Source organism: Phaethon aethereus (assembly GCF_964289735.1).
Source record: "Phaethon aethereus genome assembly, chromosome: 4".
Classification (NCBI taxonomy): Eukaryota; Metazoa; Chordata; class Aves; order Phaethontiformes; family Phaethontidae; genus Phaethon; species Phaethon aethereus.
Genome location: NC_138578.1, coordinates 73,332,288 through 73,404,376, shown reverse-complemented (window position 1 = coordinate 73,404,376; position 72,089 = coordinate 73,332,288). Strand labels below are relative to the sequence as shown.

The window sequence follows — 72,089 nt, the reverse complement described above, 5'->3', positions numbered from 1 at the left end:
TCAGTCTCACAGGAAGAGATGCATTTCCCAAAATCAAGTTTTTGTCAGGCATGATTTTCACACAGTCTAGAAGCAGCATTAACATATTCCTCAAATAGTTGCAAGATGCTGCAAAAAGATTTTGTGATGTTGTTCAAGTGGCGTGGAAAAGGCTTTCCAGGTAGGTAAGTATGAAAGAAACTACAAAAAGGGTTTGAATGTGTACAGGATCTGTTAATTCAACCAAACAGTCCAATTCTGTTAACCACTTGTTTCCATCAGGCCTAGATTACGTCAGGAACACCCCACATCTGATGTTTAACTTGCATGTTAAAAAGTGCAAGAGTAAAATCTCTTCTCAGTGTCCCATTTTGGGCTATTAAACTCTTACAGTAACCTGTTAATTCTAAGGAAAGATGTAAGGAGGATCACCGTCAAGAGCCAGTAAGGGTGAAAATCCAGCCTCTTCCTTCAAAAGAGAACATTTCCTAGACCTACCCAATGTTAGGAGAACTCAACCAGAGTTCACACATCTTGCCACTAGAATACAGCTCCTACAGTCTTATACTATTAGGAATGAGTCACTGGCAAATCCAAAGAGCACTACGTAGGCTTGGGGGAAGAAAAAAACCACACGGAAATTTAATCACGGTATTAAATCAGCTCAGCTCGGGATCCACGCAAGCAGACAAGGCAAACCCTTGCTGAGAAAGCTACCCATTGCAAATGCAGGGCAGCAGTACCCAATCTCACTTCCCTGACAGCCATGCATTCTGATGAGTGACAGACAGCAGCCTCAGGTGAATCCCAACCACCTCGACAGATTTTAAGAAAACCAGCCTTTCTGAGTAGTCTCAAACCTGTTGCTCCCGCCTGTCGGTTGCCTTCTCCTTCCCAAACTGCAGCAGTACATACAGAAGTCAGGGAGCAAGCCTGCCTATGCACAGTGAGGAAAAAAGTTCTTGGGAATTTCAGCTCCTTCCCTCCATTCTCTATCACTAGGCTCTCGTTCACCAACAGGCACATTTTTTCCTGAACTTCCTTGGGTAGCTAGCACATTTTTGGAATCCATTCTTACCATCTTTAATGTTCCCTGCTAGTTTTAGCTTTAGCTGGGCTTTGTCATTTCTAATTTTGTCCCCAAGCAATGCTTTTACAGTATTCTTTTGTTGCTTTTCTTTATTGCTGTCCACCTTTTCCTAGATCAACCATTGGAGAAACCTTTCTTCATCCTACTGATCCAGCCTCCAAGTAAACATCAGAGTAAAAATTAATTAAACACACATGCACATAAAGGATGTTGACACAATGTGGTGGTGAGGGTGAATACGACATGAATATGCAGATGGCCATGAATACAGACAGAAAAAGAAGCTTGCCTTTCCGTTTTTTTTAAATAACCCTTTCAAGTCACCTTTACACATCACTAAGAGGTTAGCTCCAGGAGCAAATAAATTTTCACAGAATTCAAGTTAGGAAAAAATATGATTGCTAGACTTGTTGAAAACTGTATGCATCTGCCCCAGGATATTTCAGGAGATATTTCAAAGACAAGCTCATTAAGGGCAACTATAGGACAACACGCTCTTTGAGAAACCAGCTTCCTCCATTCAGATATATAAAGGCTGTCTTATGTCCTGAAGTGTGTAGGTTTACGTCCTTTTTTTTTTTTTTTTCCAAAACTCTTTTTTATTTTAATCTCCTCTAATATGTCATGAGATTTTCTCATTATCTATTACCCGGTTTTGATCCTATTAAGCTTCTGGCTGCAATGATATCAAGGGACAGTAGGGTTCAGAGGTTAATTGTGCCTTGTATTTAAAAAGTACTTCCTTTTTTCCATTTTAACTGTGTTCTTTTTAAAATAATGCTAAAATAGAAACTGGGAAAAAAAAAATCTATAGTTCAATTTAAAATAAAAATGAAAGAAAAGAGAGAGAGTTAAATTATGACACTCAAATAATTCTTTCCTGTAAGCCTTGGGGAAAACTTGATGGTGCTGATAAGTTAATGTAAATTGCCACTGTTAAGGTTAGATTAGAAATAAAATTTAAAAAATAACTCTCTTAATCAGCTCCTCAGCTGGTGTGAATCAGCTTAGTTCTTTGGGAGTTAATGAGCCTGAAGTGATTTATATCACCTAAAGATCATGCCCTTTGATCTTTAAATATCTAATTTTTTTTATGGATATCCTGTGGCTTTCTTTTAACGTATGTACATCTTTAAGTCCCAGTGTACAGAACTGGACCTTCCACGTCACCTGCGGTCTCACTTCCTGCTTCCTATGCATCATCTTCCTGTTCATAAATCCCAGAATTAGATTTGTTCCCCTTTCGCAGCAAGCACCACTGATCCCTATTCAGTTTGTGATCCCTTATACTGTCATCACCCAGTCAGTAACTCCCCATGTCGTATCAATAATGCCCCCTCCCTGCCTACAAACGCAGATCTCTCCCTAAGTATGTAGCACTTGAACTTACTGGATTTCATCTCACTGATTTCAAATCACTTATGAAATTAATCAAGCTAATTCTGAATTACAATTGTGTCTCTTCCTTTCATTCTTCCTCCAGAAACTGCCTCCTGCCAGCTAGGGACTGTCCTTTCTAGCTACAAACTCAATTCTGCATCAGAATAATTTAATTCAAGGAATGTAAAGTAGCCCAACATTGGCATACTGCTGGCTATACATCCACCTTGGGACTCGCTACCACCAAAGCTCAAAATAAAAGTTTCTAAGATTTAGTTTCCTCTTTCATAATATACATACCATGGCATTGTGTATTATAAACCTACCTACATAATATGTTTTTGTACTGAACATGTATTAATCCTGCTCCTGACCTGAAGTATTCACACACAGAGTGATGCTAACCATCTCATGAAAAAGTGCACATTTAAATGAAGTCATCCACCCATTTTTGCTCATCTCTACCTTTAATTATTCATCCTTGTTATTAATAGAGTTGTCAAAATTCACATTAAAAACCCTACCTTTTCCATTTCAAGCACTCATTTACCACCATCTGCTCCAAAATGCTCGCCATATCCTCCATGTGGCATACTCTGAAAATGTAATAAGCACAACCCTTATTCCATCATCCACATTTTATAAAATATTACAGATTAGGATTCTAAAACTAGTATCTTGTGCATAAAGACTCTTAATGCATCCTTCAGGCTTAACGTGTCTCTAGAGGTTGTATTTCAACCAGCTAGGAACAAACTTCATGCTATTTTTATCTCCATGGTCTTAATTCATTAGTCTAAGCATAACTATCTTGTGCCATTTGAGATATCCTAGGCCAGGGCATACATTCACACCAGATATGATAAAGGACCTAATGGGAGCCCTCTATTCCTCAGCAGCTGGAGACCTGGTGAGATACCAGGAGATTAGATGAGACAACAGTATTTCAAATAGCACTTCATGTTTAGGCAACTGAATTGTTCTTTATACATTTCCCCGCCTTATTATAAATATGTCATGTAATGTGTCAGTGCTTGCTTATGTGTAAGCCTGGGTTCCTGCGAAGGATGCTTCCATATGAAGGAAGGCTATATTGCAGCTATACTCTTCTTTTCTGAAAGAAACAGTTTTACGCCTCCCATCTACATTTGCCTTTGACAGTTAATGAGTCAAAGGAGAATTGTTCAAAGCTGCTTGACTTATGCTAAAAAAAAAAGTCTTGAAATAACTGAGCACGCACAGATCTCATCTCTGCCTGCGTACCTTCCACTTGCTAGGGGAAAATGCTGAAATGGTTGACATATTCAGTAACAAAAAGTGCAGTCTATTTTCAACGTCAGCCAGCCAGCAACCAGAACTGCTCCTGTGGACATACACTGTGCAACATAGGCAGTAATTGTTTCTTTCGGAAAGATCCAAGGAATACAAGTGCAATCCTGCTTTTCATCCTCTTTAAAAAACCTTAGTTGTGCTCTCCTACTGGGGTCTACCTTACCTCCCTTTCTCTTCAACACCCACTTGGAGGTGGAAATGCAACCTATAGGTGTCTCTGCCAAGAATGTACAGCTGATTCCCTGGTTTACTCCCCGCAGATGTAGACATCGCTATCTCTAAAATGCCACAATGCCTGGCCAAAATGAATTCCTGTGCAAAGAGCAGCAAACTTTTCCTGACCCTACAGAAGATCTAACTATGATCCACAAAGTACTTCAGAGAACTAGCTGGGGCATAACCTGTTTCTTTTATCAGAAACATTAAGTCCCCAATTCATCAAAATGATGTGAAACTGCCAGAGTCTGTTCCGTCGCTGACTAAACATCGACAATCATCATTTGTGAGGAAACACACGTAAAAAGCCATTTCCCATTAAGTGCGCACACTTAAAAACAGTATTTCCAGCCAAAGCTGATTGCCTGTTGACAAAATTACAAATTATGTCTGGACTTCACAAAATTAAGCCCATAATCTACTGAAGTGTAGAGGTGGAGTGCTGTGATAGATGAGTAATGGCAGCAAAGGTGTTCAAAGGAACCTGAACCTGCATAAAAGCTTGATCTTGTATATCGAAGAAGTTAACAGAAAACAGCTCATTGCCTTTGCAGGGCCTTAATAAAGGGTCCTCTTCTGGATCCACAGGAGAAAAGAGGTGATTTGCCCTTTTTCTGTAATACCAGAAGCTAGCTGTAAATAAATGAGGCATGGGAGCACTGGGGCTTCCCGTCCAGCTGTGGAGGTACCTCTGGCCCGTGGTCAAAGCAATGACCAAGGAGCAGATCCCAACCATGATACACTGAAGTATGGCTCCATGGACCTGTCTCCATAACGGCAGTGATGTGACAGATCAGCCCTGGAACTTTCCATCAAATGTCACTTATACTGGCTTAAAGTATTTTTTTATTAAAGTTAGAACCTCTCTACTCAGAAGTCACTCTTTCTCTAGGGTTTTGCTAAATTGCTCTCTGTGGAACTTCCTTCTCCAGTTGCCGGGGACAGGGACTGCTGCTGCTTGGTTGGCTGTTCCTATGCTAGCCAACGTCACCGTCACCCGTTTTCTTTCACTCTCGTCATCACGTTACTGCTTTGTACTCTCTTTATGATCCAAAGCCTTAGCGGCAACAGAACATGACGCAGTGTCATCAAAGAAAGAAACAAACCATGGTAGTACAAACTGAAGAAACTCCAAATAAATCCAAAGAATAAGTATTTTCTGAGGAAAGCATCAATGTTTAAACAGAGGGACTGTCAGTGACTGAGACACCACGCAAATCAGCTTTACAAGCTGTGTCAGATGCAAATTGATGTTAAATATCTGGCGACAAAGAGCAAGAAAGATGACAAGCTCTCTTATGCACTAATGGCTAATTACATGCCCGAGACACACTTTAACAAGGTAACTTTGGCTTTGCTCAGCCAGCACCTGGCTGACCACCCTTTCTTGTGAACACCTGTAAGAAAACAGACATGTCTATTATTTTTACGGAGATGCCTGGAGTTTAGTAGTTAGCTACTCATTTAGTTTTATACTACTCTTCTGAGGGCATGAAGTTCATAAATATCTTTAAACATTTTTTCCCATTGTAACAGTTATTTTACCTCCAAAAGTTGACTGAGTGATAAAAAAAATGAAAGAGCTCACAAAGGCACTTAAATGTACCATAAAGACACTTCTTCATGTAAGGACTCCGAGGAGACGCTAATTTGTACCACTGTGCTGCATTTTCCTGTATTGTTGTTTTGGCCAATAGAGGTACAGAGATTCCAAGAAGCCTTTGAAAAGCGAAGATTGTGACATCTCTCTCTATTTATCAGGAGGCATGATGACAATTCAGGACCTTCTAACTTACCAGAAAAGGAAAGTTGGCAAAAACTCGTCTTCTTTTCCAATCCACTGCAAGACCTAGGCATTTTCAGAAAAGAAAGCAACATTTCAGAGGACAGGAAAAAAAACCCCAAACAAAGTGCAACATTACTTAAATACCCAGCTTCTTAATAATAATTTGCATTTCAGATTGCCAAGAAATGACTTGAAATAATCCAGTCTCTTTCATCTAATCAGGGCAATTATCAAAATAACACCACTTACTTGTGAAATACTTCAGCTACTTCACTTAGGCAGCTATATTTACACAGAAGGAAGATCCTAGAAGGAAGTAAATGCAGGGTATCTTTTCAAGGGAAAAATATAGGAATACCCTGGAAGAATGATGCAAGACCCAATTTCCTACAACGTCTAAGAGAATGTTACGCAGCCACCAGCCCCGCTTCCCCAGTGCCGGAGAAGCAGCCCCAGGACCTGCTGATCCCCGGACACGCAGCCGCTGCTGGAGCTCCCTCTGCAGCCTTTTCACTCTCCCCACCTGCTGGCCATGCTGCAAAGCAGCACAGCACCCATATATTCCATAATATGAACATATCCAACTCAAGTGATTCTGCCCTCACACTGAGGTACTTCCACAGGCTATTAATCAAGTTTCTCTGCATTTTTTTTGCAGTAAAAAGTGGTATCAGCTTCTATCGTAAGACACTGCAGTAAAATAACACTGAAGGGGCAAAAAAAAATCTGATCATTAAAACTTTTCAAAAACCAGGAGACTACTCTCACTTGAACGCATTCCCTATCTGCTTAGATTCCAAATACAAGAAAGAATATGACTGCTGGGCTAAGCTCAATGAAAAGGGTCAATATTTGTGTTTACAGCGTTACCAGAACATTGCTAACAAGTGATGTGTTCACTGTGGGATTTAAAATCTCTGAAACAATCTGACAAAACGAACATCAAATAGAAGACAAAAAAAAAAAAAAGACGACCAAAATTATTATGTCTGTACCGTTCCAGAGTATAACATAGATAAGGATAGCAATGTCTGTACTGGATGGTTTTCATCATGATGCACCGAAAGCCACTGAAGATACGATGGTGCTGCAGGGTAGAAGCATTGTCCCTAGGAAGGCTACACATTCAAAGAAAAACAAACAAAAGCGTGAGGTACTGGCAAGAGACAGGCAACTTGAAAACTCTCTGCTCTCTCAATGCTTTGTACCTGAGAAAACGGCAAACAATTTTCCTTTCCTCTCCGAGTTCCATGTTTCTTCACCAGATTAAAAACCACTAACACAAAGCCTACAATCGAACGCGAAAAGACTCCCATTTCACAGCCGCTGCGCCTCGGTGTACGCCCCGCGCGTATTATCAATTAGCGGTGAGGACAGTTTCCGTATTGCTACTCCAGCCAAGCAATCACCAAAGTATTCAAAATTCAGGGCAGGCTTTCCTGAAGATGGTTTTGATTTTGCATACGGTGTCTGGCTAGCTGTCAGCAAGGCTTGACTGGCAGCTCGAAGGACGGTGCTTTGGAACCGCGGCAGGTGGGCTCCGCTCCAGCGCCCACCCCTCGAGCACGTACCGCACCAGTGGGAAGGGACGGATCCATCCCACCACATCCCCGGGAAGGGATGGATTTGCTCAGCCCTTACACGCCTTTGTGCGAGGCACTGGGTGGCTCACCGAGATGCTAACCCAGATGGATCCACTGAGCGCTGAAAAAAAGTGTGCCGTGACGCTCCTGCCAACGGAAAAGGAATCCAAAGCTACACTCGCCTGTTTAGGGACGCTGCAATCTGTTACAATAAGGTTGTAGAAGGAAGCGCGGAGCTGGGTTGCAACTGCCAAGCAGATTTCAGCCGGCAGTATTGCGGCAGCACCCAGTTTGAGTCAAGCAGCACTTATAAAGATGATGAACGAGCACCAAAGCAGTTACGTATTTCTACCTGATAAATATGAACATTTAAGTTACAATACAAGTAAAACACAAACTCAGCAGGTCCAAATCATAGAGTCTTTGGGTTGAAAGGGACCTTTTAAGGTCACCTAGTCCAAGCACCCTGCAATGAGCAGGGACACCTTCACCTAGATCAGGTTGCTATCAGCGTTCGCTAAGAATTACTCACAACACGCAAAGCCCAGTTGTAAAACCATTGCCAATTGCGTACAGTGCTGCTGCAACGGGCTTCCTCGAGAGGAACCGCGCCAACACCCCGGAGGAAAACCTTTAAATGCTACTCGCGGGTCCAGCACGATACAACAGCAGAAAAAGGTGACTGTGAATGGTATTGCTTGCAGTAACGTGACAGCATTACTTCTGGGTGAATGCCCAATTAATTTCAATTTTTGTATGAAAATACTCTTTCAATTAAATAAACAGAAGTTACCAGCAATAACAAAACATAGTGTCTGACTTCAGCCATGCCAAATGTTTAGACACTTTAGTAGACACCTGTCTCAATATTCGTTTTAGCTTGGTAGGACTGTTACGTATTTTATTTTTCATCTCTGTTGATTCTAAAATATTTGCCATTATGATGCCCTAAGCAAAGCTACTGATCGCTCACTCTTGTCTATATAGCCAGAAGAAGGTAGATTCCAGCTCATAAAACCATGCTTTTAAAGGTCACTGGAGATAAAGAGTTAATTATTATTTAAAACTTTGAATACGGCCAAACAAGCCCCAAAACCCATAAGCAGCAGCCTAATTTTATTACAAAGCATACCTAGAGGCCTATATTTGCTGTCAGATTTCCTCTGGGAACTGGTCTAAATCTGGGCTAATAATCTAACATGAAATCATGTCAGTAATATTGTAAACAGACAATACAAATGATACATACTCAGAAAATTTTCCTGGTTTGAAATGTGCCAGAAAAGAGACTGTTCTGAAGCTATATATAGATATTCCCTAGGTAAAAATATTGTCTTGTGATTTTTTTTCAGTTTTATGGATCTGATGAAAACTAAAGTTCAGTCATTTACTGAGGTTTAAGGAAGAACATAAACACAGATTTTTTTTTGTTGTTCTTATTTAATTTAGAATTACAGACTAATGAAACTGTAGCTCATCTACAGATGGAAATTCATAATCCCTAGATGCCAGCATTTCTGATCACAATCTGACATCTAACTTCTCTTTATAGTCCCACTCTTGTGAGGCATCTACAACAGCAAGTATTTTCCCTCTATGAAATAGGCTTCAAATAAAGCCAAGCTAACTCATGGGAAGCGAAGTTAATAACCTAAGGAGTAAAATGACAGTCACCTGAACGACTGAGACTTTATGTGTGAATCCCTTGTGGAGCAAAAGCTTTTTTCTTAACAGCGAAACTGATTCTTACTGTGTATGGTACTTCATCCACTGCCAAAGCTGAGTGTTGCATTAATGCCATTTTAAGACTGTGGATCACAGAGAAAGCAACGAGATACAGATCTTGGACAAAGTAGAGCTACTTTAAGCCTTTGGTAGTTACCTTCACATTTAAATGCAGAATTACGTGAGGCTGGCATTTGGATGCAAAAATGTTCTCTTCCCACTTCTCCAAACAACAGGGAAGTTTCTGTAATTACAGGAGATTTGCTGGCTGGCTTGCCACCTGCGGTGATGCCAGAAAGGAAGGGGAACAGCCATCCTGCATCTGCCACAGATCCGCTTGCTGGTGAGGTCAGAAACAAAGTCTATACAATGGAGGCAGCGTACTACAGTAATATAGTATGCTATGCTAGTTATCGCAGCACTGCATAAATAACAAAAAGGTAGTTTTAAAGCTAATTCACTCATCTTATCATGTATATATTTGTGACTTCAATAAGTCAAGCAGGTATTACATACACAATTTATTGGAAAGAAGGGAAAAAAAAACCCAACCCAAAATACAAACCACCTTCTTCCAGCTGCTTAACTCTGAATTCTTGCAAGGCCACCTGAAGGGCTCCACAGGTGAACTGAGGAATTCACTGGTTTCAAGTCAAATACATCCTACACCAAGGTGAATCATTAGGAAAGTCACCAATGACTGGAGAAGAACGGAATGTGGTTTTGCTCTTTGCACCATGTGGAACAGCCTCCATCTGGAGATAGCATGAACTTAATTTTACACAGACCTCCTCCTCCTCCTCAAACGTTATCAGTAAGCTTACCACCGTAAATACGCATCTTGGGGAACTCCTTACTCTGTACATAGCAAAACAAAGGCTAACTAAGGCAACACCATCACTTGATCACATACAAGTACATACAATTCCATGGTTTTTCTCAACTCTGGTCCCCTCAATAAGCTAAATATTTTTCTGAGATTCTTACAACAGTAACTACATTACCAACTGCATTCCCTTACTGTGCTGCCCTGCTTCATCGGAGTTGCAGTTCGCTTAGTCCAATAACCTGAACTGAACTACATCCAACTTGCCCCTCAGAATGTGATTCACTCTGAGGGTTATCTCTTCTTTTTAAAATGTGTAAATGCTGTCCTGTCTGTAACACACAACTACATTCAGAATGCGGTATACAACACTCCAGACCAGAGCCATGGGGGAAGGCTCGGAGCCCACCGTACCTGCTGCTAGAGGTAGGCCAGGTAGCTGTAGAGCGTGGCATATTGGATAACGTGGTGTGATCCACGAGCAAGGCGCTGCTGCAATTATCAGTCATTGTTATCTAGCAAGAGCTGCTTCTTCCAGGACCAAAGAGAAATGTAAAAGAAGGGGAAACACACAACACTTCATCCAGTTCTTCACCCCCACCCTGTCAAGTAGATTTGGGCCCTGTCAAGGCCCTGCTTCTTCTGCATGCGATGGGCTACAACCTGTTGGCTTTAAGTTAGGCTGTGAGAAAAGTGGCTTTGGAACTGTTTTAAAAGGTGTTTCCACTGTCATCTTTCATCTTTCCTCTGCTTTGTCTTCAATTATTTGCTTCCTTTGTTCTTCAGATGCCCTCAGCAATCTCAGAATTCTCACATGGCTTATTCACTCTTACATCTAGACCTCTTTGTCCTGCAATCAGTTTCTATGTCATTGCTCTGACCTCCACCTTTCTTCTTTAGTAACTTTTTTTTTTCCTAAACCTTGCCCTTTCTTCAGTAGGATTTGGAATCGGTCTATCTCAGTAGATCAGGGCAGAATTTCCACACTACCAGTATACAAGCTAGGCCAGAACCGACATGATTCCTTGTCTCAAGAGCTTGCACAGCAGATACTGAACCTCACAAGTACTTCACAGTTGACAGATATGAATAATGACACGAGTTCAATGACTGTCACTGAGTAATAAGTAGGATTTCAGCTAAGGTAAATTTTTTAAAGAAAATAATAGTCTACCAAAGAAAATCATAACCTGCTCAAGGTGCTAAGACATTCCTTTGTTATCTGATAAGCAGAAATCCTACCACTCAAATATTACTAAACACATTTCCTACTGTTACTCCCTACTTCATAAAGAGGGAAACAACAGGATGGCCTACCTGTATCCACCTACATGTGAAGACTTCCACAATAATTTCCCAAATTCATTTTGAAACAGTACAAAAAGTACAAAAAGGAAAGGAGGACTAGGTCTGACCAAGAGAAGAAGGGTAATATGTGGTATTACCCCACAGTAACAAGGAGAGGAAGCTGTCACGTCAGGAAAGAGTGAAGTCTCTCCAATTTCTGACTCCCAAGAGCCCCTGTGAGTCACAAGAAACCATAAATCCTCCTGGACAATTTGGAACAAACCAGCTAATTTTCAGGGTTTGAAAATGCTGCACCATGTACATTTGATCTGATCAAGAATCATAAAAAGTGTCCTAGGAAATTAAGTTTTTAATCTTTTCTACTACTACAAACGCATGTTAAACAAGCCATGACAAAATGCCAAAGTATATACACACTTTACTACACCTTCTCCATATTAATTAAAAAATTTAAGAATTAAGAATACAGGAGAACTTGTAAACCAACTGGAAAATAAGATGCATAGGAATGGGGAAAAAACCTCCATGTTGTACAGATCTTCATGCACTAGGCAGTCCCAAATCACAGATTCAGTTATGTACACAGGCTTAAATGTAAGTAGCAGCATTTTATTACTGTGTATTTTTTTTCTTTTTAATAATCTGAGACTGCCTTAGCTCCTCAGTCCCATGAGCATATGGGCAAGATTCAGAAGGCAAAGAACAACCATCAGGATGATGAATGAAAAACCAACAGAGACGTGTTTTAAATGCTTCAGCTGAAAGGCGTCGTTTCACTTCAGGCTTAGTTCTCCTTGATGGCTTCTCTTTTCTCCAGTCACGAATATGAACTCTCCCATTTAGAACTAAGATTTAAAAACAAACAAAAATGCAGCTGTTAATAGACGGCTATGGGAACTGTGCTGGAAAAAATGCATAGTGACATACTGTGAATAAAATATATATTCTACAAATGGATCACTCGGGCAAAACCAAATGTGCATTTTTTACAGAAATAGAAAGGAGTGCACAACAAACTGAGATAATATAGACATGGTATAAAGAAGAATTGATTGATTTCCCTGAAAGATGTTTTACTGTGATGCTGAATAGTTTGACGCACCTTTGGATCATCTTTGTAGAGGTTTGTTTTAAACATAGCAGTTAGGATCACTTACGACTAAAATCCCCTGAATTTAGATTCCAAGTCCTGACAAAGAAGTTTCAACTTCAAGAACTGTAATCCTTCCCATGTTCAAAACTTCACTACTCCACATTTAGAATATAAGTACCAGCAAAAATCTAGTAAGAGTCTTCTACTACTTTCACTACACAGAAATGCTCTTGCAAAGATAATGGTTCACTGGCCCAAAAATACACTGCACCAAAGAGATGTCAAGTCTAATCCTTCAAATGAATCAACAATGAACTATCATTGGTTAATAAAGCTTTGGCACTTTTTTTTTTTTAATTCATTTGTTGTGTTAGGACCATAAACTGTACACACACATTTGTGAACCTCTGTCAACTCCTTAAATGTTTAAACAAAACAGAATAAAAGGAAGTTATTAAGAGAGAAAGAAAAAAATGCAGGTGAAAAACAACAGTGAAAATAAGGAGGGAAGAGTCTGCCACATCTAAGTTGCCATGCTCTATTTTCATATTCTGCTTCAATCATACCTTCTGTATCACACATGTAGCTTGGCTTAGGTAACTGATACCATTCTGCATTCTGATAATCGCTATTCAAAAGGTAATGAGTCCAGTGAAAGCTCAGTATCAAGCATTCGGGCCTGGATGAACTCATCCTCCTAGGTTTCCTTATAATAGGTAAATAGATCTGAACTCATACAAAGCCAATCCAGAAGTGGGTTCAGCAGAGCTTTAAAATCTTTCTCAAAAGATGAAGAAAAATGAGCTATAGTGCTATTTTCTAGAAAAAAAAATATGCTTGACCCTGTATTGGACAAGATGCCTGATCAAAAGTAACTGCCACAGATCAGTTACTCTAAGCCTCTTTTTTTTTTTTTTTTTTTTTTTTTAGTGTGTGCATCCATCTGTTTCCCCATGTCTTTAAAAGAAAAACACTTGAGTAAAAACAACAAAAGAGCTGTAGCCATGTTGTTCTCTGTCCTCTTTGGCAATGAGCAATGTCCTTCCAGACCACCTGCTGGTAAAAGTCCCTTGTGGTGACACGCTACTGAAAAAAAGAATCAAATGGTCTCTACTGAAGCTCCAGGAACTTTCCAGGTGATGTAAATTCCTGAGAAAGGTTTGGTCTTAACCCTAGTCTTTCTTCAGAGGTAACGTGCAGACAGCATCCATGACATATTCAAATGCTCATTCAATGTAATAGGTTGTAAATCTACTCCACTTATCCCTAACGACAGGGAATCAAATTCAGACACATAATAAATTCAGTGTGGCCAACTGTTTTCAATGGATGGTAATTCAAAAGGATTTCAGCATGGCTTCACATTTTGTAATTGCCAAGCATACAGAAATCCTTACTGGATGCTAAACTTGGCTAAGTTAACCACTGGCAGCAACTAGGCAGCATACTCAGGATGATCTGCCATGGATTAGTTGATCAATATTTTACAGCTGATGTAGAATTGTTGGGACACAAGAAGTTAACACTTCCAAATTTGAAGCAGCCTTAAATACTGACAAAACCTTGCAGATCTTGTATTACTGCAAAGCTAGACCTTACTTTTGCAAAACTCCACACTGGCAAAAAACAAACTCAAAACCAACCAACCAAACCAAACTGCCATATTACAACAGGAAAAAACACCCAAAACAGCTATCAGCAAACCCAGCCAACCACAGAAACTTGCTACCAAGTTTTCTGCTATGTTATCACAGGCTATATAAACACATCAAGCCTCACAGTTACAGCTTCTTACTGAGACTAGTTTTCTTTTGTATTGGCATTTACACTGTGGGGTTGGTAAGGCCGGACTAAATCTCAGTTAAAGGCTTTAGTGAACTTGCACTGTATTTGATGGCCCCAAAATAATCAATACTTTAGAGAATTTTTATTTTTCCTATAAGTCGAACAGTAGCATTGAATTAGCCACTTTAACTAAAGAGTTATCTTTTCGGCTACATCATTCTAGAACAACTCTCTGCTAACAGATGCCTTACTAATTGCATTCAAAGAGTTTTATTAACAGTATCTTGGAGCAATATCTTGGGCTATTCAGTTTTCCACAAAGGTATAGAAAGCAGTTTAAAAAACTCACCACCATAGCAATTTTTCAGTTAAGTTTAACTGCATATAGAGGAGATAAAACAGATGATTAAAGAAAAACAAAACCACAAAACCCCTTCTTTACCTTCAAATACTTGGTGATTGTTCTTGAGTAGTGTCTGCAGGCCTCCATATTCACTCTTTAGCCTTTTTAAAGTCTCTTTATTTAAGTGTTCTGCTACTTCTTTCAAGGAAAGGCTTTCTGCGATAAACAATGGTGCGGGTATTAAAAATGTATATATATAAAATACTAAGAAAATTTAACTTTATATAAATTAATGATTATGAGCAGAATCTATGAATTAACTACCAGTAATGCAGCAACTTCGTACCATCACGTATATATCATGCATGTATATTGTCTGTAAAATAGCAGCTTTCATTCTACAGGACTCAAGTCAGAACTTCCACAATTGGACACATTTTTTTATTTTCCCTGCTTTTTTTACAGTAGCATATAACCCTCATTGTGGTAACACTGTTTCCATGCTTGTAGCTAGAGAGAAGAGAGGATGACTCAATGGATCTCCTGTAACAGTAACATGACAAACTACAGTAAATAATAAAAATGGACGGAGGAAAATGGAAAGAAGGTAGTAGCAAGAACTAACTGAATGCTTATAACATTTACAGCACCTTTTTTCTTCTTTTTCTTCCTAAGACTAAATTAAAATTCCTAATCGTGTTGTAACCAAATGACACTTCTTACAGAATTCTTGCAGAATTATAGCTAATTAATAAGTGACTATCCAAAAAGAAGCTTAATATTCTCCCCAAATAAACGTACAGTGTTCTGTTTTGGTAAATGGGGAGGAGTTCTGAGTTTGCTCTGGTTTGCTTTTTTTAATAAAAATTGATTCTGTCCTAGTATTTAAGTGTAGAGGGAAAAAAGCCCCACACCAATTCCAAAACATTCTTATATGCCTTATTTGCATCCTGGTGCATACAGTGGGGACACATGATTGCTACTGTAGTGTTCTTGGTATTTCCTAAAATCTATTTCACTTACTAAATTTACAAACATGTAAATTCATTGGAAAAGACAACCTCTACCAGCAAAAACAAGATAATGGAAAGGAAACACAACCTCACCTCCGTGATTCCAGGTATTCGTATTTCCACCATGCATATTAGAACATGATTTTTGGGGGGTTGCATTTAACAGCAGGTTTGCCACATTGAGAACCACATCATCTACAAAATCCCGAGGGAGGGAAGCACAATTTCTGATTTGTTCTACTTTTTCTCTGGGTTGAAATCCAGGCATCCAAATTGTACCAGCAGTCTCAGTATCATTTTCAGGAAGTTCTGAGTCTGCTCCTTTGCATAAATCATCGGAGCGATCCTTATGATTAAATCCAACCCTTCTGTCACATGTGACCACAGCACAGATCTGACGATTACTAATATACTGTGTTATCTGCTTGTCAATCAGAGCACATTCTGTAGGTGAATAGGTCCTGGTTTTTCCAATAAGGCACACCTATTTAATAGAAACAGGTAAATCACTATTTATACAGACTTCCATACTTACTCCCAACCTGCACGTCTTCTGCAGGCTTCTAAATCTACCTACAGGAGATACCCGTTCAAACTCCATGGTCATTAACATCTGAGGGATTTTTAATTTTAGTTTTCAAACATTGGTGCCACAGAAGAAATCCAGTAATCAAACCATAATCCATCATGCCATACAACCACAGAACAAAAAGATTGTTCCTGATCCTGAGGTTATTTACAAAATTAAAGCTGGACACCACTTCCTACTCTGAAGACTTTTCACTTTGAATTTCACAGGACACGAAAAACAGAAAAATTAAGCAACACAGGCAGCTAGAAAAACTAAGGCAAAAAATTAGTTTTATAAGCTTTTCATCCTACAGCGTGGCATAAGAAATAAACACAAAACCTTCCATTTTTTCTTGTCTTTAGGATTGTACCTACGACATTAAGAGCAGATTACCCAAGAACAAAGTGAGTATTTTTAGTCTTTCTTCAGAGCATATTGCCCCAAGTAAAGCGACTGACTAGTCTGATCTTACAATAATAATGAATAAACAATAATGAACAAACATCCATATGCTTCAGACAACTAGAAGCTTTAATAAAAAAAAGACAAAAAGACAAAAGCCCTACACAGTCCAAACTTACCCTTTTTGTTGATGGAATTCTAAGGCAATCTTCTTCCACATGAAAGCCGCATACAGATCCCACCTGGGCAACAAAATCAAGGTATTCTCTGTACTGAGTTTTCTTGCTCTGTCTTCGCCTGTATTTTCCATGGAAATCAAAGAAGCAACATGGCAGCACAAAGTAGCAACATGAATAAGAAGACCTACAAGAAGGATAACAAACCACTGAATGAAAAGTTATTTCAGAGAACACACAAATTTAACAAATAACCCATCAGATACAAGCAATAAGGGAAATTTTTATTAAGTGACAGAGCTTAATGAAATATTTATATGTTCATCTTTCAGTAATCTATTAGCACAATCAAAAATACTGTTTCACAAAGTATTTGTTATAGCAAATTACTGTGCCAACTTGGTTTGCAAGACTAAATCTCTATATATTAAACTATTCCAGCTGGCTGTGAAGAGCACAATGGTTCAAGGAAAGGCAGACTCAATAGCAATTTTATTAAAAAAAACCCAAGCACCAAACAACAGATCACATCTAAAGAATAAAAATCAGTTCTGGTTTTTGAACTTCAAAAGCAAAACGCCATACTGAATTCCGTAAGAAAGTAAATACTGCATCTGTGCTTCTCCACAAGAAGAAAAACATTTTCTACAAACAATCAATTGGCGTCAAAAGCAGCAAGTCCTGCAAGGACAGCAGATGTGGCTGCAAAAGTGACAGTTTTCACCAAGCACACATAGGTAATGATGTTTAGGGGGGGTTGTTTAGGGTTTTTTGTTTTAATTCCTTCCTTCCCACTCCCCTCCCTCCACAAATACCTAGCTGCAATTACAGGTATCCATGGTGTTAATTCATCGGAATGGTTTCCTATGAGCCAGTCAGTATCTGGAAGGAGATGACTGTCACCTGGCATGATGGTAGATTCCTGAAAAAAAAGAAACAATACATTAATTTTATTACAGGTTTCTTTAAATGCATTTTATTTGTTAATAAATTAAACAATAACATAAAATCATACAAGCTGACAAATACAAGGTGAACGAGAACCACAGACACCAACAATGTTTTCTTCAATCCGTACTTTTGCCAGACAGTAAATTTTTATAGCAACAAAGAAGTAGTTCAGCAACAAGCTACCCACAAAATATTGGTCAAAGAGTAGAATAACAATTCCGATTAAGACATCTGGCACCCTAAATATTTGTAAACAAATATCATACACTGGATTATGATTTATTGCCATTCTTCTTCTGTCACATGTATGTCTTGACTCAATTTTTCAGAAAGCCCCTTAATTTGCTATGTCTTACACAGTCCTAGGACTCATACAGCAATTGATCAGAACACAGGTTCACTACTATCTTACCTTCTTTCACAGTCTCTTCCCAAATCAAATCCTAATGTACAGAACACCACTCTTCACACCCCATCATTCACGGATAGTAAACCTAATCCAGCCTAACACTTTCCCTCTTGTCTATGTTGCCATTTCACCCCCTTCAAACTTCTGTCAAGACTACCTTATGATACATGCAAAATCACGAGCGAGAATAGGAACCAACAGGTTAAAGAAGGCTGCTTTGTTAGCCTTTAGAATAGCATTTTGCCTCATGGAAATTCAGTATCTATGGATTAAGGAGACATCAGCACAGAAGTCTTCCCACCACAGTACTGACTCACAGAATAGTTATTAGTCTCAGGAATACCTTTTCCTGATATTCTTTAAATAAAGAAAACACACCAAAACAACAACAACAAAAAAACCCCAAAAACCAAAACCAACCACCAAACACAATGAATTCTTCATACAGGTTACATTTTTAAAGTTTTAGAGTGCCTTTACTGTTTCTCTCACACACGTTTTCTTACTTAGTTCTAAGTTCAGTAAAGAAAGTACTTAAAGATGTTGATACTACGGAAATATAGACTCTTCTCTAAAAACGGGTATGAATCTCAAAATAATTATGATGTGAAAAGAAAGTTTTAAATTTGAGTCACCACAGATCTTTAGGAGAAGCCCTGAAAATTATGCCCATACTCTCAATTAATATACAAAATGCATGTTCTGAGGTCAAAATTCACATGCAAAATGGAATTAAAAAACTCACAACATTTAATAGGGAATTTCATAAATCTCACTTTGACTACCTCTATTACATTCCCATTCCTCTCTTCAGAAACCACTGTGTTAGATTTTTTCAGTATCAGTATGGTGTATTATAGTACACTTTAAATATTGTAACTCTTAGTTATGTATATACGTTTCTACATAATGTATGTAACAAATTTCCTTTTGGCAAGTTCACAGATGTTAAACCAAGTGTTTGGTAAGTGTTTTCTTATGGTTGATTAAACAAGTTACTCCTACATTACATTTCAGTTTTGATCATTCCATTTAGGCATAGCATGAATTATCAGTACCATACTCCACATTTTGACAGTCACCCATACTCAAATTTGTATTCACCATGTCTGACAGCAGTTTGGCGATGCAGAGTGCCACCTGTTACATTCATTTATAACATTAGTATTGGCACTGAATGTCACAGATGGCAATATTCATCCTGCAACTCATGCTTTAAGTAAAGATCAAAACAAAATTAGCTTTGAGAGTAAAAAAAGGCTATGAGCAGGTGCTTTCTCCTGTAGCCACAGGAGCCTTGCAAAATAATTTCAGCCTTCCCGCTCATTACATAAATCCTTTCCACATCAGTTAGTCCTTTCTTTATATGGGTATTTTGTATATTTTTATTGTTTCTGTCTGGCTTTTTCAAGTGTTCTCTGTGAATTTTTTTTTTCTTTTAAAAAGATGACTAAGACCCATCCTTTTCTATTATTGTTCCCTCACGCTGCAGAGAGGACAGCTGATGCTCAGAAGTTTCCCTATGAGTCAAGAAATCTGAGAAACTGTAAACAGACAGACCTTAATATGAAATGAATGTAGACAATTCAAAGACTTCCACAATGCAGAAACAGGGGCAGAAAAAGGAATATATAACACAAAGGAAAAGAGAAGATGCTGTTTGGTATGATCAGAAGTGACTTAAGTACAACAGGAAGGAAGGAGCACCACAGCTTGATGTTTTGGATTGTTTCTTGAAGCTTTTCAGTAAGATCTGGTTGCAGACTGCAGCAAAGCAATCTGGCAGTTTTGGCAATCTGTAGCCAAAATGGCAAGGTGGCAAAAAGAAGGCTGCACAAGACTGTGAAAGCTCCATCTCCCATCTGTGAAAGCTGCTTCTCTTTTGTTGATTTAATGTAAGTTGTTAGCATTCAAAGATACGTTAACTTTTAAACAAAAGTACTAGAGAATGACTACAGGTGGAAAATTCTTTTAATATATTGGAAGCTGACAATTTTTGAGAGAACTGTGTGAGAAATTTTAGGAGTCTAGAGAATAAGAAACCAGGAACACCTCACCTCCAAAGGGCAAGTGTTCATCAGTACCACACTTTAGCTGTTATCAGACCAAGAACAGCTGGAGTTAAAGTGAATGTTCGTGTGCTCAAATTGTTCCTGTTCTCATAAAAATGCTAAAGTGGAACTGTAAATATAATCTCTCCTTCAGACTAATTTTCCTGTTCACTTTTTTAGAAGGCTATTATTGCAATTACTTAGCACAAGGTCAGTACAGCAGAGGATTGGCTCCTTTGAGGTTCAAGAACAATTCTGTCCCCAAAAACAGCACAAAGCACTAGAAGGTCAGAATCACCGTCAAAAATAAACTACTCACAACTTTGGATACTAATTATCTTTTATGAGGTGCAGTGGTGCAAACAAAGCTGCTTAATACTGATATTCCAGTAGAATCAAACATTGTTTCATGGTGTGTATGTCCGTGCATGCAGTAGGAAAACACACTAATCACACTTCTCAGCTGGGAAGTACGTTGTAAATATGCAAGGGTATGATACAACATTGCTCTCAATCCCCTTTACAGCTCACCTTATAGCACCACAAGACATATGGGTGTCATCATACCAAAACCATAGATCACTTTAGACAACTGTCTGCAACCCCCTGTGTCTGATCACGTTTGCATCAACACAAATGAAGCAATGAAGAAATGAATAAAGTTACAAATCAATAAGATTGACATACATTTGCATAATACCTCTAAATGAGTTTCTGGTCCATACATGTCCCATATTTTTCTTCTCCTCACATCAATTCCTCTACCTGAATGCTGAAATATTTGAACAACAAGAATTATCATTTTTAAGTACTACTTTTAGCAGAAATTGTCAAACAGGCTCACTAGATGTACATATTAACACCGATTATCTCATTCATACTAAAATTTAGACACATAATGAAATACAGCTTCACCATTTCAGGCAAAATCAGAATACTTTTAATCCCTTCTTTCCCTTCTAAATATGAAGGAAAGACTAGGAAACATTAAGAATATATTTGGTTTGAAATTTTACCTGGGCACACTTTTTTTTTTATTCCCCCAATGACTTCTGTTCATATAATAGGAGATATTAATTTCCTGTAAAAATTTTACCATGTTCTCCCAAAAGCAAAAACTACAATGTTCTGAAACAGACAGACCAAACTTCACTGGGTTTTGATCAATCTCACTGACCTTTTTTGTTGTTGTTTCAGAAAATATGCCTCAAGAAACAGAATTTTTGTGTTGCCACATTTTCCCTCCCAAAAGCACAGTACGTTGTTAGGCATTTTCACACCTAACAAATCCCACGATTGTTTTTAAAGATATAGAAAAATATTTTCAGGACACAACAAGTAGAATTCAACTCCAATAAAACTAAGTTTATGAAAAAGATCTCATTTAAAGGCTCTTGTGAAAGAGTATCTCTGTGTTAAGATTCCCTATTCCTCTTTGCTTTGTCTACAGCATTAACTACATGATTATCATTTTAAAAATACACTCTAATTACCCCTTCATTGTTTAGAATATGAACCAGTAGACCATTTCCACATCCAAGATCTACAAATGACTGTTTCTTGGTCAACCCTTTCTCCTGTCTCTCTTCTTCCCAAAGAATCTAAGACAAGAAATGAAAACGTTTTAGACTTTTGCTCTCAAGTTTCCCTGTAAGAAAGCAGCAAAGGTTATTGGAAATGAAAGGAGAAATCTAGGAGAGAATACAGATGTGACAGAAGACACCCCTGTACTCACAGAGAAAATAACTTGTAGGAAAAAAAACCTAGCAAGAAACACTGGAACTGTTTATGGAGAGGGGTGGGAATTATGTTGCAAAATATCAGTAATTTTCTAAGTGCTAAGCACCTCTTCTACTCCCTTCTGAGTCAGTGGAAGTTGAAATTAATCAAGGCTATACAAGCCTAGGCAAGAGTGAGCATAAACGTAAAATAAGCTGCTAAAACAAAGGGTGCAAGAGATGACTAGAGGCAGCAAGGGAAGCAGCAAGTAAACATCAACAGTGTCTCTGCAAGTAACACCACAGAATCATTTATATCCACTGTATTAAAGAAAGATTTGCTGGCAGAGCCGAGAATAAAAAACAAAATGTTCTTTGTAATCAGTTGGCTATATATTGGTACATGTAACATCACTCTCTAATGAACACAGTGTAATTTACCTAGCAACAGTCAGTTGCCCCAAATTTGACATCAGCTAATGGGACCCAAAGCTTTTAGCCCAATTCGAGTCCTGCTCTGTACATACTTTTACAGAGTTATGCAACTCATAATTAATTAATAATTGGATCTTTGTCTGCAGGGAATGGATTAGTCTCTTTCTATCACTGTCAAACTCTTTTTCCTTCCATGAGAAGCTACAGAGCACACATTCATCACTCGGCACACTTGTTTTTTACTATGACTAACAAAAATCACCAAGAGTATTTAACCACACAAATTAGTATTTATAACATTGCTGCTTGTTTATTTGTCAGTTTTGCTAGAAGGAAAGAAGCTGCAGAAAATCCATGAGATTATCAGGCTGTGTTCACATTTTTAAATGTGCCAATCATTGCACTTTTGCACTCCAGGCTGTATCCCAGAAATCCCTGATCACCTCCCACACAGATCACACCTATCCTCCATCCCCTGCTGAGTTTCTCAGGATGCAAACTGAATAGCTACTTCTTTGGGCATGTGCCTAGACAGTAGGCGACCTTAATATGACTGCAGACTAAAATTAGGTCAGATGCCCCCCCCCCCCCCCCAATCATATCAATCTAGATGCTGTAAATCCATAAAAATGTAACACTGGACCTACCTTCTCTTAACCACTTGTTTAATGTAATTCTAAATAATGAGTTATTATATGCCACCATATTGATATCTGAAAATTTGCAAGTAGGTTAGTTTTTTGGTACCGTACTTTAAGCTTTCATTTATATAAGCCAGTTATTAGATGACTTGAGTAACTTTTTGAAAATTACTGCTATGTCAGCTAAAACACATTATCATTGGAAACTAACACTCCTGTGCATAAAAATTTGCGAAACATTTTCAAGAGTGTCATTACAGCATTGTCCTGTGGCTACAACTACTATAATTCCTAACATACAGGAAAATATGTTGAAAATTTGTTCATGGTGGTAAAAAAAATTATAAAAGATAAGTCTATTATGTAGCCCTTTCTACAATCCAGTATAAGAACAGAATAGTTCAGTTGGAAGGGACCTACAACAATCATCTAGTTCAACTGTCTGACAATTTCATTACGATCATTTCTCTCATGTAAGAAGTTCTGTCACACCAATGTGACAATCAAGATTTGGAGAGTAGGCTATGTCAGTCAGCAATTTAAAAAACATTCATGGGAAAAGAAACTGGGGTTCTAAGTTTAACAGTCAATTATCAAAATAAATTAGTCCTCAACAAGTGCTGTAAATGATACAAATACTAATTTAGAGAAGACACAAGAGGTATCCACATTATACTTAAAGATAGCCAGGCTTTTAACTGCACTCTGGATAGCAGTCAAAAAATATTGATGTGCCTACATAGTGACAAATTTTGATGCTGTTTAAAAAACTGAAGTTTCTAGTGACTGCAGGTGGCAGAATTTTCATAGATTCTTAAATAGGTAGGTGCCTTAGAAAACTGTACCAAGCATTTATCTGCATTCCTAGCATCTACAGCTGGCCTTACTGCATTTGAAGATGGGATTAGAGCTGAATTTTTATCAGGGAAAGACAAAACAGTGGAAAACCTTTAGCATAAAATTAACAAGTCATAGAAATATGTATAAAACAGCAGCTTCTGATCTCCAAAGCAGTCCATCTAATCAATATTTTTCTGTTACATCAGTGCTTTTCACTTTATCCGTTAAAAAGAAAGTAACATCTTGTCTGTGTACGTCATAAACTTCCTGTGACAGAGAACTGCAAATCTTTATCATATTTTCAGAAAGAAGTTTTAGCATCCGTCTAAATTTAATTTTCATTCTTATTGTGCTGATTTTTGTGGTATAGGGCAGTATAAAAAACAAATCAACTGATTTTCCCTTTGCTTTGTCACGTTAAATTTTTGTTTCCGATTCTATTATAAAATATGTACCTTCTGTAATCACTTATGTGTAAATCCCTGAAATGCTGTTGAGAGTACTAGCAAAAAAGATCAGAATACAACCTCAACTAGAATATAGACACTTCCAGTTTAATTTATGCTTGAAAATATCGTAATAAAACTTTGTGTCTGCTTAAATGAGAGCAAAAGCAAAAAAAACCCCAAAACAAACCTAAGCAAAAACACATACCCTTTCTCCTACCCCATTCTTTTTGCCTTGTATGCCTATAATAGCTTCAGGTCATTCTATTTTGAAGAAAGCAACAACTATAAAATGAAAATACTGTTTTCTTTAGAGAGGTTCTATTTTTAGGAAATAGAACCTTATAGTATATTATTAAGCAAATCAGTTTCCCTACCAGCAAGTAAGTGGCAATGGCAACATCTTCATAAACAAATTTCTCAGGATCTGTCACTTCAGGCCACACCTTCAGGGGGAAAAAAAAAAAAAAAAAGAGAAGAAGTATTTTCTGCACCATCTGAAATTACTCTGAAAAGTCCTCATAATTATCTGGATGTTCATCCACTTCAATAGGTTTCTGGAGTTCACAAATTTTACATTAAAAATATACACAAAGAATGTAAATAAAAAATGTTTGATTTTGTGAGTCACACAAAGGAATAATGGCATAAAGAACGTCTGCTGTCATCCAATCAATAAAGTTTCCAAGAACATTATGGTTCCATATATGCAGCTTGCAAGTGAACTGCTGCATCTGTTCTGTAATAGAACATGCATCCTTTTGCTTCACTCTCTTGGAAGAAAAATTATTCCCATTATGTGCAACATTGATAATATCAGCATTTGTAAATTTATTTTCACAACGTAACAGGCATAGAATTACCCTGTCCCAACAGAACACGAAGAATCAAAATTTGAAGTAGTAAGACAGAAAGCAGAAGTATTATCCCTATTTTGTAAAAGAGGAATTGAAACAAAGATTAAGATGCTCAACACTACATTGTCTACTGGAGAGCTAAAGACTCTACCGTTACCTTACCCACAAGTCCAATTTTCCTCTCATTTATCTTTCTATTACTACAGAAATATCAACAGTAAAACCTTTCAACATTTTCACAATATGTTTTACAAAAGCATTTACCAATTTATTTGCTTTTAGCTAGAGCCTGGTGTATAAGGATACAGGTATTACTTCATAGAGTACTCAGGATGATCACTGTAATTTTTCAGGATCCCCAGGATAAAACAGTACTACAACATTGCTCCTCCAACTCAGAAAGACGTATTAATATTGCATCTACATTTAAAAAGAGTAAAAGGAAATTTAACCTGCTTACTAATCAGTGCTGTGTCTAGACTCTTTCTGTGTTGGAGAAGGTGGTACTTTATTTAAGCCTTCCAGTGTGGATGACTTAGTATTTAAATCCACTGGCCTACTGCTTACTTTTTATTTCAAGGGAAACACTCTGGAAAATATTTAACTGCTGCATATATTTAATGTCAATTTGGCTCCAAATTTTGTTTTTCCAGTACAAGTCTCACAGACATCAAGTTGTTTCCCACATATGAGGGGGGGAATATCACCAAACCGTAAAACATACATTTAAATTGCTTCTTCTATTAAAAAAATCCCCAAAAAAACTCAGTGAAAGAAGCAGTTTCACTAAACAAACAACTACAAAAACAATTACTGGAAAGCATGTTATTACTGCATGTATTGCCAAACTTACCTTTACCATTTCTTTGTACTTTTCTTTAAGCTCTTGATACACTTTGCTGTATTTTGCAACAGAAATGAGTGAGAGTGTACTTTTAAACTCACTTGACCTTTGCTCCACAGCCCATTTAGCCAGTTTGGACAAAAGTTCATTTCCAAGCCATGCTAGTTTGGGGTATGCAATTCCATCTGAAAACCAATCTTCTGGAAATGGAGCTACAATAGACACAGACCTTTAAAAATAAAATAAACACTTTTTATAAATACAGTGTATTTCATTACCTCAGCTACCTGAAAAAAAACAGAAAAGAATGATTAACTGGAAAAAGAATAAATCACCAGATCAAGCAGAAGTATAAAAGTAAATTGGGGAACAAGGCAATATGTAATACACAAAACCACAACAGTGAAGTTACTGAATAATGGAACAGTCTCCCCTGAATTTTGTTAGGCAGCTCATTATCTGCCAATTCAAACATTGTATATGCTACATTTAACACAACTGAGGACTCACATATGATGAACAACTTGATTTAGCAACATATCCAAAGACTAACTAGTAAAACTTAATTCATGAAATTCATGAAAACAACAGGAAGATTTAGGAGGAAAATATAGAAATTGGCACATTTCATTACTTCATCATCTCTGACTTTACTTAGAATTCATTAGAACTATGCCCTCAGATGCTCAGGAGCAAGCTGCAGTGGTCTACATTTCCAAGACTGAAGCTCAGTAGGTTCCAAACCACAGTTCCAATTTGACCCTCAACCTTACTAACACAGACAGAACCTAACCTCTCTCACAGGCACAGCTAGTTCCTTGTGATCAGAATATGCATAATTTTTATAGACCACACACAGGTACAGTCAATGTATAAATTTAAAGCTGAAACAGATTTGCTTGTTTTGATTTGGGGTATTGTAGATGTTTCATTTTTAACCGAACACTATGCACTAAGATCACACTACTGCTGTCACTTACTAATCAAGCAGGAAATTACACAAACCAAATTGCCTAGATACCAATACTAAAACATAGTCTGAGCCTTACAATAACTCAGGGTTTGCCTCCTCTCTCACTCCCAGCACTTACCATTCCTCATCTTTTATATGCGTAAGTTGAATTTGATAAATATTGCACTTCTTAATCTGGTATTTTCCTTGACTGCTTTCCTCCAGAGGCAGAAAGGTCACAGTTCCATTGTAAACATCTGAAAAAGATATGCAAATAATGATATATTATTCCATGGTGCTAAACCATCCTTTTGTCTCCTTACTATGTTAGGTCCCAGCTAGTGAGGCAAGATCTAGGACAACAGAGGAAGAACCACAATGCTAAGAATAGATTAATTTCTCAGTGTGTCTGACATCTGAAACTGTTTGAATTCTCAAAATTTAGCATTCTGCTGCATAATGTTTCCAAAATATCTAGGGCTGACCAGTAAGACTATTAATTTTCTTTAAACCTAACTATTTTAATAAAGTGAAAGCTGGACAATGAGATTTTTCTTGCACAAAACTGCTGCCTTCCCCTACCCCACAGTAAATCCAAAGTCCTGGGAAGCACATTCAAAGTTAATAGAGACTTACATATAAACCCAGTATTAGATAAACAGTCAGTGCAGTATTAATAAATCATCAATAATATTATTAGTATTTATCATTTTTGCTGTGTTCAAACACAGGATCTATTGTATGATTATAATTAAGTATAGCTACACTTCCCTTTTGGCACCATGCAGCTTTCACAATTACAGTGGACTAAGCACTGTGAAAAATTATATTATCTATCCCTAAATTAGTATCTCCTAATTCTGAAGGGAGCCTACCTGAGAAGACCTGGTTTTAGGTGAAGGCACATGCATTATGTTAATACATTAAATTAAGATCAGTAGCATGGTTGCTGAACATAACAGTATCTATCACCTGTGGAACAAAATGTTTATGTCCAGTGACATATTCCAAACACCAGAGGTTTTGCCAGCGCATCTCAACTCTTCCAAATAGCTGGCAATGCACTTAAGTGCCTCCACCATATTTCAAGATATTCTGCAACTTTGATCTTAAAGAATGAAATGTGACAAATCACACATGTACACAATTAACTCCTACACAAGTGAAAACAGAGACAGGGAGAGTATGTCCTTTTGAAATAATTTACAAATAAAAAGAAAGGCGACTGCAGAGAAATATGAATAGCGTGACACAGCCTCATACTCACACGTTACTGATTTTTCTAAAACCTTAGTATCTTAATTTATTCCCTTATATCATTCCTACAAAGTGACTCTAAAAGCACTTACTATATTCCTCATGGCATATGATACATATGCATTATTACTTTATGAACCAGCTACAGAAAATCTTTTTAGCTATTGTTTATCCAGGGCAGTTTCTTGAGAAAAACTTATTAAGTTTTCATTTTTGAAAATGTTTTTTCAATTACCATCAAAAGAAACATTCTGACAACTGCAAATATTCAAACTAAGAATGCTGTATTATCTAAGTAATCAAACTTCAATGGACTCCAAAATTTTCTGAGACAGGAGAGAATAATTAGAAATAGAGCAAACATCAAGACTTGCTATCTCGGCACATTCTTAGCCAATCCCCTCTCTAAAATTTTTTCATTTTAAGTATATTAATTAAAAAAAAAATAATTCTCCTAGGCTTTTTCTTACAGATAGGCTCTCTAGATGCAGCTCAGAACATCTTCTCCTAACATCAAAAGAAATAATAAATCAAAGCTGCAACACATACTTTTTTTAAGGCATCAGAGGCCACAAGACCAGCTAAGTCAGCTGTCCCCCATAAGTGACTATAAGCCTGTCTGATTTGTAAATTTGCTTCTGGAATTCTGATTCTTTTCAAAACATTATCAGAATTTAATCCACATCAACACTTTTTTACAAAATTTATCTTAAAAACTTATTTTAAAAAGGTGTCAAACTCTACCCTGTATAAGTTTCTTTATATTAGTAGGATTTACTGCAACATATTACCATCATACAATGTAAGGAAAAACAAAAACAAGTCGAGCTTCATTCTTAAGCAATACAAAACCATATGAAAGTTGACACAAACAGTTCAACTCGGCCACGCAGGTTTACAGCTTGCTACTTCTTTTTCCATTAACTCTGCATTTTCAAAGGCGACCGTCACTCCTTACAAGCCCAAAATTCGGTCTGCACTCCAAGCAGCAGCTTACTCACGACAGGAGCTTGCACCGTGACAGTCCTTCTTGCCTCTTCTTTTCAAGGAAAGCGAAAGGATGAGGCATTTTCTATACCTCTTGCTCAGGAGCGGGGTCCCTAAGCGCTACTCCCATCTCAGCAGTGCCTTACTCATGGCACATCAGCTCTTCGCCCAGCTACGCTTCCCCTAAAGTTGACGCGGGGGTTGCTTAAACTACCGGCCACAGGTGCTTGGCCTCTGTAATTTGTATTTCAACTCCCGACACTTCCTAGCACGAGAAGAAGGAAAAAAAACAAAACAAAACAAAAACAAAAAAACAGAAGATAAAAAAATCTAAACACACGATAAGGACAAAAAAATCCATCTGCACTCTCACACATAGGGAAAAAAAAAAAAAGGCATTTATCTCATTTGCGAGACAATCTCGGATGGGACGGCTCTGCAACAGAGGCGGCATCCCCGAACGCTGCGCCCCGGCCCGCGGCCCCCCGCCCTCTCTCACTGCCTCGGGCCAGGGTGCCGCTCACCTTGGACCGCCAGCTCCTTCGTCGGCGGGGCGGGCGGGCCGCCGGGCCGCCCCCGGGGCAGCAGCGTCCGCAGCACGGCGCGGAGCTCGCAGCGGCGGCCTGGCGCGCCCCACGGCACGAGGGGCGGCGGCAGGTGCCCGTGCCCCGGTGGCAGCTGGCCGCGCACCTCCCTCCAAAGCCGGCCGAGCTCCGCGGCCCCGGCAGCCGCCGTCGGCCCCTCGTGTCCCCCGCCGCTCCCGCCTCCCCACACGGCGGGGTCGGGGGGAGACGCTTCCCCGCCATCCCCGACCGGCACCGTCCCCTCCGCCTCGATGGCGGCGCCGCACAGCCGCCTGTTGGCCACCTGCGGCTTCTCCAGCCAGACGCGCACAGCCGCCCAGAAGCCGTGGGGCAGCGCGGCGGCACCGCCGCCACCACCCCTCACAGCCGCCGCACCCACCAGCCCCATGGCCGCCCCGCCGCCGCACGAGAGCAGGGGGCGGAGCGCGTCGCGGACTGCTGCCGTCAGTTCCTGAGGCGGCGACCGCAGGTAGGTGCCGCGCGCGTCCCTTCGCCTGAGGCCGGGCCTGTGAAGCTCCAAGCGGCGCGGCGCGGCGGCCGGCGCGGGCGGGAAGCGCCTCCTGTCAGCCCTCCCGAGGGGGCCGCACCCGCCGCCGGGGGGGGCGCGGCGAGAGGCTGCTGCGGTGCCGTACGGGCAGCTGAAAACTGCGGGGCACCGCCTGCTCCCAGGAGCGACCGTAGGCTGGAGGGCTGGTACGGTGTTTATAGCTTGTGTTTGAGAAAGGGCTGTATCGTTGTGACAACGTAGAAGCGCCTTTCTGAAAGCGGGCTCAAGACTGGGAACGCTGGCTGCCGGCCCCCCAGCAGCCCGACTCCGCGAGGAAACAAATCTGGGTACATGTTTTGTGGTAACAACCAGTACATTACGTAGCTGTTTCGGGTTTTTTTCCCCTCCGAGCAGAAGCGAGGCCCCGCCCTGAATGCGGGCAGTTCAAATGGCGGTTTTCCAACGAAACCTCGACAGGCTCTTAAAGAAGGGGTTTAGTGTTCCCTGCCTTTAACCTCTCCGGTGTTGTCTTTCTCTGGGCAACTGCCATCACCAGGTTTTTATTTTATTTTCTAGCGGCTCTGCATTTGCGAGTAACGGTATTTCTGACAGAATAAGGGTACAATGTCGTTGTTCTTGACGGCTACCAAGGGTCTGTGTCAGCATTATGCAGAATAATTGTCGATAATACACTGCCAACTGAAGTACTCCCCCGGGATTTGTGTTCCGTTGTTGTTGTCCAGTCGTGAATTTGAGTCGCTAGCAGGGGCGCCTTCCGCATACAAAGGTTTTCAACTCGGCGTTTCGCAGAGAAACTGCAGCAGTTCTCAGCAAGTTGAAAATAATGCAGGTATCAAAATGTCAGCAAAGGGCTGAAATTACCACTGAGGTTATTCTTCAGGGCTGTCCTGTGTTCGATTCCTGAGTAGTTCTGAAACTGTTTGCTTGGAACCAAATTATATTAAAGCATTGTGTGAAGACAGAGAACTTGTAATTTTTTTGAAGTACAGGGTCATTTTTTATGGATGTTTAAGTTTTCTCATTTGAGCAATCTCATTGATTTGCAATGTAAATAAAGTTAGATGCACTAGTTGCAGTATTTTGATGTAAATTTTTCTCTGTTCTGAAACAGGAACCTTGAACTTCTGCTTGATTTATTAGTTTTCCAGTTATAATAGTAATGTCTGGTTATTTGGCTTCAGGTTGAAATGCTCTTTCTCAAGGTCTTCCCCCCCCTACCTTTTCTTTCCAATCCTGTTGCTCAATATTGGAACTGCACCTTCCTGGAAAGAATTTGGAAGTCACATGCAGAAATACTATCCTCTTCTACTATGTTTGTACTGTTCAGAACAGAAAATGACCTCCATAAGAGGATTAGGTTGAAAGAAAAGAAATGTAGCAAGGAGATAGATCAAGATAATGAGGAAGAAAAGTGACAGAAAAAGTAGAAGCCAAGCTAGTAGTTTCTGTACTTGGTTATGTTCATAGTCCATACTGAGCCCTTGGTCAGCCCTGGGCCTGGATGCCCTCCCAGTACCTTTGAGAATTGGTTCTTCCAGCCAGTCCCCTTGTTATAATGTGGCGCCCAGCTTCTGTTCCCCTGCCCGATCATTTTTGCATCTTACAAGCATAACACAGATCTCTGCCATCTGCATGAGGTGACAGAAATTGCTGGGTGTGATATGAGCAGGTAGCAGCAGAGGACATTCCAACATCTGCTTCTGGAAGCAGCAGAGGCAAAAGCCTTTATTCTTTGAGCCAGGTTGTAACACAAAGAGAGATTCCCCTTCTCTCCAAAAGCAGTGCGGTTGTACCTACTGATAATGAAATCCTGCTGGGTCTGTGAAGTTTTGCAGTGCACTTTCATGACCCTTATATATACAGGCAAAATGCCAGCAGACTTCACGGGGCCTTAGCGGCTTTTGATCACATACACAAGAGTCTCAGGTCAACTCTGCACAGAAAAAATAAGTGTGTTCAGGAAAAAATGTATAGTGGGAAGACAGACTAAAAATGTTGTAAGCCACCACAGAACAGAAATTAAAATTTAAATTTTAGGGAAGAGAGAAAGAAAAGTGAAGTTTAAGTGTGGTTGCAAAATTCATACGTTGTATTATTTTAAATTTATTCTTGAGTATGGCGATATGACACTTAAGAGAAGTGCATACCAATGTGCTTATAATTTTCCAGGACTGCGTCATCGTTGTAGAAGAAAGGTCCTACAGTTTTATGTGTGTTGTAGAAGACACTATGGTGAAGGTTTCATTTTAGTTCATTGATGCAGATTTAATCTATACCTTTTACCTTGTACCTTCCTAATGGCCTGGGCAGATACACCCAGCTAGTGTAGTTCTCCCATAGCCGAGTGGATCTGTGGGAGCTAACCCAGTTCTGGACAAGATTAAATCAGGCAGAGGAAATGCAAATGTGCAGAATTTTACATAAGTTTGTTTCTGGCAATGGGTGTGCATGAAATAAAGGTTTGATTACCCACTTACTCTTTCATATATTCAACCAGTGGAAGGTAAGGGCAGAGTTCATACCTTTTCCCTGATGTCTTCTGTCTCATGTTTATGCACGAACAATCGCTCATCACTTCAGTTATATAAAGACATACCTTAACATATAAACAACATACCATTTAGTTAAAAGTTATTTAAATATTAACTAGTAACCTGGAGATAATACTAGCCTCTCCTGCATTTGAACAGGGCTTTGTGTGCATGTTTGGGTGCTTTTATATTTTATTATTTTGCATTTATGTTAAAAGTGAGTTAATTGTTACTCACATGTTATATTTTTACCTGGATCTTTTATCTCATCCCCACTTTCTTATTTTGCAGTATTGGTGTCCCTGTTTCATATTTTGCTTATTTTAAAAGATTTAGCTTATATTGTAATAACAAAGACCATGTATTTAATTTACATTTGATCAAAGGCACTTTTTTTTCTTAGCTTGTACCAAGCCAAATGAATTAGAAAAATGGAGGGGCAAGCTTTTCATTGGCCCTGCACTGCTGTAGTCATACATTTGAAGAAGTATATGGATTTAATTAACTGCCCTTTTGATTTCTTTTTATTTTAAAAAATTAGACTTCTGCAATACTTTAGTTTGTGATATATCTTTTCCTGTTTGATGCAGTTTAGCTAACAATGGCATCCCCACTGAATCTGAAAGAAGCCGCTGACAACCAAAGTTCATGGGATGCTTTGCTACCAGATTTCCCTAAAGGACCACTTTGCAAATATCGTAAGAAAGCTTCCTTTAACTGGAAGGAAATGGCCATTTTACTAGATGGTGAAGATATCATCCAACTAAAGGTAAACTCTGCAGGAATTGTAAGTAGTTTTTTATTTTGGAGATATCAGTAGAAGCATGTATGTGATTTTCAAAGAGAGAGTATTTAATAATACTCTGTAGATATACAGCATGAAGAAATTGTTTTTGCACATGCAGTTTTCAGAAAAGAACTGGACTTGTAAGCAACCTACTTTGCTGTCTCATAAGGTTCATTTCATTACTGGGGAGACCAGCAGGTGCTACATTACAGAACTTCAGTGTTCATTTCAAACTGTATTTCTTTATTATACTGTTTGTATTAAATCATATATCCCATGGTGTTACAATGCACTTAAGCTGAGCTCAGTTCATTCCACTGTCATAGTATTTCTGTCTTCCTCTGACCTGACATAATTTTCTGTGATCTTCTGTGCTTGCATTATTGCTTATGTAGCATTGCAGTTGGAGAGATTAGCATACCTACCTTGCTGAAAGCTAACGCTACCAAAAAAAGAGGTTAATTGCAGCACGAGAGATGGTGTGGGAATGCATGACTTGGTGACGTAGGAGGACACAGAAATTACTTTTTCGAAGGTGGTATGGATTTATATGGATTTAAGCTAATCTTGAACGTTCTCCGTAGTTATTAAAATCTTAGAAGGTGGATCAGAGAAATCAAAAATGCCTTATTCTGCATCTGACTGATATACTTAAGATTATAGAAGAAACACAAGTGCTTTGTGTCTGAGGGAGTTTCAAAGCTGTATGGGCAAACAGTGGTGTTTGTACAGAGAGAGGGAATGACCCTGCCTTTCAAAGAAAAGCACCAGAAATCTTCTGTTGTTTTTTTTTTTTCTTACTGTGTCATTCTCTTCAAAAAAGAGGAAGGGACTTCAAAAACCTTTTTAAAAGATTTAGGCTAAGGCATTGCATTTTTTTTCTAAATTATATGAAGGACAATTAAGAAGATCCACTGTGGGAGAAGATCAGGTTCTAGACCATCTAAGGAACCTAAAGGTGCACAACAAGTCCATGGGTCCTGCAGGAACTGGCAGATGAAGTTGCTAAGTTACCATCAATCGTATTTGAGAAGTCGTGGCAATCTGGTGAAGTTTCCACTGACCAGAAGAGGGGAAACATAACCCCCATTTTGAAAAAGGGAAAAAAGGAAGACCCGAGACACTACAGGCCAGTCAGTCTCACCTCTGTGCCTGGCAAGATCATAGAGCAGATCCTCCTGGAAACTATGCTAAGGCACATGGGAAATAGGGAGGTGATTGGCTTCACTAAGGGCATATCATGTCTGACAAATTTGATGGCCTCCTATGATGGGGTTACAGTGTTGGTGGATAAGGGAAGAGTGACTGACATCATCGGCCTGGACTTGTGCAAAGCATTTGACACTCTTCATGCAACATCCTTCTCTCTAAATTGGAGAGACGTGGATTTTACGGATGGACTATTGGGTGGGTAAGGAATTGGCTGGATGGTCATGCTCAAAGAGTTGCAGTCAACGGCTTGATGTCCCAAGTGGAGACCAGTGATGAGTGGCATTCCTTGGGGGCCCGTATTGGGACTAGCGCTGTTTAACATCTCTGTCAGCAACATGGACAGTGGGATCAAGTGCACTTTCAGCAAGTTTGTCGATGACACCAAGCTGTGAGGTGCGGTTGAGACACTGGAGGGAAGGGATGCCATCCAGAGGGGCCTTGACAGGCTTGAGAGGTGGGCCCGTGCAAACCTAATAATGTTCAACAAGGACAAGTGCAGGGTCTTGCACACGGGTCAGGACAGTCCCAAGCACAAAGACAGGCTGGGTGGAGAATGGCTTGAGAGCAGCCTTGAGGAGAAGGACTTGGGGGCGTTGGTTGATGAGAAGCTGAACATGAGCCAGCAATGTGCGCCTGCAGACCAGAAAGCCAATCGTATCCTGGGCTTCATCAAAACAAGTGTGACCAGCAAGTTGAGGGAGGTGATTCTCTCCTTCTACTCTGCTCTCATGAGACCCTACCTGGCGTACTGCTTCCAGCTCTGGAGCCCTCAGCACAGGAAAGTCATGGACCTGTTGAAGAGGGTCCAGGGGAGGGCCACGAAGATGATCAGCGGGCTGGAGCACCTCTCCTGTGAGGACAGGCTGAAAGACCTGGGGTTGTTCAGCCTGGAGTAGAGAAGGCTCCGGGGAGACCTTATAGCAGCCTTCCAGTACCTGAAGAGGTCCTACAGGAAAGCCAGAGAGGGACTTTTTACAAGGGCATGTAGTGATAGGACAAGTTACCTTTACCTTTTACCCATTACAAGGGGTAATGGCTTTAAACTAAAAGAGAGTAGATTTAGATTAGATATAAGGAAGAAATTCTTCACTATGGGGGTGGTGAGACACTGGAACAGGTTGCCCAAAGAAGCTGTGGATGCCCCATCCCTGGAAGTGTTCAAAGCCGGGTTGGATGGCGCTTTGAGCAACCTGGTCTAGTGGAAGGTGTCCCTTCCCATGGCAGAGGAGTTGGAACTAGCTGATCTTTAAAGTCCCTTCCAACCCAAACCATTCTATGATTCTATCATTCTATGATTTGGATATCTTGAAGACACAGAGATCTGGGGTAACAAAGTGCCATGGTATATCATCTAACAAAAAAAAAATGATCCAAATTAAAACATGAAAAGATGCACATCCCTGTATTGAGTGGCTGCATATGATGGTACCATTAAATGGAGTAAATTTCTGCTTTCATCTGGGAACAGAGCTGTTGTGGTAGCTTAATGGCTTTACCATTATGGCATATTTCTAACTGAATGTAACCCCTGGAGTTTTACCTTTATTCTCAGAATGAGGGCCATTGCCCTTTAGGTCCTGACAGCAGCTTCATGTAGTGAAATAATGAAGCTCCTATAAAAAGTAAGTTTTGCCATACCATTCTCTGACATTCAGAGTGAATCAGTCTCACACTTACTACTTCATGACGAAGGAGCTTTCATAAAATTTAGCTGCATGAACTCTATAAATAGTGAGAGACCATTTAAATATATTTTTAATTCTCTGGAATTTTGCCTTTATAAATTTACGTCTTCTATCAAACAATTGTAGTTTGAGGCCTAGTATTATCCTAGAAGAACATTAACTTGTTTTGTTAATGCTTTTAGATTAACATTCTCATGTCAGTTTTTTCCCCCTCAAGAACAGAATCTTCTCTGCTCTGGAAAGTGATCCTGTCTTTTCACATCGTCCTGGGGAAGATTTGTGCCATGAGAAATATCAGGAGCTGACATTCCTACGCTGTAGAAGGCTCTTTGAGTATGATTTTCTTACTCAGCAAGAGATCATAGAGAACCCATTAAAGATATTTAATATGGTGATCTGTATAGGAATGTACGACTGGTCTCCATGTCTCCAGTATTTCTTACATTGCGGTGTAAGTACAGTTCAAAGGGTATAGTGGTGTATATTTGAAATTGTGTCTTGTAGTATCATAATTCTGTTGCTTTTTTGTTAAAGCTATATTTTTTCCCAGTCCTTTGTTGTCAAAAATGGAATTCAGTTTAACTCCTCAGAAGAATCAGAGAGCTGTGGGATGAAGTTAGTAGATCTTTGTCATTAAGCCCTGTCTCCGCTGGAATCCCACCTGGAAGGTAAAGGTGGAGCAGTATAGACAGAGCTACAGAAAGATATTTTGATGCCCGCAGTTCCACCTTCTTTTGTCCACTCCTCTGCCTCCTCTCTAGGGCAGTAGAGGCCAAAAAAATTGTTTGTTGAGCCCTATTTGATGGCTGTGTCTTTGCTACAGTTATAGGTATCAGAAACTTCCTTGCCTAAAACCCAGTGTCTTGATTCAGGGCAGAATCCAGAAGGAATGGAAACCAGTGTAAAGTTTCGCACTGACATCAGCAGCTGTGATTCTGTTCATCAGTTGCTCCATAGATGCGTTTCAGAAAGAATACTTGACATAGCTGGTGAAATAATATTAGTTGAATTAATTAATTATTACTATTCACATGGCAGGGGTCTGGGAATTAGAGGTTTTTTTATGTGAATATCCATGTAGAAAAACTGAAGGTACCCTTAAAAAGTGTTCTTGTCTGATCTTGAAGCAGCTACCTTCAGTTCCTGATCCATTTTTAATAAAACAAACTAGAATAGTCTTAGAAGTTTTACTTCACTCAAGGGGATATCAGTAAGGACAAGTGGAAAGTGAGCTCATTAAGCATTTTTAAGAGTTTGCAATGAAGGCTTGAACAGGTCAGAGCTGTGAAAAATTCAGTCCTCTGTAAAGGGACCTTGGCAAGCTTAAATCCTGACTTACCTCCTCCAGCTGTAGTCTGAAGTTTACTGTGCAGCCTACTTTCCTTGATCTCTTTAATAGACATCACTGTTACAAATCATTATGCAAGCATGATTTGTGCTTTCCATCATGGGGTCACTGATTTCATTCATAATTCTCTGTTTTTACAGGTATTTGCAGGTACAATTTTGAGTGCTTCTAAGAGGTTTGCAGACTTCGTGAAACAAGTTTATAGCATGGAGGTAATTTTTTTTTTTATAACTTGTAAGAAATGGGCACTATCAGGACCTTAGCATCACCTGCACCTTTGTATTATTTCTGATCTCTTTATATACCTAGGTACTTCTAAGTTGCAAAAGACAAGACCAAGGAGCAGATTCAAGCACTGAGCCCTGACTATCCTCACTGCTAGCTATTATGCCACTTCCTGGATCTGTTTTAAACAGCCCAAGTTAACATGTGGACAAAGTTTGGAGACTTCTCCCAAAAGATAATATAAGATGACACTACCCCGGTTTAGTCTTTGTCCACAGTCATTTAAGAGTATCCTAGCAAGTTTTGCATGCTCAAACACTCCTACCTCCCACATCTATGTCATACACTGTGCAACACATACCCTTGCCATGATGCTATAAAAATTCCATTCTGATGCTACAGAATGGAAAATAATAATGTCTTAATGCCACAGAAACATCACCTGGAGTCCAGTGGATACTCAGGACCAAGCACCTTGCAGAATAAGTGCAGCCTATCTGGTTTAGAAGGAGCCAGTCCTAAACAGTTTCTCCTATCTATGCCATTTGGCCACGTGGGCAGCATTCAGTGTCTGGCCTGACACTCTTTGATTTTGCAAGATATATGTGCTGAACGCACCCAAACTGAGCTTCATGCTTCTTTTGTTATTATTTATCACTTTTTTTTTCCCCAACCATTTATCTTCCTTGCTTATTTAATTTTCTGAAATTATGTGTTTATCTGTCTGCTCGTAGACAGCAATATACTGCTATGTAGTTCTGATTGGATACCCCGTGTTGAAGACCAGAATTAATTTTTTAATGACTCTCAGTCTAAGCAAAAGCCTTAGGATATGCATTTGTCAGAATAATTTTGCTTCAGTTTTGTGTTTTGTTTTGTTCTTTTCTCACTTGCTTTTCAAAGGTTTGTTACTGAAGGCTATGTACTACAGGCCAAACCAGTCAAGGGTAAGGGGTTGCAGCATGCATATTTCAGTGTGGATTGAAGCAGGCAGTGTTCCCAAATGCTGCTGAGAACGAACTGTATACATACATTGATCGGATGTAAATTTATCCCCTTGAATAATCTAGGCTATTTGCAATTTAAAAAATAAGCAGCCTCATTGCATTTTTCCTCTAACTTTGGGAGTTCCCAGAACTGCTTGTAATGCAAGCAGACTAGCTGATTTTCACCATGCAACAGTTCTTTCAACCCAGACACCTGAAAACTTAGTCAGTGGATGTAATAATCCGTACCTGCCTGAATGAGTCAGCCATCAGCAAAGGAAAAAAAATGCCTGTTACCCTACTGCAAGCATGATGTCCTAGCCTCAGGGTTACATTTGATTGGTTTCTTGCAATTGCAAGTTACTTTCCAACAGATGAATGTGCAATCATTTGAAAATCTCACAGTTTTAATTGCTGTAATAAAGTGGTCTTGAACTGTGCCTTATACCTCCTTATTTAGATTTTTGGATGTTTTGCTCTGACTGAACTCAGCCATGGAACTAATATCAAAGGCATACGGACTACTGCCACATTTGATCGTAGCACTCAGGTTAGTCCTTAATGCACAGGAATAATGTTTGACATTGTTAAGCTCTGTTATTTACTAACAAGACAGAATGATTCAGGGATTTCTTTACGTAACAAGAAAGAATCAAGTTCAACTCCAAATGTTAAGAAAAAAGTCAGATATTTACGTTATTACAAATATTTAGAATAAACCCAACAATTTCTGTTTTCATGCTTTCTCTTCTGGTTGTGATATAAAATAAAGATAGCATCCTTCTCCTTTGTTGTGTCTCTTAAGGAATAGTTGTACATGCAGATTAAATTGTCTTTTGTCTTTGAATATGAAGGCTTTATATACAAAGATTAGGATGAGAAAAAGAAATATAAAAAAGACGTAACATGACTATCAGAGAGACCCAGAGAGGAATACAGTAAACCACTTTTTCCATTAGGATAGTGCTTAATGTTAATAATTTGTTTTCTGAAATCAACACTAATGCAGAAATAAATTAATTGTCCTAACGTTTTTTTGAATAAAAATGAATAGAACTCATCGTAGTTTTACATTAAGGGAGAAGAAAATGGAAGTTGGGAGAGGAGGCTAGTAGAACTTTCTCCCTCTCTTTGTCATCTACATGCTTGGTTTATGCCAAGTTGAATTTAAAATGTGTTATTTAATGTCCCAAGAAGGTAGGGTCATCATCTCCCCCAAAGACTGTGGCATTTTATTGCACTGTAATATACAGAACTGGGTGCTATTACCGTCAACAAACAATGTCACATCATGAAGTGGCTTCAAAAGAGTCGGAAATGAGAATCATAGATTTGAAACATAAGATTTTATATTCTTCAGTAGGACAACATTCCAGCCTGTGTTTTTTCATATACAAGCAATTCAATGAGCATTTATGCAACATGGATGATCAGATCCCTTTCCAGAAGACAAACAAAAAAAAGAAACAACTAAACTTGTGAGATTGGCAGCATGAAAAGTTCTATTTAAATAAATTGAATTATAGACTCGTGATGAGTGCACTGCAGTAAAAGTGACCAAAATGACTAAGTCTTTGTTAAGATCGTGGAGCTCTGAGTTCAGGTTTCTTTTACATCCAGAAAGCACACTATTTGGAATCTAAAAATCTGAATGCTGAAGCTATGTCTGAATTTCAGGAAACATATATTCTCCAGAATTCCCACTGCTCATGGTCCCCCAGTTGTCCAGACTGGGAAGTGTGCTGCCTTTCACACGGTCGACCAGGCTTCCTTTCCATACAGAACTGCCTGAGGAGGTGGTCCCTGCATAGGTTTCAGCCCTCACAGCTGAAACAGCCCGCACAGTCCCTCACGTGGACTCGCAGCTCAGCTTAACCTAAGAGCTAGGAAATGCTTCTGAGTCCATCACTTTGCTTTACTTTTTTTAACTGCTTAAATGAGCAATTAAAAGGCTGAATTTCAGGCTTTACAATAAGAGATTGTAAGACACAGAGAGATGTCAGCTGTTGGAGTGGAGTACAGAATGAAACCCAGGCAGTTAATGGATGTTTTCAAAATATTACCATGGTCATGAAAAAAAAAAGAAAATAGCCATGTGTTGTTTTTTATGATTTATATCATTTACTCCTTTCTTTGCTGGCTACAGGAATTTATTATCAATACTCCTGACTTTGAAGCTGCAAAGTTCTGTGTTGGTAATATGGGGAAACATGCCACTCATGCAGTTGTGTACGCCCAGCTCTATACTCCGGATGGACAGTGCCAAGGATTACATTCCTTTATTGTACAGGTAGGGCAGAAATATTGCTAATATTTTTTTTCTTTGGGGGGGGAGTGTGTTCACATTAAAGGCTTTCTGTTGTGCTGTTATTTATATCTGACCAGCAGATTGTTTAATTAATGCCTTCAACATTTATTGCAATTGTAACAAGTGTACTGTTTTTAATTGTTCACTGATTTTGTGATGTTTGTTTGTACAGCCAGTTTTATACTGTCAGTTTTCTACCAAAAACCTGAAAAATACCTAAAGAGCTGAAAAGCCTCCAGATAATCCCACTACCTATATAGTTAGGACTAAACTATTCTATATGAAGTCCTGAAAGTCTTGGACGAGGCTTAAGGTGATTTATGTCTGCCAATACTGCAGACTGATCTGCATGAAACCTGCAAAATTTTACCACAGAGATCAGTTTATAATATTAAAGGTATTAGAAAATATATTAATGCAGTAGAGAAGTTGTATGTAGTAAAATGAGCTAGTTGCAGACTGAACAGAGTTTATTACAAGATTAGGGAGTATCTCAAAGCGGTTTGTTACATAAAAGTTCCATTGATTCCTACTACACCTTTGTATGCCTGAAGGTTTCAATGCCAGTCTGATGAGAGCAGTCATCAGTGTTAAGCTGTATTTAACACAGTGTTGTAATTAGTGTCATATTGCCAAAGTAATTTTCATAAAGGGACCTGTGTCCTGAATAAGAGAATATGTAAGTACAAGTTATATTCAGGATTATGTTCTTGAAAAAAACAGAGCTTTCTTTAGCATTAATAACAGAATACAAGTTGGGAATATTTTCACTGTTTGAAAAGTTCAACCAGTAACCTTCATTGTTCCACAACTAAAATAATGTTTTGTTCCACTTCTGTGCAGATTCGAGATACAAAAACTCTCCTACCAATGCCAGGTGTCATGGTAGGTGACATAGGAAAGAAACTTGGGCAGAATGGATTGGATCATGGGTAAGTCAATCCATTTGAAGGAGGAAATATTCTAGATTATATCACACTGTAATGGTGCAAATATCGTCCTGTGTCAGTTCTGTCTTTACTTCTGAGGTATTTGCTAGTGGTTTTAAGTTGTTGGTATTTCTAAAAAAAAAAAAACAGATTGAAAAATCTTGAATTTCAGTATTTTCTGTCTGAATAACTATAGTCTTTCTGCTTCTCTCACTTTTTAGAACACGAAGTGCCACTGATACTCTGTGAATAACCCCGAGCATTCTTGCAGTCATAGACTCTGCAACAATTACAATGAAAAAAACCCCAAAATCCATTAAGTTCTGAGTAAAGAACAGAACCATCCTCTCCACCCATCTGGGTGTAAACCCTTAATTATTTTGTCTTTGATTTCCAGCCCACAGGAAGGCTAACGGAAGTCCAGAGACGAGGTTTATTGTTAGTAAAGATGTAAGATTAATGAGACCCAGTAGAGAAACTAGGTATCTTGTTTAAACCATGGGATTTCTGGACTAATCCTGTTCAGTGCAGAAGAGGAGGAGAAGGTTAGTTATTTTTTTCCTGTATTCTCTGTGTACAGTTGAAATAAAAAAGTACCTGGGCTCCATTTCTGAGTCACGGACTTCAGTGGCCTTACTATGTCTCTACTTTAGTAAACAAAGGCGTCTGATGGGGAGGAGAGACAGTAAGGAAATGGAGGTAGATTTCTGTATTAAAACAGCCATTGTGTAAAACTTATGATTTAAACCCCTGTATTAGTTACATAGCTCTGTGTAAAGACAGAGATCTAAAATAATAAGAGGGAAGGGTGTCACTTCTTTATGCCTCAGTTTTACCTCTTTCTGTTGATTCAGTTTGTTACGTATATATGTATTGTCCTTCATAACATGCCATTGCAGTAAACAAAGTATAGACATTCTAAGGTATTCTGCTTTCAAATGTAGTGGCTTTGGCTGGCTTTCCAGAAGGTCGTAGGTCTTCTGTAGTTTATTGCCTGTTCCAGCCTCCTCCTGATGTCCCAAAGAGCCTGCTAGTGGCAAAAATAGCACTGACTTTTATATTTATATAGATTATTCTCATAATAATAATGCTCTGTTGCTTGAAGACACAGATTAAATAAAGATATTAAAAAAAAAATACAGAAAATTAAGTTTTATAGAGGAAAAAGTGAGAAAAGGCCTGCAAAAGAAGGGGGATTTCATTTTGGTGGGTATTTTTGCCTGCATCTGCATTACAAACTGGTAGCCACCAGATGGCACAGCAGCATGGGCCTGAGTAATCTAAATGTAATTCAGCTTCATATTTCTGTAGAAATGGTCAAATTCTGCTGTTAGGTCTTAATTTGCAGCATAGTTTATGCTCAACATGAGGAAGGATAAGACTGTGTTGGTCACATGGCATCAGAATGAACATAATTTAAAAATCCATTTATCCTTTGATCTACTGGGAGAAAACAGAGCATTTCTTAAAATATCAGTAATAACTGAATAATCTGAAATGATAATCTACATAATACACTGTAAATAAGCAATACCAATAACTTCCTATCTTACTGTCAGATGGAATCTCTTATCTTAGTTATGACATCACATGTCATTTAAAGCAATCATAGGGCATTCTAATCTTTCTGTTTACTTCGTGTATGCTGCTTTAAAAAATGTTTTAAAGCAATCATAGGGCATTCTAATCTTTCTGTTTACTTTGCGTATGCTGCTTTAAAAAATGTTATTAATTTCTGCTAACAACAGTGCCTGAAGTGCCCCACTCCTGGATCTAGATCTCTTAAGAATGGATTAAGATAGTCCCTGCATGAGAAAGCTTAAGTTTAAGACAGCACCTGCAGTTGAAGACAGAGGGATGAGGGAGCCCAAGGTTACCAACAGATACCCTTCATTCAGCTGAAAAGTGTAGGAGCCTGTGTTCCTAATCTACCTCAGCTACTTTGGAGAGATCTGAGGCTAGATGCCAACATTGTTTGCTAGAACCAGAGAACTTGTTTTCGCTTTGCAATCTTCCTGCTCACACGGAGCTGTCAAAAGTGTTGGGACTTGTACACATTGCTTCTCAGAGGTACATGAAGGCCTGGATGCGGACTGGAGAGGTAGTAGCTTCATAGCTCTGCATTTGTTTGCAGAGAGGATAAGCTGTGCCCCTCTAGAAGATGGGCTGTTGGTTGCATGATCTGCAAAATGCCAGATTCAGAGGGAGACATTTCATCCTAGACCACCAGACACTGCCTTGTCAAGGTGTTCTCCTAACCAGTCTGGTAATCTTATATCCTAGGTTAACCCAGAGAAAGCACAGCCTGCAGTTTTTGTGCACTATAGAAGCCTGGTGTATGTGGTGACAAGAAAACATTCAATCATGCTGTGACTGCATGTGTTAGGCTCTACTGCATGCTTTGACAGTTTTTTGAGTGTATATGTGAAGTCTGATTCAACTACCATAGACACTTAGTAAATCAGATATATTTCCATGTAGTTACACTCAGGATAAATGGTCCGAGTGAAGATCAGAGATGTCAGATTTTGTTCCTGCGCTTCAAGAAGTATATACTACTAATTTTCAAAATGGGTATAGAGAGTTAAGCTCCTGAATGGTTAGGTAGGACCTGGGGAAGAAATTCCAGAGCTTCCTTGGAAAATGCCACTTATTTATGCTATGTAAGGGAACAGTGTAGGTGATTGTAGTTGTCACTTCTGGCTTTGTAAAACAATTAATCTTGTGGGTCGTTTGGCTGACGGCTGGTTTCCTGCTAATGCAGAGTGTAATGTTTTCAGTAAGAGAAAGAATTTCAGAAGTAATGTGGGAATTTTTTGCAGTGTAAATCTAATTGACTAACCTGCTCCTTCTAAGTCTGTCTTTCCAAATAATTCTCATAGCTTCATAATTGGAATGTCCTAAAATCACATGGGTTTTGCAAGTCTTTGTAACTTCTGTTACCCTGACAAAAAAGACAATGTCACTTTAAAATATTTTGCTTTATAATTTACAACAATAAATGGTTAAAAGTAGAACTCCAGTTTTTTTAGGGAGAGTTTAGACTGGTTTTGTATTTTGTTACCAAAAAATAAATCAGACCGCCACAAGGGGATGCAAGTGCTTCAGCGTTTATTTTTATAATATAAAATTGTCCACCTGTTCCTAGTGCTCTGGCGGTCTTTGAAATGTGCTGTTCACTGAGGTCTCAAAATGGAAGTGGCTGAGGAAAAAAAACACACCACTGAAAAAATCCTGGGTATTTGGGATCCAGGGGCTTTTCAGTAAAATGAATGGCAGGCATAAGAGCAGTGATATAAAGCAAGAACTTGGGTAAGTGCTGATATGCATTTCTGTTTCTTCCCTTTGTTTTTTTTTGTCTGCCCTGGTTAATGTAACATTACCAAAATTACCCATTGCTGCAGCACACATCAGTAAATGATTGCCACTGAATCCGTGATGGACCGATTTCATGTCCAGTTGCAACTAGCAGCAAATTTCTGCTTTCTCCCCTCCAGAAACAGAAATGATGCCCAACTGAATCTGCGTGGGGAAGACTTTGAAAATCAGTTATAGTTGTGTTTCTGAAGTGGTGCTTAACATGCCTGTCTGTAAAACATGCTTTGAGCTCATTCAGCTGTATCCACTGATAATGTGTGTACAGTTTGTTGAGCAGACAAAAACTATACAGGAAGAACTAGTGAAATCAAGCTATCAAAGATACAGCAAACCATTACCAGACAGAAAGCTATTTATTTTAACTGACTTGTTTGAAGGGGAGAAAAGTATCTTTCTGGGGGAAGAAGAATTGTTAGCTGTATCTAATTATAATGGTAGAGTTTGGAAAACTGAAGGTTTTTATTAGCTGTTTAACAACCTATCGTGTACAATTAAAATGGGATCAATCTCTCCACACATACAACATGCTAAGACATTCAGCATGTTCTCTAGCAATCAGTGAGGCCAGATTCAGCTTTCTGGATCCTGAAAACAAAACAAGAGACTCAAGAGGAAATGTGTAAAGCAGATTTATTGGGCAGAAAAGCAATCATTTGTGTAAAAGAATCCTTCCTGGAAAGAGATTGCAGGTTCTGAAATGCCTCACTACAATTCTTTATATATTGGGGAAGATGGCATACATCACGCAACCTCCAAGTCTTTACAGATGACTTTTAAATGATTAATTTTTTTTTCTTTGTTACTATTTCACTATCAGAATGCCAATAATACGTTAAGATTCTGCTACTGCTAGTTTAAGGGTAGAACAAATTAAAGTCTAGTCCTTCAAAGAGTTTTTGTCTGCTAGTATTTATCCTCTTAACTCTTATTTAAATTTTGTACTGGTTGCAGTTACTTCACTAGGAAGATAGGGACTGTAATACATGGTTGAAGCCTACACAGTCTCTTGGAGCTTCACCTTACAATCTGAAGCAATAGCTAGGTGAAGATCATTTCCATACTCAGCTTCTTTGGTTGTTTGCTTCTACTCATACACTGCCTTTTTCTTTTTGCTGGGACAAACATTTGTGTAGGGGACTCACCTAGGGAACTGCCTGAAAACTAATTGGACAAAAAAACCCCAAATTCAGCTGTCTTCAGTCAGCTCATTTGTCAGGTCTGTTTCACTCCAAGGCCACAAAAGAGGCTGTTCCAGTGCGGGGAAAGGGATAGTACAGGGATGTGAATAAGAAAGCAACTGTAGAAATCAGTCCTGTTTCTCAAATAAACAAGCTTATGCTTCTTTAATATTTTTATTGTCTTGCAGCCTCTGACCAGAGTCACAAACAATTGCAATAGTAATGCAGCAGCTATAAAAAAAAAAAAAAGTTAAAAATGCCTGTACCTGTACTTAAATTAACTGAATACAGTACCATCAATCCTTCTATCCTTGTGAACAGTGCCACTTCCACAGTTAAACCAAATATTTTGCAAGACACATCTTGTGTATTTGCAGTGTAAGTCAAAACAATGATTTTTGCAGTGGAGTCATTGATACTTCCCTGTTTTGCCCTCTCCACTTAGTTTCTGCAGTCAAGGTTAGACACTATATGGGTACATACGGCGCTATGCACATGGCTAAGATGTAGTCCCATTGCTAAAGAGTGCTGCCTTATCCCCTCATTTTTGTCACTCAAAAGTACATCAAAACTCTGTAGCCATAGCCGGTTCATACTGACAGACACTTGATGGTGCTAATAAGGAAATTAGTAGATTCAGATCTGGTCATGCATTTGTTTTATCAACCACAGAAATACAACCTCATATCTGCAGTGAACTTCAAACGACCGTTTTTCTTCCTTAGCAGAGGTCTTTCAGCTCTTGACAGTTGCAGGAGTCTGCACATCCAGAACTCCTGCAAGACTGGCACTTAGACTATAAGAACTTTAGGGTGAGTGGGTCTTTGTGTGTCCATGAAGACCATTAAGATAGTATTAGAAGCCCTATAAAATGCTATGTTGCTTTATCGTTGCTATTGAGCATTACTGGTAGCTGCATTCTTAGATTAGAGCCTTGATTGTAGAAACTAGAGTTAAAATATTGCCTTGAAGTTTTCCCCAGCTTCTCTGTAAGTCTTCTCAACCCTAACATTTCTGTGAATTTCGGTCTGGAATATGTGGCTGTTTTCTTTCCTTCTGCAAGTTTTTCACCAAACCTCTGAAGTGTTATTCCTCCCAAGGCTTACTGTATCCCATAAACAGCCGTGAGATCACTTGACTCACAGCCTTCCAATACCATTCACCTGCTTTCTGTTTCTGGCTGGAAGGACTGAAGGAACTGTCACTGCACCATCTCTAGCGTAGTCAATAACAAAAGCTGGCAGGAAAGGCATTTTACTGAATCTGAAATGCACCAAAGCATGTTTGAGCTATTTGTACTATAGGTAACAGCTTATTAATTTAGTCCTGGCAAAAGGAGCTGGTAGCTTTTCCAGTTGCTCTTTTTTATCAGCATTACTGTACACCAGATGAATGACTATTGCATGATTTAAAGTCAATAAGATTAACTTTGCTTGAAATGTGCCCTAAACTACTGGCCAAAGGACCCAAACAAGAATGCTACTATCGGAATAGTGCTTCACTCTGCCTAGCTAATGTAGGTAGAAATCTATGTGATACGGTTGGTTTTTACAGGCCAGATGATGCAAAATTGCACACGGCTTTAGAGCCCTATGATATATAGTTGAAGTGACAGCTATCTGTCTGTCTTGCTGAGAAGTCTTACTCTCCATCACACTATTTGCTATGCAGAAGAGGTCCTAAGTAGGGTAGCTTTCAAGCCTATAGTTTTGTCATCACCATGTGAAATGTAGCCATTTTCCAAACTTACTGGTACATGATATCCCCATGACTGTGTATACAATTCCATTATTGTAAGGTATTTCTACAATTCTTTAAGATTTTTCCTCTGAATGCGTTGACAGATGTGGTCCACGTCTATTCACTATGCTTTCTAGGCTAATAAGCATTAGAAATGTGATCGTTGACTTCATTAAATCTTACTATTGATTTTTAATATGTTCCAATATCAAGTTCAAATTGTCCAGTATGTCTAACGATTTCAGATAGCAAAGTTCTTGGAGAAAGAGCAGAACAGCAGCTGGCAATGATCTCACAAGGTCACCTAACTCATAGGTCCTGTGAGATTCTCCTTTTATTTTCAACACTGATGCTCATAGGCAATATGTCTTATTTCTTTATGCATGGGAATTTTCTGTGTGATTTTTAATTGCTAGTTCTGTCTCTGTCTTATGCTTCTTAAAGTTTTTGCCATCATATATGCATTTATTTTGATAGCAGCTTACAGAAAAACAAGGAAATAATGTGTCTGTAATGGACAATATGAAGGAAAAATATCAAACTTTCAAAAACTGTTATTTGAACTAATTTTGATTTTAAGAAAATAGATTGTTAAATAATGATTGGAAATTTAGTATTCTGGTTCACTAGCTGTGAAAAACATTTTTATAAGAAGGGTATACATATGGTTTGTAATCAAAATAATTCTAGGTAATATTTTACGTGATACAGAATTAGCTACATTATATTCATGTCAGACAGATTATAATAAAAATTTCTACAAGATTTTTCACTCTTTCCAGCAAAAAAAATCCTCTAAGTTTAACTACGTGGGATTGTATCACAACAGGTGAAAGTGGGTAAAACTGTTTAGGTCATTTTGGGAGCTGTTTTGTTGGCACATAACTGCCACATGTTCAATATTAGTAAGCTTGAATTTCATAAAAGTAGGTTATTAGTATTTATATTTATATACTAGTAGATTTGAATTTGCTGTTTAAGAACTCTTGAGTTTCAAGCAGGTATCAATATAAATAATTTTCTACAACTGCACAGCATTGCTGAGTGAACTAATCACTACAGGGTAAAACAACAAAAGGACAATTTTCCATCCTGTTCATTGTCATTACTACCGCGAATCTTACCGTTCATCACACACAGGACTAGACATGCTCCAAATAGGTGTTTGCAAAGAGAAGGCCCAAGAGCTGGAGCCCTTTGAAACATCGTCTTGATCTGTGCTCCAAAGATTGTATCATCTCTCTGTTAGGTCAACTCTTCTTTAGTCTGGTTTATGATTCCAGTTTTTATCACCTATTCAATAGCTTTTTAAAATAATATTTCTTTGCTTGCTTTCATTAATCTTTTCCTACCTGGGAAGGACCCTTTATAAACATCCATGAAGCTCCCTTACTTTCATCGCTCAAGATTCCTCCTTAAAATTCTCATTTGCTCTGATGGCTTATAAAAAAATACCAATGCTTAGCTGCCAATGTGCTGTGCCTGGCAGATATCATACCAAGAAAATATTCTTCAGTAGTTAGTGTCTGCCTCACTGTTTCTTTGAACACATTTGTAGCTTCTTGCCTTATGCTTGGATTGTAAGCTCCTAGGAGGAAGCACCTTCTTGTAGCTCTGTGGATGTACAGTAACTGGGAAAAGAGAGTGCTAAATGAGGGACCTAAACATTGCCACACATGCTCTCCTGTAATTAAAGTAATGAGTAATAATAATTCAAAAGCTCAAGTTCTGTCTAACATGCATGCTATTGCTTTAAAATATTGGAGTTGCTATATGGTTTTAGTTGTCATGGATTCTATTTGGGATCTGGGGAGCAGGGAATGTGAATTTAACCAAAAGATCTTTTTTTAAATGAGATTTTTTATTTTCAGTGATATGAAAAAAATATTAACAAAGATGGAAATCAGATTTTTGGAAATTCCATATTTGCTTCTGTTACAAAGTAGTGTTATCTCACTGCAACTGGCACTTAATAAAGCACTTTTAGCCAGCAAGCGGCTGGTTCTCGGTTAGGATAGCATGCTTTTCTCTGTGGCTAAGTCTGAAAATACTGTGTATCTCTAAGGCTGAATAAATTCAGTATGCAGATATGTTTCCTTGGAAACAACTCATAATTTTAAAGCACATGCAGCAATGCAGCCCTTATGTAATTTGTTAATGTGAAAGACCTGGCTCTCGTGAGCCTTATTAAATAGATCAGCCTGTATTGGCAGGAAAAAGGAATTTGCTTTGATTACAAATACAGCTCTTCAAGTGCTATTAGATACTGAGAGATTCGTGAGTGGAGCTGCTATTACTGCTATTGTGCCAAGTTGTATTGCCCATTGGAGTGAAACAGTTCATACACTTTCTTCCTGAAGAATATGAAAACTCAGGACATTCTGCCTGTTCTAACAACTTGATTCTTTATTGCTGCTAGAGTGTCACAATTTAGAAAAGGTTATCTTGCTCTTCCTTTTTAAGATGCCACATTCCAGGAAACAAAAATCCTAGTCTAAGTTTAAACAAAGGAAAATTCTCCATTCAGTTCCTTCTCAGGGCACTATTTCAGCTATGTCCTCATTTGTATTGCAGTAACATGAATGATCCTCACAGATCTATATTTTAGACTCATAAAAATATATAGTGTCTCTGTTCCAAAGCATTCTGCAGACTGGACTGAACAACACTTCAGTAAAGCATGTGGTTCAGCAGAATTGTCTGTGGCAGGGAATTATTAGGAGTCACTGTGGCCCAGTCAGGTTCTAAGCAGGAGAAGGAAGTTGTTCATCTTCCCAAGCTTTTCGATAGCTGACACATCAAGCTAAGTTACCTAAGCTCATGCAGACTGAGAATGCAGTTCAGGTTTCTCGGCTGTCAGTGAAAGTGTCTGTCAAACTGCTTCTGTATAAGGTCTCTAATAAGTAATTTTACCTGTCCCTCCCTGCAAACAATACATTGCTCATCCTTCCTTTAGTTATTTACTTTTTTACTTATGAAGCTGCTGAATGGTTTCTTAGAGTCAATGAGGTGTTTGTTTTGGTTTTGTAAGCAGAATCTTTGTTTTAAAAAATACTAACTGAAGAGTTATAACAAATAATTTCCCATCTTAAATTTCCTCTGCTGCCCTGAGTCTGAAAGCCTTTATTCTCCCAGGCATACTCTCCTACAATTACCTACCTGGTTTGATGGACATTGTTTTCAGTTGACTGATATGCCTGAGCTCATTGTGCAATCGTGTCTTTTTTGTGACCTTTTTTCTATAATGGAGACACCTCTGACTATGTCAAGGTAGATTTTACATTGCTTGTGTATTTGTTTAAACAGATTTGCCATGTTCCACAATGTCAGAATACCTAAAGAAAACATACTGAATACAGCTGGAGATGTCACAGCTGAGGGGAAGTGCTCGAGTTCAACCAAGGTATGAATCAAGTTTTTGTTTCATTAATACATCTCATTAAATATACAAAGGTATAAGTACGTTAAGAGTTAGAGCATGGGCCTCTCATGTTGGGAAGTACTAGATACCTTGACTTAAATAAGGCTGTTGATGATTTCACATGAGATAGTAAGAATGCTCATTTTTTAGTTGCCTCTCAGAGATGTCTTAACTCACCTTACTGATTTTACTGACTTCTTGCTCTTTGTGCTACGTCACTGATCCCAAAGTAGTTTAGAGGAACTACTTTGAGTCTTGCTTGAACGCCTTATTTGAATGTGTCAAGAAACAAAATTGGCCAAACCTCTGGGCTTCTGATCATGCTACCAGAGTTGTCTTTTTACAGCGGAGGTAAATGAAATATTAACCTCACCATTCAGTCTGTGCCTTTTATTCATTCAGGATGTTAAAGAGCGTCTGGGATCCTTGTCCACTGGCAGAATTTTGATCACGGCAGTTTCCACGACCAATTTAAAACTTGCCTTATCAATAGCCATTCGCTTCTCAGCGGCTCGTTGTCAGTTTGGACCAAATGATGAAGAAGAAATACCTGTTCTTGAATACCAAACACAGGTAAATACTTTGTAATTCACATCTACAGACTTTTATGCCATGAAACTTAGATTCAGAGTTCCTGCAGATCAAAATAGTGACACTGAAGTTAGTGAAATTAAAGTTGTCCATGTCATCTGAAGTGTGTTCTAGTGCAGCTGTGGGGATTCATTCCAACTCAGGACCACCTGGTATGATCAGACTTTTGACATAAATTCTTGGAATAGGAAAACCCAAAATCTTGATGTTTCTCTGAAGTACCTAGAAACATTTGTCTTCTAAAATAGTAACCTTTTCAGAGAAAGGCTGTCTTCTGTGCACACATGAAAGTACTGCAGATGCAGAAACTAGTGGAGTTTTTTTTAAATGTAAGTGCCTCTTTTGCTGCTGTGCTAATTTTCTCTTTTTTAGCCTTTATGCTTTAAAAATGTAGAAATCAATGACATTCATGGTGGTGAAGTCTCAAGCTAGCACTAATTTTGAGACAAATATAACCAATGTTTTTCTGCAGATTATGCAGATGAAGAACACCTTTTGCGCTGAAAAAATAGAACAAGAGTATGTAGGGTATATGGGAAATAGCGAAAACTCAGATCTGCTGAATGAGAAAGGTTAATATATAAGTGCTGAAAACAAACCTACCCAGTTTGTCCTTGCAATGCTTTTTTTCCAGGTTTGCACTTAGTCTTGCAACTTTAAAAGATTTTATGGGTTTCTACAAACTGGCAAAAGCTGCCTTCTTCCACCTCTTCTGCATAAACCAGGGTCTGCTTCCCACTATTCTTCAAGTCTCTCAAATTTGCTCAGTTTTGGCTTGTTCTGTGGGCTCTGCTTGCTGAACCTCTCATTCCTTTCTTGCTCTACCACAAAAGCTTCCTCAAGCAGTTTCTCTTTTCTTTCATGGGTTCCAAGTTACATGGAGCAGCAAAGATGCTTTTTTCTCTGCTTCCTAGCCCTGGGATTTTTTTACAGAATGCAACCAGTGCTAACATACATTCAGCAATGAACAAGCAAGTGAAACAGTTGGAATCGTTGTCATGTTGGTTGGTACAAATCACGACTGGGCCCGGCATGCCAGACATTGTATAGACAAATATATGGCAAAAATATGTCATTGGACCCCAAAGCTTCAGTGAACTTTTGCACTGCTTTAACAGAATGTTTATCACAAATTCATAAAATGCATGAACTAGAATAACATTAACTTGTGTACAGACTAGTTACACTTAATTATGTTTATAGATGGTTATTGTTAAGTTTTCTTCTTCGTACAACAGTTTTGCAATTTGAACAAAGTAAAAACGAATGGGTTGGTTCAATATTATAAGATAGGTAATATAGCTAACTATAGTTAATAACTGTTAAATACATAACAATTTGTGATCAAATCTGTTTAATTTTTATTCTAGCAATGGCGTCTTCTTCCTTATCTGGCTGCCACATATGCCTTAGATTATTTCTCAAAATCCCTGTTTGAGAACTTTGTTGAATTTTATGCAGGCTTATTGACAAAGCAAAGGAGTCAGAGACAGGTGAGATATTTACACATTTCTTCTTAGCTGACTTCTTACCATAATAAACTGGAAATTGTTAAATGAAGGACCTACTTAGAAGTCTTAGTCCATCTTACAATGAAGAATGCTAGAGCAACATCTCGAGAAATATGGGCTACGCAAAGTAATGATTAAAGTTGCATTCAGAAAAGCATCCAAATTAGTTTTGATGGAGTGGTTAAAGTTTTATTGATTTCTGTGGGATTTAATGTTATGTTCCCCTCCAGAATTGTTTATCATAAATACATGATGATAATGCAAATTCATTTTATAACTGTTGTAAATGATGCTGCAGGGGACATGTACCAAAGACTCTGAAATTATGCTATTCTTAATTCCTGCACAGACTATGTGAGTCTGTCTTGAGTTTGCAATTCATATTCATTCATTAGGGTAAGTATTTTTTGAGAAAAAAGTTAAGACCTTTGAGTCTTAATGCTGAATTTTTCATCCGCCATCAGATCACTGGAAGTCACCCCTTTACAGAGGAAATGGTTTGATCTATCTGTCTCTGTGTAAGGACTGTTTCTCAACCAAAATAACTGCAGGGGTTTTTTTATAGCTTTTTTTTTTTTTTTCTGATTTTGACAATATTAATTTTTAGGGCCTACACTTTGGATCAGACTCAAACACTCAGGCTTTTTTCGGCTAAAATAAAGCTCATGAAAGACTTGTGTACTAATGCCTGGGTATGCTAATTTCTTCTCTTTGCACAAACCACAGAAGAATGTGTCTAATTATTTTAATATGATATTTTATCTCTAGAAGTCTCCAATGCAGTCACTAACCTTAGGCAAAACAGTGGCTTTCAGAAAAAATATGATTGTTGACAATGTTAAGAATATAGTTCTTACAAAGTCCGTTTGTTCTACGGGAGGTCTTAAAAAAGGAAAAAAAAACAAACAAACAAACAAAAAACCATCCAGGGAGTTACTCTTAAACAAGCTTTGTTAGTATCAGCCTACTATCTCCAGAAACCGGAATTCTGAACACATTTTCAAAGGAAGGCCAGCAGAGTTAGTGTAAATGTGGGCAACTCTGGTACTCTGGAAATTGAGGGGGTACAGTTTTCCTACTCTTTGCAAAATTGATGCTTAAAAGATTAGTGGAAACCCTGTAAGGCAGTAAATATTGTAAATATCCCCTTGCTGACTGGGGAGAGAAGGATGGCTTATGTTGCAGAGGGGACAGAAGCTTTCTCCAGACATGCCACCTTCAACGACCTTCCCCTCCATCTTTGGGAGGAAAAGGTTGGTGAGCAGTGAACTATCCCATGCAATGCCATGTTAGCTGGCACATCTGAGCTAAGGTGTACCCATGTGTCCATTACCTGGCACAAATTATTGCTGTCCTATATACTAAAGTTAGTGCTAAAGGTTTTTCAGTTGTGGCAGGGTTTTTTTGTGGGAGCAAAAATTATCCTCTGCCCTTACATAGTTCTCAGAAAAGTTTATGTATGTGTTGGCAGTTACTCTTTTCTTCATTGTAGAGCAGCACACATAGCTATGGCTTTAACTGGTCACAAACTTACTTTGCATAAAAGTTATTAGTCACTTGTAACTTGTTTTTCACAAAGGCTGATTTGGGACGTGAGATTCATGCCTTATCTGCTGCCAGCAAACCACTGTCTTCTTGGACTGCTCAGCAGGCAGCTCAGGAGTGCCGAGAAGCTTGTGGAGGACATGGTTACCTTGCCAGTAAGTTACAGACTACTGCATACACTGATCAGAAATAGAATGGTTATGTTGATGTATTCTTTGACTGTTGCATCATGATGTCTGAATTTTAGCAATGTGTTTAGAAAGGGTTCTTTCCTCATATCCATATTCTTAAAGTTCATTTTATACTTGATACCACAAAAAAGAACTAAACCCGTGCAGCATCTGCACCAGGATTTGGACAGACTATATAATGTGATTCAGTCTCAGTTCCAAAAGTAAAGATGCAGACTTTAGAGATGAAAATTCCCCTTGTAAGATGAATGCCACAGTTTTCTAAAATCTTTCCAGTATATTAATTTTCATAAGCTAAACAGTGAACTTCCAAGCTCATCTGTTGGTAACAATAGCTATACATACAGGAACAGACAACTCTCTTGCATTTTGTCACAGAAAATTCTTTCATCCCTCTTAGCTTCCATTAATACATTGCAATATATTAAATTGTGCACTTGTTCTTATTAAGTGAATCGTCTGGGTGAAATCCGAAATGACAATGATCCAAACTGCACATATGAGGGAGATAACAATGTCCTGCTTCAGCAAACCAGCAACTACTTAATGAGCTGGATGAATTGCATAAAAGGTAAGTTTTCATTGCGGAATCCTATCCTGGACCCAACAGTGTGTAGCTAATGGAATTAGGCAGTAATTTGATACTGAAAGCAATTACAGTCGTTTAATCATTTCGTAGAGCATAAATAATGCGCTACAGTCTCCATCATATGATACGTTCACAATACACAGATATTTGCTGCAAGAAATATTCTTTCACCTAAGTCTTGCAGAAGCTAGCTAGATGTTTTGCCATCCCTCATCAGGTTAAGTAGTATCATGCTCCCTGAGGAGTGCACTTGAGTTCAGTGGAACTACTCCTGAAGTCACTGTAAGTCTGAGTACCCTCTGCTCATTGTACTTAAAACAGTTCATATCACCTAACTTGGTAGCAATATCCATCAGTACATTTTGTAGTTCTCTAGATTTTGATTCAATTTTCTAGGAGTGAGTTTCCCCACCATCTTACAGAACTGTAAAACTCAGCAATAGGATTTGAGTCTTAGGGGGCTTATAGACAGTGATGTCAGGTTTTTCAGCACTTGTCCACCAGTCCTCATTTGGCTGGACTAGGCTGTAATAAAATAAATATTATGGCCTAATTGCATCTGGCCTATCAAGTGGATGCATGGCTTTGTAATAGACTTTTAGTTCCAAAGAGTCTGATTTCTTTTCTCATAAATCATTTTTATTTTCTTTGGTATTCCAGATAAAGCTCCTTTTGAATCCCCTTTTGGAACAATAAACTTTTTGCAAGACTACCATCATATCCTTGGCTGGAAATTCACAGCCATTAGTGTTGAAGATTGCATGGACTCCTCAGGTAGCCTTTTGCTGTTGTTAAACTGATTCTAGAATCTTAAATTCCTTTCCAGAGATTTGAGATTCAACCTCTGGTACTTATTAGATATTTGTCGTATTACTATTTGCTGACTTTCTTTGTTCTATATGCATTTCAATTTACTAAGAACACAGTTTGCATTTCAAAATATGTCCTATTGTCCCCAGCCTCAATTCTAGAATGGAGAGTAGCATCAGATATTTTTGTCCCTCTCAAATAGCATCTAGGGGGTTTTGCCATTTAATTGTTGTTTTCAAGTGAAGCGGTTGTGAGGGGCATTGATTACCATGACCTTATGTCACTGAAATGTTTTATTTTAGAAAACCATACAAGTGATTTAGAAATATGTTGAAAAGATTTCAAGTGTCTGCAGTTTTGACAGTTGCTTTTGGTTGCATGGAGAAAAATGAGTAATGGTGAAAGAAAATTCCCTGCAGTTTTCCTGCAGGCTTACTCTGCTATAATCGCATCAAGTATGACATTACATGCCATTCCCACTTTTGTATCACTGTGAGCCCAGACTGGCCCTTGGAGGCAAAAATTAACCAAGAAATGAGCAGATGAGATAGTGACAGAACATTGAGCAAAAGTGAATCTGTGAAACTGAGAACATACTGGGGGAAGAAACTCCAGTCTTAGTATATAAGTGGCAATTGAGTTGATTCCTAGAATTCAGTAACCACTTCAGTGCTCAAATAATTGCAAAAAAACAGAACTTCAGATAGTGGTGCATAGTACCAAGTGAGATAATAATCATAGTAGCTGTGGGGTAAAATCTGAATAACTTCAAAATACAAAGGCTTATAAGAAAAAGACTAGTTCAAAACAACAGCTTGCTTTGTTCTTTGTTGTATGTCTCTAACTTGTAAAATCCAGCAGAGGACAAATTGATACCTAAGCATATGTTCTCTTCTCTCTTGTAATACCTGCTGAATCAGACTACAGTTTTAAAAGTATCTGAATCTGTTTATTGTTGCATTCTCTTATGAAACTGGACTACTAATTTAGGTGCCTAAATTTAGGCAGCATGTGAACATTCACAGTTGCTTAAATAGTATTCTACATTAAATCTTAAGCTAAGATACAGGCAAGCAGGATTTATACAAGAACTTTATGCTGAAGTACTTTTGTCCTTAATAGTTCCAGGCTGCTCAAAAAATATAAAGCGCTTACGTACAATGCAGTTAATTCAAATGCGATTACATTCAGCCACCTTTGTAATCTCAGAAGTCATGTGCTTGACAGTATGAAGCATCATTTCACTGTTGCAAAGGGATGGGTCCACAAAATGTCTTCTGTTCTTGTATTCTCAGAAGAGACCGAGTACCTTGTAGACCTAAGTCGTAATATGCGAAGAAAATAACACCCTAAAAATTTGATCGAGTCAGAAGGTATTTGTGTCTAACCTGAGATGCGGATATACTTTGTCGTTTAGCTTGAGGTCAGTTGGAACTAGTGTATGGTCAGGCATGGTACATCATCACTGTGCAGTCACAATCTGACTATCTTATGCAACTGTTATTTTCTGCATCTACACTAATGGCAAAAGTGTCATGTTAATGGATTGATTAACTAACACTTTAGCTTTTCATCTCTGGTATCAAAAACTGAGCCTGTAGTAGAATCTGCATGTGACTTCTTGTATTATAAATGGCAATGTTAAGAATTTGAATTTTCTCTTTTTTACAGTTCCTTTAGCAGCATATAAATGGCTGGTTTGCTACCTGCTCCGAGAGAGTGACCTAAAGCTGAGCAAGGAGAAGCAGTCTGGACGGAGTGATTTTGAGGCAAAAAAGAACTGTCAGGTAATACTTATTCAGCTTTCTTATTTTGCTTACGTATTTTCATTGAAGTTTGTCTGATCCTTCTATTTTTATCTTCTTTTGTCATGAAGTACCATTTCCTCAAGCATAAAACAGCAAATCCTATAACTAATAAAATGTAATACCTGTCCAGGTGCATTGTATTGAACATGATAGCAGGAAGACAGTTATAATGAGCAGGAGTCCACCAGGATGTATTTCCCTTCAGAAAAGTTGCAGGCATGTGCTGGGTGAGGTCTGTAATTTTGATATCACAACTTCTGAAGACTAAATCTACTACTATTAAATCTACTGCAGCATCTGATTATTACATCTCCATCTGCTCTTGTGGCCAAATACATACTGTAGGAAAGAATCCTGCTCTGGCAGGTAGGTAAACTAGATGACCTAATAGGTCTTTTCCATCTCTAATTTCTGTAGTGCAAAGTACTCATGAAAGATGCCAGACTGACAGCATTGGAACCTGAAAAGGAAACATTGACAGTCTACATATAGCAGATCCACTCTCTCACCAGTGAGTTTTAACAGCTAGGAATGGCTTAACTCCAAATTTCAGACTATATCCCCAAGCTCCCCAAATTCTTCCATTACCTTCATGAGAAAAACTGGCTCGCATCCAAGATAAAAACACTTGTCATTTGTCACTGAGGAGAGGGATCTGTTCCCTGAAGATGGCCAGTGTCATTCACCTTATCTGCAAAGCTCATTAAAAAACAGCAGGAAGGAATTTTCAACTCTGCACCTACAAAAAGCCAGCCTAGCTTTAACAGGGGGTGGTCTGTGTGAAACCACTGGTGGAGTGGAGGAAACCTTTCCTGTTTTTACCCTAGAAGCAGCTTATTAGAGAAACTTTTCATGATCAAGTTCAGAACGAGAATTGCCAGAAATCCAAGACTGATTGTCTGTCAGTTGGCCAGCTCTTGGGAAGCTGGGGCCAGGGCCGGTATGTTGGAGAGGACGGTTTGCTCAGCAGCATGAAGCTTACTCACCTTGCTTCTCTTGTATGTTCAAATGTGCTAAAATTTAAAGATACTTAGGCACACAACTACTTTTGACATAGGCATTGATATATCTTAGGTCATTAGGTTTTCTTTTCTGAATTCGTCTTCAGGACAGTGGGATTTTTTATTTAAATGGCATGCCTCGAAAACATCTGAAAATTATTTACAAGCTGCGCTTTAAAGTTGTGTATATATTTGATTTAAAACTTTCCGGGCATGAAGCAGCACTTTTCTGTCAGCCCAGTTTTGGGTTTTTTCTTCCTATGGGAGATCTGTAAGAGATTCCCAGCCTATCCCTAGGTTATTTTGGTTTGGAGATAGCTTGATAGAAAGAATACAGAAGAGCAAGTGAAGGTAAAGAAGGAAATAGAGTTATAGGGGAGAAGAATATTGAATTAATTCTTAATGTTTCATTTGCATTTTTAAGCCTTATTTCATTATGACTAGGGAATTGACATTCATATCTTAAAAAAGTCCATCTAGTAAGGAGGAAGTCCTCCCTAAACCTGCAGAGAATAGATGTATTTTGCAGTTCATACCTGTATCTGAGCTTGGACGTAAGTATGCCGCTGAACAGCTATTGAGAGAGAGAAAACAATCTTTGGAATATGCCTTTTTTAAGTGCCACAGTGGAATTAAATGCAAGGATGATGCAACTATTTAAAAGAAAAAAGAAAAACAAATCAATTAATTCTAAATTAAAAAAACACAACTGAACAAATGTGCTAAAAACAAACTCCAGTTTACAGTATTGCAACAAATCAGCCACAACAGCAATGGTTTCATATTCCCCTTCTGTTCACAAACTAGAATGTTTTCAGTCAGCATTCTTGTTTCATGATAGGACATGTGCCATGATACAGGAAAGGTGAAGTATATAAAAGTAGACAGGTGTTCCTATATGAGTACAATCACTTAAGGTTTTATACTCCATATTAACAGTAACTGGTGACTTGCCTTTCTGATCAGATAGTTGGCAAGGATTAGTTGGATGGTTCTTTCAAAACATATTGCAATCTACAGCAATCCATAACCAGAATCTACTCATGCTACCATGATCAGATTTTTTCCTTTATTATTTAAATGGACTGTGATACAGGTTACTGAACCACTTTGAAGATTTTATCCTCTTTATAAAATTCTGCATAATATTAAGTAAGTGTAGAACTACCTTTATCTTCTTAGAGGTATATGGGTTTATTAATCACAGAATCACTAAGGTTGGAAAGGACCTTCAAGATCATAAAGTCCAACCATTAACCCAACGTCACCATGTCCCCTAAAGCATGTCCTGAAGCACCACATCCACACGTTTTTTGAATACTTCCACAGATGATGTCTCCACCACCTCCCTCGGCAGTCTGTTCCAATGCTTGACCACCCTCTCGGTGAAGAAATTTTTCCTAATATCCAATCTAAACCTCCCCTGGTGCAACTTGAGGCCATTTCCTCTTGTTCTGTTGCTAGTTACTTGGGAGAAGAGACCAACACGCTCGTCGCCACAACCCCCTTTCAGGTAGTTGTAGAGAGCGATAAGGTCTCCCCTCAGCCTCCTCTTCTCCAGACTCAACAAGCCCAGTTCCCTCAGCCGCTGCTCATAAGACTTGTGCTCCAGACCTCTCACCAGCTTCGTTGCCCTTCTCTGGACACGCTCCAGCACCTCAATGTCCTTCTTGTAGTGAAGGGCCCAAAACTGAACACAGGATTCAAGGTGCGGCCTCACCAGTGCCGAGTACAGGGGCACAATCACTTCCCTACTCCTGCTGGCCACACTATTGCTGATACAGGCCAGGACGCTGTTGGCCTTCTTGGCCACCTGGGCACACTGCTGGCTCATATTCAGCCAGCTGTCAACCAGCACCCCCAGGTCCCTTTCCGCCAGGCAGCTCTCCAGCCACCCCTCTCCAAGCCTGTAGCTTTGCAGGGGGTTGTTGTGACCCAAGTGCGGGACCTGGCACTTGGCCTTATTAAACCTCATACAGTTGGCATAACGATCCTAAAGTCAGTGAACCTGATTTGCCATGGTCTTCTTTCTGATGTAGCTACTTGATGCCATACAGTCTGGGTGCAGCTGCCAAATTATACTGGTAGTAGGCATACAATCTGCCCTGTCTTTGGATTGCTATAGGAGACTACCCAAACTGCAACGCAGTGGAAAATTAGGATCTTATTTGTAAAAGGCATTTAATAAGGCATTTCATGACTAACCTTTGCAAAGACATTGTAGAAAAAGTTTTCTCCTGGAGTTTCTTAGACTTTCTTTAAACTCAAGCTAGATCAGCAGATCTAAATCAAGAAACCGCCACTGACTTCACCGCAGCAATGCCATTTTGCATCAGCTGAGTGTTGGTTCCTTGTATGTTGTTATTCAATGTCTGTCTTTTCTGTTTCTTAAGGTGTACTACTGTCGATCATTAGCCATTGCTTTTATTGAACAAACAGTCTTACAAAGATATCATGACTACACTCATGATCCCAACATACCATCTACTCTTCAGCCAGTGCTTAAGAATCTCAGTGCTCTGTATGGACTCTGGTCTTTAAGTAAACATCTGGCTGTGCTCTACCAAGGTGAGATCAGCTCCCTGAATATACTGTGCATGTCACTTTATAAAAAGTCCTAACTTCAAGATTAAGAATTTTTTTCCCCATGTTGTGTCTTGGCATGGGGAGGGAATCCTAATTAGGATTTAGATTAGAGCATTTTCTTATTGCCCGTGTAATTTAAAACAACCATTCTGGACAAAATTTTCAGGAGCAGGAATCTGGAGCTACAAATTAATCCAGAAGACTCTCTCTTAGCTCAGAGATGGTGGAGGGCTCACAAGTTTTGATGTGGTCCAGTGCTTGGGGTGATGATGGGGGATAGGCAGCCAGATACTGTAGTGTGGCTTGTTAATGCTAAAGGCTCCAAATGTCTTAAGACTGACAGGTTTGCAGTCAACTCATTAATGACAGACAGTCAATCCAATTACACAGCAGCACTATTTAGTCTCTTGAACACTGAACTGATAAACTTCTCTCTAAAAGGATTGTATCAGTGTAATCTTAACTGGTATAAGCTTCTTTGTGAATGTATTTGCAGGTGGCTATGCTTCAGGTGAACAAGCTGGTAGATTTATTCAGAATGCTATTCTGGACCTCTGCTATGGGGTAAGTCTTCAATATTGTTTGTTGTGATTAAATAATAATATAGTATACAAGTACTAAAAAGGATGTCTCAGTTATTCTATACTTCACGAGGTGAATTAGCAGGATATTATATTAATAGTTTCTGAATAACTTTCTGTAGAGTTTAGTAACTCATTGACCCTGAATCTAGTCCTAGTTTATTTACCAAAAAAAAAATTAAAAACAATATATATTACAAAATAACACTCTACCATTTGTGGCAAATCTTCATTGGAAAGAAGTGAAATACTGCAGTCCTGTTTTGTTTATTTCCCTATTGTGTTAGCTCATGGGTTTTTTTCTCACCACAAAAGCTCTTCAAACTGGACCATATTCTTCACAGGTAAGTAAAATTTCAGTGAAGAATCTGGAAGTTATATTTTTAAAGTTATAAAATATGTGGGTTTATGTGTGTAAACAGTACCATCTTGGTTAAAATGTGTTTTAACACCCCTAAGTGAAGGAGGAATACATTTAAAATACAGTCTCTTGTTGGCAATTACCCTGGGAGGAAAAAAAGCTAAATAAATCTATACTCCTTACTATGGATTTCGCTACAGCTACTAATAGCTGGTACTTTATGAAAATAATCTTTATGCTGCTCTGTAGTTCACAGGTAGCCATAGACAATTACAGAAGTTGCTAAATGTATGCCTTTTGTTTTTAAACAGTTGAAAGATGATGCAGTTGCTTTGGTGGATGTCGTTGCTCCTCCTGACTTCATTCTCAACTCTCCCATTGGTAAAGCTAGTGGAGAGGTAAGAAAACCCATTTTAAAATTCATAAGGTTAATTATTAAGAAGGGTATTGCCTGTAAATAGCTATGACATAGTCAATACACTCTGTGGCTATAAAAGAAAAGCAAGCCACTTTTTCAGTGGAAAGTACCATAGTTAAATCGATGTCAGAACAAAATGACATTTTGCATTTGCTGGAGATAGACTTCAATGGGAGACTCCTACAGTATTGCTCTAGTTTGCTGTTGTGGGCATCTGTGCTGCTGAACAAAAAAAAAAACCCAACCAATTATACCATCTGCTAAGATTCCTTAAGAAGTAACATGTCTTTAGTATATAGCATAATACCTTGGAGAGGTACTGAAGTGTATTTCTTCTCTGCCTAGGACTTCGGCTGCCGTTATTGGTGTTCACAATACACCCAGTTTGTGTGATGTGCATATAAACAGTGTCGAAGTCTATCTTTCTTTTAATTCTTATACGAGAAAGGAAAGTTTAAAACTTGTTCCAGTTAAAAATTATGTCAGAAATTGCACAATTCTTTGAGAATTCTGTTTATCCAGTGGGAATTCTAGGATATGACAGAGTATCCTGTAATAACCAATGCAAGGTACAGCATTACCCAAGGGATCTCAGCAATCTTAGTACAGACTTGAAGGATGCTGTTCTGTTAGGACCTCCACCTCCCTGCTGTAATGAGTGTATAAATTCATCCCTGGTAAGGCTGAGAGAGATTTTTTTGTATTGTCTAAATTACACAAAGCAAGAATTGAATCAAGAACATAAGAATGGCCATACTGGATCCAGCTCACACAATACTCTGTAACTGACAGTGGCCAAGGAAAACACTGTATGAAATGGATGAAATATCGAAGTGTTCTTTCCCTGGTGCCTCAACTGTTGGCAGTTGGTGGTTTAAGAGATATCTTGAGCCATAGGTTGTTACTTGTATCATTCTGTTTAATTGCCACAGATGTATCTATCCTCCACTCATTTTTTCCCATGCATTTCCAAATTAAGCTCTCTTTTGGCTTCCATGACACCATAATTTCCATAATTTGACTATTGTGAAAAAATACTTCCTAGTCCCATTAGTCTGTATACATTTACTATTTGTGGGGGCCTTTTCATTCCTGTGACTGGCCTTGTTTTCCTTCTGTGTATCTTCCCTCGTTCTGCCATATCCTTTCTGAGGTGTCATAACCAGACCTACAAGCAGGATTCAGGATGTGGGTGCACCATGGATTTGGCTATACTAGGTCATGGTCCCTTTCTGCTTTTTTTCCTTGACATATTTGAAGAGCTGTATTTCATTACAAAGTCTCAGCAAACCAAAATTCTTGCTTACTGGCCAGCCCTAGTCAGCAGGGCCAAGCTGTGGGATAACTATTACGCAGAGACTAGTGTCACAGTACAGTGGTTTGGTTTGGTGTGGTTAGACCCTGTAGAGAATCACTAGAGCCTGGGGAGACTGCCAGGAAGCTTGATAGGATTGCTGAGTCAAGCGTACTCAATGCTTTTCAATATTCTCTGTCTGTGTCTTCATGTCTAAAGTTGTCCATCGTTCCCATGGTGATCAAGCAATACAGAAGGCAGCCCAGATGTTTCTAACCAGACGCTGACCTGACAGAATGATTACTTTGGTAACACAGGCTCTACAAATAAAGGAGGAAAGGCTAGCTCTACATATTCAGCCGTCCCAACAAGAGGACTATGATCATCACTGGAAACTTTGTTTCCCTTTCTGTAGATTTTTTGAGGATTAAATTAATGAAAGAAGTCATGGCAGGGAAGCTCCAAAGGTAACTGTAGGAGAAGGAACATCATCTGTAAGAATGTTAAGAATATCTGTATTATCCAAAACCCTATTTTCACCCATTCTTCTGTTTCTAACAGAGGCTGTGAGCAGATGCTGTAGGCAGGAATATAAAATATGGTGCAAGTACAGTGGTATGTTCCTAGAATACTACCTACTTTCTAGCAGTCATCTGGAGATTTCTTATCAGCAGCCGATACAGCTGTCATGGAATGGATTTGACTAGCTCTTAGCTCACACAAATACAGAAGCCAGAGAGGCTTATTAATATTAGGAATTAATATTAGAAATTAATATTAGGAATATAATATTTGAGACATGCAGATAGGACTCTAAACATTACTGACTTCCTCATGTACTAAATATTTGGTAAGGTTTTTGTAAATTCATTGAGTCATATTGAGAAAATAATTTCAAGCATTGATGTCCAACCCATGTTCTGCAAAATTCAGGAAGGTTTTCCAAACTGCCTCTAAGTAAGTCTGTGGTTTTCAACTTGTGTAAATATTTTCGACTGAAATTTGAAAAAGGCTGCCAATCCCTCACTCAAAGAAAATACCTAATAAAGCTCCTTGTCTCCTGGCTGTCTAAATGTAATTCTCTATTCATTGCTATCTTTGCAACTTCTAAAAACCAATGCAAGCATTTTAGTAAAAATTACAGTATTATAAAGAATAGATTACCCAAGCAAAACAAGAAAATGAATTTAATTCAGGATAACCTATGTTGTAGTGCAGTGGAGTGCCTTGCATCACAAACCACAGAACATAATCAGAGCAGAAGAAAAGTTTCCAAATTTGTTATGGGTAGCTTTAAGCACCAAGTAAGAATTCAGACTCTTTTTAAAAGAAACTGATGGTTTCTTTTTAAAAGAAACTGATGGTTATCATTTCCCCATAGAAGCTTTGACAATCTCAGCCTAAGTATGAGCAGTTATCGTCACATTTATTTCAAGATTAATTAAAAATTGTTAGACAATATTAAATCAAACTTGGAATGGAATAGGTAGTTAACTTTAGCCCATATAATCAAAGTAAAAATATATTTAATATTAAATATATTTCAGTATCAACATAAATATATAGGAACAAGCCATCTTTTGATGTAGAAGAAAGGCTTTCCACTTCACATCACTGACTGCTTTTATACTACGTTAATATTGTATTATACTGTACTTCAACTTACTGCTGAAAATATGGCCTTCCTTTCCTCATCTTTCCATGTTATTTAAAGTTTTAAGCTTCAGTTAATTATGAACTGCCAAACATTGCTAAAATAATACTTCGGCAGAATTTACTTCCCATGTACTTTTTTTTAAGTGTTCCACATAAAATTGCAAATTGATGAAGATGATGAATTAACAATCTGCTTATGAAAGAGGAATTTCTTATGCTCAGATAGAGCAGTTCACATCTGAGAGAGAAGTTATGTCACTTTCCAGAAATGTGTTGAAATAAAGGTAACAACAGACATGCATGAGTGCTTTCTGACAGAGTCTTCAGGTTTGGACAGAATAAAGATGAGCTTAATATAACCTTGTTTCCAAATTTCTACCTTTGATAATACAACTCATGTCAAGTTGAAAACAAGAAGTTATAAAGGTTACTGCTTTCCGGCTCTTATGCCAAGGATGGTCCAAATGATTTACACAGATATCTGATGTTTACAGTACTTTGAAATTTTGTGCTTTATCTTTGTGTTTATTCTTGCCTGTACATAATTATTCACTTTTGTTATCTAGAAATTCAATCACAATCTAATTTCAACCAGTAAGTTAGATAATTTATTTTGCAGAAGTTTTCTTGGTTTTATTTTCTGTATGAATTAATCGGTTTTTATTATTATTTTGCAGTTATATAAAAATACGTGGGCAGAGATCCTTCAAGGCAACAAAGCTTTGAACAGACCTTCATGGTGGGCAGAATTTTGTGTTAATAAACCTGTTACAGGCCGGCTGAGGTCAAGATTGTAAACCAAACATCTTGTAAGAGGCTGGATGGGCCTGAGATGGATACTGTTTTTCAAACATCAGGGGGAAATGAGACCATATGTCAAACACTGAAAACAAAAGAGATTTTCATAGAGAAGTGCCAAGTTTTAAATAACTTTGAACTCAAGTCCAACTTGGTCTCAGGGACTGTTAACATAATAATGACAGGAGAAAGAGCAACACATCTGCACACTATTCATATCTACTCAATTAAATACAAAAAAATGAAGATCCATTATGATCACTGCTTTGCAAAGTTTCTGTAAAAGAAATGTTCCGATCATTCTCTTGACTTTACTGTCATATTACAAGAAGATAAATAATTAAAAAACATTTCCCAGCAGGGATTATGAACAAGATGAAAAAAAGCAAAAGAAAAGAGAATTTGAAGAAAAAAGAAAGGCATCAAGAACACCAACAGTGATAAACCTGTATTAAGGGATGGGAATCATTTCCAACAGCCCCTTTGAAGTCTCTGAAGCTATTCCGATTTACTTAATATGCCTCTGTGTTAAACTACTTGATTGCTCTTTCAGTGCAGGAGAGGATTGGGATTTTAGGTAATCTCTCTTTGAATTGTGTATAACTCTGTAAATAAAATTAATTTAAAACTATTCATTTAAACATGTTTTTTAAAAAAAATGTATGGTAATGCAAACTTGTAAGTCTTCCATATGGTCATTGTTGATTCTAATGTTTTCAGTATTGCAAAACCAGTATCAAGCCTGAGATACATTAACATGCATAGAATCTGCATCTGTGTTTTAGGTCACAATATACTCAAATGAATTATTATAAATATGGTCTTCTAAGAACATATGACAGTGGTAGGCATTACTGAACATAATAGGATATTTCTCTTTCAGCTGTATTAACTATCAAATACTTTTATTCACAAATGGAAGAGAAACTAACAAACAAAGCTTTGAAAATTCAGAATATGTTGTGTTTTAGATATGCTGTGAAAAACAGATTCATTTTTTCCTTTATTGTATCTGTGAACTGAAGTACTATTAAAACCTAATTCCTGTTGCCCTTAGTACCAGGAGCAATCCTAACACATCGAAGCGGTTATTTTCTAAGTTAAAACTGAGTATTATTTATGGCTAATCAGGGGTAAATTACTGGGTTATTACATAAATGTGAGTTCAATACCTGAGTGTTGAATTCTACTTGAGAAGAATCTGTGGCTTTTCGTAATTTCATCTATTGTTGCAGTGTCAATATATGAAAGTTTGTAAGTCTTTACAGACTGCCACAGTGTGACCAAGTAGTTCTGTAGAGGCTTCTTTGGTTCCGTCTAAATCTGCCGGAGCTCAGGAAACATTTCATGGCTGGAGAATGCATGAGAAGGCCAGCGTTAAAAACATTTCTCAGGGTACTTCAAGGTACATTCATTTACTAAACAGATTTTTTTGCAGTTTTTGTTTGTATTTTTGAGAGCAGTTTATCACAGAATCTGAGGACTCCAAGTGCATAATAATGCAAGTACAGTTCAGGACAGGTCAGACAGCAGCTTTATCAATTATGATCATAGTGAGAACATTTGCACAGCAAATGTTCTGTTGCCCTGTTCTCAGCCAACTGATTGCAGAGACCCAACCTATGTACTGTTTCGGGGGGGGGAAGAGGTGAGGAAAAGCAGTCATTTTATCCATCCCTGGAGGCATGGATGACTTAGGTAGCTTGCTAACTGCCACAATCAAACAGTAAATAATACGACACTATGAAGAGATGGCTCTTGGTGGAGCCTGTAGTAGTGGCACAACATGTGTTACCTCAGCTCAGAAGTGGAAGTTGGAAACAATCACAGACTGGTAGCTGCTGGTTGAAAGGAATGTTCTTTTAAAAGATAACTTCTTAGCCAGACCTTTCAACTTTAAATGTTAATGATTTGACCACCACAAGTTCAAGGTCAATTAAAGATGATCACCCTAAACACACTTCAGTAAAAAAAAAAAAAAGAGAACAACATCTAGCAAGCAAAGAGAACCCCCCAAAATGATTAAACTGTTGTTTATAGTCCCATTGGAAAAATGGATAAAAACTATCTTGTTGAACCTTACCTGTATTTTTTTTTTCTGAACTTCATTTTCTTTGCCAGATATAGTGTTGCCTGTGTTTTTTCTGCCTCTATTCTGTTTTCTTTTCTAATGAGGTACCATAATTCAGAATGTTTCAACAGAAGCTCTTTGCCTAGCTATTGAACTGTAGGAAACTATAAGAAGTTTAGCTGCCGTTGATGAAAAAAAAGCCAGCATAATATATTTATTTTCTTTGAACTGTTTTGCCTATTCTAATAATATCCAATAGCTGGCATCATCCTGTGGGAAAAAAATAGATAATACAGCTAAATACCTGTCATTAGATATTACGGAATCATGGAGTCTCACAATTATCTGCATCTATTTTCTGTATCTCTAGGAAATCCAGCAAGCCTGTACTGCTTGCCTTTGTGCAGACCTGAAGGAAGTAGTCAGAGCACATTATGCCTGATATCCAGCGTGAATACCAGGATCTCTGGTAGTGAAAAAGGCAAATGAGGGAAGAGATGCCCTGCTACATAAAATGCAGAGACCAGTAGCACTGATCTGTCACCCCACATTCTGTACTATCAGCTGATCCTCAGCATTATTTCACTTACATGCACGCAATTTCACCATTGCCTCTGAGCTCTTCGTAAGTGATATGGTCTCCTCCTGCTTGTTCCCTCACAGCTGAGAAACAGACCTGTATATAAATCTTGCATATAGGCAATAAATCTATTTATGAGGCCTTTGTAGCCCAGAAGAAAAAACACAGGTGTTTGGCATGTAGCTTAAGCCACCTTCATCCAAAAAAACCCCCTGAGAAATCAGCTGTGTCACTGTAGAACAGAACTGAAGAGCCAGTGAGCCCCAAAGATACCCACCATGACGGGATAAACAGGCACCTCAGTAGAAAAAACATCCTAAGCTGTTCCTGCTAATCTTATTTATTATGACTGCTTAGTCAACACCCAAACTCCCTGATAAAAGCTGAGCCCCTCTGTGCTGACAAGGGCTGTACAAACCGGCAGGAAAGCGTGCTCTTTGTTCTGAAAAGCTTCTGACTTCAACTAGAGCAGGCGCTGCAGAGAGCACATCAGCAAGAGCGTGGTTATGGGCAGGCAGAGTGGGATACTCAGGAAAAGGTCACGCTAATGGACACTAATATGAGCCGTCACACAGCTCGCACTAGGCTTAGCGCTTCATGGGTGCCTTGGATACCCACAGTTAATGGCAGGAGTTAGAGACCTGAGCACCAAAGCTGAAGTAAGTAAAAGCGAAGCCATGGGGTTTGTAACACCCGACATCTCTGTACCTGAGCCGTGGGGTGATGGTGGCTGCTCACCAAGACTGTTTGCAAGCTCAGTGCTGGGTGGTCAGCAGCTGCTGGGCTTTATATGCTGCCAGCAAAGGCCATCTTCAAGTTACTCTCACACCCAGTACAAAGCCATGGCACAGCAAAGGCAACTTCATTTATGGGCCAGAAGCCACTTTGCACTCGGTAATTATCACAGCCCTAATATTTTCTGTATGAATATCAGATAACTATTCTTTAATCAACTATGGCTATGAATTTCTGACCTGTATGTTAAGCCAGACCTGCATAATCAAATGAGCAAAATATCCTTTTCCTCTGAAGACAATAATAAGCCAAAGGTTCTAGAGGTCTCCTACATCCAGCTTCTCAGAGCAGCAGAAATTGTAAGTGTGAACATGCAGAGCTGCAGCATGGAGGGAGAACTATGTCACGAGTTTGGCATCCAATTCTCTACTAAATCATAGGGCAATAATTCAACAACTACCACAAGATGTCATTATTATATGCAGTTTGTTCCTCTTTACAGGACATTAAATAAAAGAGATCTCTGGCAGAACAAAAGTCATTTCCATCCCAGTTTAAATGCCAAATAAAGTTGGATGTGTCATTTTGACTTGGTTGGGGAGCTGAGTCAAAGGCTGTCAAATAGCTTCAGTCCAAAACAATTTGGCCATGGGAATCTGTCCTTTCAAGCTGCCACATGAAGGCAGCTAAATCTGTCACCAGAAAGTTGAATCCAAGTAGGCCTGAAAGAGCCCACCGCTCCCCCTGTGCCCCGACGGCTTGTCTCCCAGACAGTGACATTTTCCTTCTTTCTGACTTGGTCAAACCACCTACCTGCCGAGGGTGTTTCAAACTGGCTTCCTCTGTGGTGTGTACTTCTGCTGATGTGACCCAGTTAAAGCAGAAATTTCCTATCAGAAAAAAACTCCGCAAGTTGTTCATGTGCATTAGGACACTGAAGACACACGCCTCCCTTTGCTGATGTGGCAAGGTAAATACACGAATATTTCACATCACCTTTTGTAGGAGCGATGGTGTCAGGAGAAAGGCTTGGGGAGCCAGGGGGAAGCTGTACAGCTGCAGTTCCGTGGGTACGGGTTTCCCAGAGGTGCTTGTTTTCTGCAGAGATAAGTAGACTCATACGCTGCCATTTCCCTCTGAAAGCCTC

General features: G+C 38.7%; 2 protein-coding genes across 2 annotated transcripts; one reads left to right on the top strand and one right to left on the bottom strand.

The window, feature by feature from the left end:
* Positions 1–11,837: 11,837 nt before the first annotated feature.
* On the bottom strand, positions 11,838–30,205 carry TRMT44 (tRNA methyltransferase 44 homolog; the record flags this gene model as incomplete). Its single annotated transcript, XM_081999080.1, has 11 exons — positions 29,521–30,205; positions 26,892–27,009; positions 25,810–26,029; positions 24,477–24,545; positions 21,513–21,620; positions 20,720–20,791; positions 17,424–17,530; positions 16,612–16,795; positions 15,553–15,943; positions 14,546–14,662; positions 11,838–12,070 (listed from the first exon to the last, which is right to left on the bottom strand). Exons 1-11 carry the CDS (start codon positions 29,966–29,968, stop codon positions 11,838–11,840), a joined length of 2,067 nt encoding a protein of 688 aa, XP_081855206.1. The 5' UTR covers positions 29,969–30,205.
* Positions 30,206–33,220: 3,015 nt separating this feature from the next.
* ACOX3 (acyl-CoA oxidase 3, pristanoyl) lies at positions 33,221–68,063 on the top strand (the record flags this gene model as incomplete). Its single annotated transcript, XM_081998719.1, has 17 exons — positions 33,221–33,388; positions 36,521–36,754; positions 37,792–37,863; positions 39,323–39,412; positions 41,009–41,152; positions 42,014–42,102; positions 51,702–51,798; positions 52,219–52,389; positions 53,778–53,900; positions 55,498–55,618; positions 56,106–56,225; positions 56,904–57,017; positions 58,725–58,840; positions 62,256–62,430; positions 62,945–63,012; positions 63,702–63,788; positions 67,436–68,063. 17 exons carry the CDS (start codon positions 33,221–33,223, stop codon positions 67,553–67,555), a joined length of 2,109 nt encoding a protein of 702 aa, XP_081854845.1. The 3' UTR covers positions 67,556–68,063.
* Between the last annotated feature and the right edge of the window lie 4,026 nt (positions 68,064–72,089).